This window comes from Xyrauchen texanus, chromosome 5 (genome assembly GCF_025860055.1).
Source record: "Xyrauchen texanus isolate HMW12.3.18 chromosome 5, RBS_HiC_50CHRs, whole genome shotgun sequence".
NCBI lineage: Eukaryota > Metazoa > Chordata > Actinopteri > Cypriniformes > Catostomidae > Xyrauchen > Xyrauchen texanus.
In genome coordinates, this window is record NC_068280.1 from 51,664,367 (window position 1) to 51,736,455 (window position 72,089).

The 72,089-nt window shown below is 39.8% G+C and overlaps 2 protein-coding genes across 2 annotated transcripts; both read right to left on the bottom strand.

The window, feature by feature from the left end:
* Nucleotides 1–27,748: 27,748 nt before the first annotated feature.
* Nucleotides 27,749–40,789, bottom strand: atp1a1a.1 (ATPase Na+/K+ transporting subunit alpha 1a, tandem duplicate 1). Its single transcript, XM_052126222.1, has 22 exons — nucleotides 40,606–40,789; nucleotides 36,087–36,206; nucleotides 35,824–35,883; nucleotides 35,500–35,703; nucleotides 35,281–35,394; nucleotides 35,059–35,193; nucleotides 34,831–34,948; nucleotides 34,407–34,675; nucleotides 34,008–34,316; nucleotides 32,528–32,662; nucleotides 32,247–32,439; nucleotides 31,976–32,151; nucleotides 31,745–31,881; nucleotides 31,516–31,666; nucleotides 31,259–31,427; nucleotides 31,011–31,165; nucleotides 30,790–30,913; nucleotides 30,053–30,198; nucleotides 29,830–29,960; nucleotides 29,654–29,755; nucleotides 28,605–28,696; nucleotides 27,749–27,985 (listed from the first exon to the last, which is right to left on the bottom strand). Exons 1-22 carry the CDS (start codon nucleotides 40,615–40,617, stop codon nucleotides 27,957–27,959), a joined length of 3,081 nt encoding a protein of 1,026 aa, XP_051982182.1. The 5' UTR covers nucleotides 40,618–40,789; the 3' UTR covers nucleotides 27,749–27,956.
* A 3,596-nt stretch (nucleotides 40,790–44,385) lies between these two features.
* Nucleotides 44,386–56,088, bottom strand: LOC127643458 (sodium/potassium-transporting ATPase subunit alpha-1). The gene is made up of 22 exons (XM_052126224.1): nucleotides 55,975–56,088; nucleotides 55,711–55,824; nucleotides 55,545–55,604; nucleotides 54,161–54,364; nucleotides 53,908–54,021; nucleotides 53,689–53,823; nucleotides 53,068–53,185; nucleotides 52,722–52,990; nucleotides 52,275–52,583; nucleotides 51,104–51,238; nucleotides 50,820–51,012; nucleotides 50,512–50,687; nucleotides 50,108–50,244; nucleotides 49,843–49,993; nucleotides 49,560–49,728; nucleotides 49,319–49,473; nucleotides 48,155–48,278; nucleotides 45,416–45,561; nucleotides 45,174–45,304; nucleotides 44,917–45,018; nucleotides 44,709–44,800; nucleotides 44,386–44,504 (listed from the first exon to the last, which is right to left on the bottom strand). Exons 1-22 carry the CDS (start codon nucleotides 55,984–55,986, stop codon nucleotides 44,476–44,478), a joined length of 3,075 nt encoding a protein of 1,024 aa, XP_051982184.1. The 5' UTR covers nucleotides 55,987–56,088; the 3' UTR covers nucleotides 44,386–44,475.
* Between the last annotated feature and the right edge of the window lie 16,001 nt (nucleotides 56,089–72,089).

Consider the following 72,089-nt stretch of genomic DNA (forward strand, 5'->3'; position numbering starts at 1 on the left):
AGGGCCATCTTAATAGTGGCGACATCTGCATTTTGTGGTGAAATAAAAGATGTGTTTCAGCAAACTGAGATTATCGAAATTGACACTTCGCTTCACATCACTTTCACCAGTTGGAGGGCATCGGCGTGAAGACCAGATGGCCGTTATGTGGTGGTTGTCAGGGGAATCAGCTGGTAATCTGCAGGGATGTTGGCGTGACCCTCCAAATGACATAAGATTTGAGGGTCAATTGTGTGGGTTTGGATGCCATAAATTGCATACTATACAAATGATTAAATATTTACCCAGAATGAGAGAAATAGAACAAATTGCAATATCATTTGGTTCCCAATTTAAACACAGCTGCCTGTGATGTAATCATGTCTCTTGACTCATCAGAGAAACGTTCATGATAACCTCCCCTGTTGCTCTTGCGGGAACCAGAGTTTGGACTGAATCATGTTTCAGATTCTCTAAGAACTATTCCATTGTTCACAGCCATGTGAGAAGGAGTCAGGGGTCAAGGGTCGTCCACAGTGGCAAACAAGTTACAAAGAAGGGGGCAAAAGGAGGGCAAAAGGACAAAAATCAAAGCTATTAGTGTTAGTCTTATCAGTCAACAAGTTGAAGTTCATTGAAAAAATTCCCTGCGTCTTGTAATGTGCATCTGAAATGATCATTAGTGGTGTTTGGTAAAGCAATCATCACTATTTTTGTTGCTCTCCCTTAGTGTAAATGATTTGAACACACGTGTTTGACACTATTTGTGCTACAGACATAAAAGATATGATACATTTTGGCAAATGATAATTGAGGCAAACAACTCATTGACTTGGAATGGAATATAATAACATGAATATAAAGTCTTTCAAATAGCACTTCAATAGTCAAATCATATATCAAATGACAGCTCTCATTCTCAAGACTGTACAGTTTAAAAGAAAAAAAAAATTCCTAACCCTTTCTGTAAGACATCAAATACAAACGTCTATTTTATGTGCCGATAACTGCTGCTGTAAGCCCCAAATAGCTAAAAACTTTATATCTGATTATACTTTAGGCAGTCTACTACAAAATGAGCTTGCTTGGCTGAATATTCCAATGTTATATCTTAGATTAAAAATATGCCATCCAGAAGGAAAAGCATGCAAAACAAATCATCAGAAATATATGTTATCGACTATTGGTGATTGAGCTTCTAGTCCACTCAGAGGACGAGATATTCGATGAAACAATTGGGGCTTTTCCACTGCATGGTACAACTCGACCCGACTCTGCTCTCTTTTTGGGGGTTTTCCACTGAGGATAGTACCTGGTACCTGGTAATTTTTGTAGTACCACCTCAGTCAAGGTTCCAAGCGAGCCGAGCCAATACTAAATGTGACGTCAAAACCCTGCAGATCACTGATTGGTCAGAGAGAATCGTCACTATCAGCGTCACTGGATTTGCGATACAGGACATCAACCCGCTAGTTTTAAAGTTAGCTACAGAGATAGTAGTATCATTTGTTCACGCGACTTTTGAATTTAAATTAAATAAAAGTGAACGAACCATCAAGGAAAAGCGGAAGTGGTTCGACCAAATGGACGCTATCTAGACCGGCGAGCAATTGGATTAGACTCAGCGACGGCTGGAGTCCATGATGGAGGATGGTACGTTTTGATAGGTTAACTCGATACTCTGCTTGAAAGCTTCACTTTATTTGTTGACCAGCTACTGGAAAGCTTCTAAAACAACCAGACCAATTTAACTGTTACACTTGTGTAAAATCACCATGAACAACTGCTTTATGCAGCACAATGAGCTAGTAGCTAACAGCTAGCGGTCTTGTTATTGTTTTGGTCAGTTTGTGTCGTGTTTAAGATGATGTCACGGCAGTAGAGGCGGTGTAACTATGACGATCAGCCTATAATCCCACCCACATTGAGGCGGCACTAAACTGCAATGGAAAAGCAAGCTCAGAAAAGTAAAGTGAGTAGAGTCGAGTCAAACCGTAACTTGCAGTGGAAAAGTGCCAAATGAGAATGGTGCATGAAGTGAAAATTAGGCTAAATGTCTATGGACAAGCACATCTTTGAGGGCTTAAATGCGTTAGAGCGCCACCTACATTTCAGATCAGCATTTTGTAATGGAAGCTGATAGAGGGGAAAAAAATTATAGTGCTTGCTGCCATCTAGTGGAGACTTTTGGAAAGAGATAGAGTGAACAGAACCAGAATTACATGCTTACAAATTTAGGATTAAAAAAATAAAGACTACATCTGCTAACTGTGCTGAAAAATTGTTTCAAAGTGAGACAGAGAGCTGGAAGGGGAAGTATTAGTGGTTGATCAAATTGTGAAGGAACAATAGCACCTTTAAAGAAAATTGCAGGCGGTAGCCCAAAAATGTGCCAGAGATGACAAGGTTAAAGAAACGTCTTATCATATCATGTATAATCCTGTGACACAACAACAACCGTAATTAAGGCAATCTGAATGTTTTATAGGTTATGTAAGCTGTCAAACATTTCAGAGTTGCTCTTCTTTCAATTTGTCTCAAGAAAACTCTTCAGCTCGACAGAGATCGCAGGTTGGCGAGAACTATGACACACAGTTCACACTGTCCAAGAGTAAGAATGTGAACCCACAACTCTTACACAACAACTATTAATGGGTTCCATTGTGAGTGCCTCAATGTAAGCCAGATTTTTGCCTTTTTTAAAGAAATATTTTTGTGGTAAATCAACATAATGCCACAAATGCAGTCGATTGAGCTTAACTTGTATTGAACCCGGAATATTCCTTTAAACATGCTGACACTGTCATTCATTCAAATCAGAAACAACATTTGTCAACGTAAGAGTATGCTGGTGAAGTGTTAAAAATGTTCGATATATGGAAATTCAGTTGCACGACAAGTGCATTTTTAGTGCTAGTCTAATCAGAGTTTTCCTCACTTTTGTAAATCAGAGCCAGTGTGGTTTAAATTAGTGAACGGTGGCCTAAAAAATGGCCTTGACATGTCGAGACTTATACTAAGCCTTTAGTCTTTTGAGCTGAGGTTTACCATTTCAAAACCAAAGATAGATTGGTTAAACCATCTAACCACATCCATGAATATAGTTGCAACACAACTCAAAAGGCAGTTTTGAACTGCACGAGCAAGAAAGTAATATAGTACATTTAAGGCTACTTAATGTTGAGCCAAATCAGTTGTTGTAGCTAAAGTAGGTGTTTTATCACCATATCATATGTAAACACAATACCATGCATGTGACTTATTAAACATTCCTGGTACATGGTAAAATCATATTTTGTGTTTAAGTGTAAGTATATAATACCATTGAAATACCATTCCAGATTAACCCTATAATGCTGTGTGTATCCAATATGATACACAATGTTTGACGGCTCCTGTTTCACTCTCTGTTCAAGCTGACGAGACGAACAACACATGGTATATATGTTTCACATGTTTATGGCACCATCTAGTGGTTATATGTGAAATAGAAAGTGGTTTCAATGTTTATATCGATCTATTTAAAATGGCAGCGGAGGCTTATGACTGTTATTTTAATAAAGTAAAAGTGACAGTAATGATTATATTGTTACTGATATTTTAAAATGAGTATTTGTTGAATATAAGCAACTTGTGCTTGATTCAAATTTTGTACATTATTTTATTGAAAAAGCCCCTTTGAAATCCATGTATCAAATATGACACAACAGACTTTTGAGGAATATCTCTCCATCACCGTTACATCACATTCATGCACACCACAAAACTAATGATTTTATGACATATATTTAAAGTGTGAACTAATATTTCTGTGTATGTTCATATATGCGGTGTGCTCTGTCATTATAACATCTCGTTATTTTACATTATAAGCGTTTATCATGATGTCATCTTACCAGAAGTACATGAGACCCAGTGAAAAAACTACTTTTAAACCACTTTTATAAATGTCAATATTGTGTCTGATGTATAAAATATATCTGATAAAAATAGATTATTTTATTCATATTGTATTTGATACTGTGATTCATTTCAATCCATATTTATAGAGCAGGAACAGGAAGTTGTCATGGTCAAACTCTCAAACATTTGGGATCTCTGAAAAGCCCAGAGAGTCCTCTGATAATACCCCAATATTTACCCCTGTAGAAAAACTTCAGTAACAAACGTCCTGCACAGAAATGAATAGCAGGACCTCAGGAGGAGAATGACCTTTAAACCCTAATGGATCAAATATGATGCATACAAAAAACGTGCAATTGTTTATTTTTATCATAGTTTGTCTAATGGTAGTACAAATAGTTTAATGTAAAAAAATGTAAATTCTTTCATATGTCAGGCTTTACAGGGTTAATATGGTAATATTTCAATGCCATGGTATGTATCAAAAACCACAGTATTACCATCTGATCCATAAAAATTGAGGTTCCAGCGAGACACTTACAATGGAAGTCAATGGGGACAATTTTTGAACCGTTTAAAGGCAGAAATGTGACACTAATACTTTATAAAAGCACTTACATTAATTCTCCTGTTAAAACTTGTGTATTATTTGAGCTGTAAAGTTGATTAAAGTGTTGTTTTTATGGTTGTTTTAGGGTTATGGGGTAAAATTGGCTGGAACTTTTCACAGATGCGGTTAGTAAGTGATTTTATCACACTAAAATCACGTTAACACACATATTGTGTATATACCTTTGAAACGGTGAGTATTTTAATGTTTACAGATTGACCCCATTGACTTCCATTGTAAGTGTCTTGCTGTAACCCAGATTTTTTTAATCCATTTGATTTTGGAGTGAAATATGACCAAGATATTTTCTTGATCTTGACCGGTTTTGTGATGCAATGCCATTTATTAGAATTTGTCATTAATATTTGTATGTTATTCAAATATCGTACCAGTTTGTTTTCTAAGAAGACACCCAAACTAATGCACCATAACCCACTGTTTTCCTTTAACAACACAAAATTTGATCCACTAGATGACATGATGCACTATTCAGATGACTGTGGTTGCATTAGCTTCTGAGTGACGATTCACTGGGGCTGTTGCTGCTTTTTATTGGCTCATACATCACAGCTAGCGAGCGCTGCACTCCACTCCGTCTTCGGCTCCCTGGGGACCACAGATCAGTCCATCAAGAAGCAATAACGCCCTCCCCTCCCCTCGACTGCCACTGCAGTGCAACACATCGCAGGTGGTATAGAGCGAGCGGCGGGGGGGGGCTGACTGATATATGGCTTAATCTGCAATCAGCGGGATTTCTTTGCAGCAATAGATCGACTCTTTTTGGACATTGAAAAGCTTTTAGTTGAATAACCAAGATGATGTAATATAAGCCATTTGGGAGCCATTGTTTAGTGTTGTGAGTGACTCATAAACAGAAGCAAAATTTTTGCTTGTGCAAATGTCGCTGCCGCAATGCTAGGATGTTGTAGTTGGTCACTCGAACATTGCTATGTGGTTGCTAGGTTGTTCTAGGTGGTTGCTTACAAGCCCAATTCTCTATGATATTCTGGTCTCTAGATAAGGCTTGGGACCCTCTTTCAATTGAAGTCTATGGGGTTTTTTTCCACCATTTTACCGTCCACCAAAAAAAAAAAGTAGTGGCACACCTCTCCTCAACAAGCCATATGATTTGAGGTATCATTCATGTCTGCAGCACAAACGGTGCTGGTTGAGTTAAGGCCAAAGGATAATTACGTTTTCCGCGTGTCGCAACGTCTCGCGCACAGAGCAATAATTCTGCGTCTGTCAGCATATGAGTCTGGCGTTGACTACACTAAAAGCAGCCTGAGCTAATGAAAATCACATCACTCGTAGATTTTTTTTTAGAAGAGTCCTCGCCACTACCATCCACCCCATCCGCCTTGGCCATTCATGGCCATCCGCCAGAGGATGGAGGTGCCCAGCCACCTGAGAGCGGACGAATGCCCACCAACCTCGAAGGGAGCAGGGGCTCCTAACCGACCGCCTGGAGCGGTCAGGGCCGCTGCCAGGGGCGGAGGAGACCCCTGCCAGCAGGGAAGGGCTCCTGGCCATCTGCCTGGAGCGGGAGAACCGCTGCCAGGGGCGGGAGTGACCCCTTATGTTTCCCAAGAATGCGGCGGGGTGTTCCGTCCTCCAGGGGCCAGAAGACTGCCTCTGATCAGTCTGGGGAGGTGCGGCTGTCGTCCGTTGGAGGAGTGCCGAGGACCAAGCTACAGCGTATCGGAGAACCGGCGAGTAAATGTTTTTTTTGTCTCTCTCTCTCTCTTCCACTGCTGTGTTGGCCTTTCCCTCTCTTTTTTAAATGTTTTGGTTAATTTGGCATGATCGTTGTTACGGGGGTGTAGGTGCCACATTTATTTTGTTTCCCTCCCCTTGTCCCCTCCCTCATCCAGGAATGACCTGCCAGCAGACGGGGCGTTAAGCATGCCCCTCCCCAGGGAAAGGGGGTGTACATCATGCCGGGGGCTCCCCAGTCTGAGAGAATGAGGGAGGAATGTGACAGGGCGGAGGGCGGTGCCGGGTCGTAATGCTACACACCCGGTCCCTAATCAGGCTAATCATGCCTCCGAGAGGGATAAAGACAGACTGGAGACTGCAGTGGGACAGAGAGAGAGCATTTACGAGCAGCTGTCCGACACCTGTGTGTTTGTCTTTTAGTTAAGTTCTTCATTAAAATATTATTTATATGGTTCTCGCCTCCTCCTTTCCCTTTACACTCATATATTTACAAAAGTTTCATGAATGAGGCCCATTGTCTATGTTTCTTCCTTGTTCATTGTTACATGATTACACCCAACACTGGTTAGGGGTTTGTTTAAATCACTAACTCTAAGAACGACCAAAAGTTATAGTGACGATTGTCTTAACGAAAGGAAAAAAGATTATTGGAGAATGAAAACTTTGTTTTGGTTTGAAAATGCTATGCCTTTTTCAAGCGCACTGCAAAGATCTCAGATAATGCTGTAAACACAAGTTAAAGCTGCACTTTTTTCCTTAAATGTCAGCAATTATTCTGGCCAGGGCAAAACATTCTTTGACTTTAATTACAACCATTACAGGTTTCTGCAATGATTCAGCAATTGCTGAGTTTAAAGCAGTCTAAACAACTTTGTGCACACAAAGAATTCAATGTGTGCCTGAAGTCTCAATTAAAAAATCCAGCTTTCCATGCTGGTCCAGACAGGCTTATGCAGGTCACTAGTGCTGATTTGATGGTTGTCTAGGAGGTGAACCAGATAAACTGATCTGGGAAGTGTGTCGATCAGCGTGGTCTTTCTTGTAAAGCTGGTTGGCCAAAGTACAGTAGATTTGCTGTTTAAGCTAATTAAGCTGCTTATTAGGGACACCAGCCTCTAAAACATAACACATGCTGGGATTTTAACCAGGGGTGTGGAGGATAAGATTATGGGTTTGCACATTTGTGTGTATAATCATGGAATTGATGATATGGTGTTAAAAATGTGATATGGCCATTGTTGATGCCATAGTTTCTGATCGTTTAAAGCTGAATTATGTCATTTCCGTGACATTAGCACCACCTAATGGAATTGCAAAAATAAACAATGTTTTAAAAACAGCTCTTTGAATACGCCCCTTTTCTGCCGTTGATCAAACAAAGAGATAGTAATGTTGAGTAACGTTGTTGGGGCAGGTCTAAACAAACACACTTTTATAGTTCCACAGTGAACATGATATCTAACTTTTTCATGTTGAGCACAGTTCATTAGTGCATATTTGTAAAGGATTCAATGGAAAGGAGGAGGCGAGAACTGGCTTGACGATAGAAATAATATTTTTAATGATAAACTTAAAAGACAAACACACACATGATGGACATGTCCATAAACGATCCTCTGCAGTCGACCTTTATCCCTCTCGGAGGCTTGATTAGCCTAATACGGGAGCAGGTGTGTAGGATCACGACCCGGCGGCGCCCTCCGCCCTGCCATATTCGTCCCTCGTTCTCTCAGGCTGGGGAGCCCCCTCTTTCCCTGGGGGAGGGCGTGCCCTAAGACCCGTCTGCCGGCAGGTCATCCCCGTCTACCTGGACAAGGGAGGGAAACAGAAATTATTCAACTGGGGGGGTACTTCCTGTAACAGTGTAGTACCCCCCCAAAAAACTGTAACATTTAAAAGAGAGGGAAAAGGCCAACGTAGAGCGGCAGTGAGAGAGAGAGGAGAGAGAGATGAAAAAAAAAAAACTCCTACTCGCCAGTTCTCCGATACGCCGCAGCTTGTTCCTCGGCTACTCCTCCACCCTCTATCGGACGACAGCCGCACCTCTCCGGGCGGATCAGAGGCAGACCTTCAGCCCCTGGTGGACGGAACGCCCCGCCGTGTTCTCGGGGGAACAGAAGGGGTCTCCCCCGCCCCTGGCAGCGGTTCTCCCGCTCCAGGCCGTCGGCAGCGAGCCCCTCCCCTCCCCGCTCGCGGTCGGCGGTCTCAGACCTCGCCACATTTCAGCGGCTGGTAGGCGACTCCTCCGCCCCTGGCAGTGGCCCTGACTGCTCCAGGCGGTCGGTTAGGAGCCCCTTCTCCCCTTGCGGTCGGCGGCCATCGTCCTCTTCCAGGTGGCTGGGCTCCTCGTCCCCCGGCTGATGGCCGAGGCTGCTCCGTTGGATGGTAGTGGCGAGAACTCTACTACGGCGTATCCCTCCTCCTTCCTGGATTTCGGCACCAGTGTAAAGGATTCACACTGTAGATTCACACTAAGTGCAGCTTTACATGTCATACAATCTGCCTCCCATGGATCTCCACCTGGACGAAAGCATGAAAATCTTCTGTAAATTTGCACTTTCATTTGGGCATTCTTTCCACTCAGCTGTCATTTTCTGCTACTGTCAAGCAACTGTTTGATTATGCTAGTCAATAGTTGCTGCAACCCTCTTATAAATCGACCAATTGGTGTGCAAGAAGGTGGGACTTACAAGGAGGGGTTAAAGCAATGCAAATATGCACACACACACACAATGAAGTATTAGACCAGATGCACATCATAATGCACATTTTCGCAAATGTAGAATGCTTTTTTAAGGTCCGATAAAGAGGACAAGTCAGGGAAAATGAGGACATATGGTCACCCTACCCAACACAGTGCCAAAATTGTTTAAATTGTACAAAGATGTCCATGGTCAAACAGTGAAATGTACAATATTACTAATATGGTTTATCAAGGATGAGGGCATGTCATGTGACCATGTCGGCCAATTGAATAGAGAGTTTGACACAAACAACAAAACATATGGTAAGAGTTTTCTCCTGCCATGTTAAAGGTAATAATCCTATTTTATAAGGAATTTTAGAAGAAACATCAGAGACAAAGTTAAGAACTTCTTGCACTTATTAATCCAACAGCAGTATCACACCACGCACTGTAGCTGGCATTATGACAAGTTTCTGGTTTGTCTCTCTGGGATTCATCTGTTTTCGCCTGCAGGCGGATGAAAACATCATCTTTCCTTTTGCATCCGTATGTTTATTTATTTAGTTGCCTATATGATGTACTATTACAGGCTCGGGATATGCTTTATGTTTTTCACAGAAAAACTGATTACGGTGGCACTGCACAGCTGCTGCTCTTGCTCCTGGGTTGCATCATGATCATTTCGAGCTTATCATTTGGCCATAAAATATGTTTTAGATTTGCCATTTTTTTATGTGCACATTAAATGATTTTGACAGGTGCTTTGGTCACAAAGGAAACACATTTAAAAGGATAGTTCACCCAGGAATGAAAGTTCTGTCATCATGAAATGATGACAACAGTGACATTTCTGGGTGAACTATCCTTTTAAGTCAAAAGGTATGAGATGTTATTCTTTATTGCGAATATAGACGTTATATAGGTGTTATAAAGTTGAACATTTGTGTTGTTTCTGGAACAATTAACCACCAGATTTTAGGTTTAGGGAGAGGGTTAATGTTAGTGTTAGGTTAGAAGCTTAAATCTTAATAAATGAACTTAAACTGAGGAAAATTTTCCCACACAATTAAATTGCTGTTTGTATATATATATATATATACAACAGTTAGTTCCGATCCTTCAATCTGATTGGACGAGACATTCCATGAGCACTGATGGTCTGACAGCATCAGCACTCGGACGCTTCACTGTGTGTGTATCACTCTACTTGTGTTCGTAGTCCTAAACTAAAGTGTAAGAGCAGTGCAGATCTGTTAAGAGCATTACATATGTTAGCCAGCAGGTGGTGGCAAAAGATCATTTTTGTGTGTAATATGAGCCAGTTGGTGACGTGATGTGACTCCGTCCACCAGTGTTTACATACAACAGCTCTTCGTGATCGCTCTTATTAGTACAACACTACTAAAGCTAGGAAATATCTTTAAACGGCTTTAAACAAACAACTTCAGCATTATGGCTCATCACAGCTGAAAAACACAACAGAATGATTAATTGCACAATGGGTGCAGTTTAAAATGGCAGAGGACATTGCGGTTTCTAGAGTGATCAACACTTGCGCACCGGCTACCACGAAACTGGGAGAAATACCCCCGCTTGGATGCTATTTTTCCACTGAGAAAGCTGATCTTCAGAAAACTGACAGCATCTCTGCTTGGGAGTATCTCTCTCTCTCTCTCTCTCTCTCTCTCTCTCTCTCTCTTACTCACACACACTCACATCCATCCTTGTTTATCCAATAACTTGTGTGTGTGTGCATGTGTGTGAGTGCATGTGAGTGAGTGTGTGTGTGTGTGTGAATGTGTGTGTGTGTGTGTGTGTGTGTGTGAGTGCATGTGTGTGAGTGAGTGTGAGTGTGTATTTATCACTTTGTGGGGACCAAATGTCCCCATAAGGATAGTAAAACCCGAAATGTTTGACCTTGTGGGGACATTTTGTCGGTCCCCATGAGGAAAACAGCTTATAAATCATACTAAATTATGTTTTTTGAAAATGTAAAAATGCAGAAAGGTTTCTGTGAGGGTTAGGTTTAGGGGTAGGGTTAGGTTTAGGGGATAGAATATAAAGTTTGTACAGTATAAAAACCATTATGTCTATGGAAAGTCCCCATAAAACATGGAAACACAACATGTGTGTGTGTGTGTGTGTGTGTGTGTTTGTGAGTGTGTGTTTTATTTTTGCAATAAATTATACAAAAATAAATTTTATGATGAACATATTTTCAAGTTCTGATCTCAAAATAATTTGGATATTTTTTTCTGGTTCTTAAAGTAAAACATGTATTGTGGTGTAAATAAATCAATCAAAGTCTCATTTAAAGCTGAAATTTCTGAAAATAAATGTCGGCACGATTTTTATGAAATGCTCATTTTGTTCAGGTCATTTGGTGTAACCATGAGAAAGCTTCTTGATATTCTTGACTTAAATATTCATGATATTTGTAAATAAATATATATATTTTTCAAACTTTATTGAAATGAATGATATAGTTACATACACTCTCATGTATTCAAGGTGCAAGGAAACTATTTTTAGGAGACCTTTTACTTAATAGTTGCACCACAACTTTTAATGTTTATAACATTATTTGTGAATGACCTTTATTTATTTGTTTTAAACTGATTCTATATAGTCATTTTTATTTTTACAGTTTTAAGGGATTAAGTAAACTACCTTTTTACACATTTGTATTTCTACACAATGAAATTAAGTTGTGACAACAGTGTTCCAGTAGTAAGCGAATGGGAGGGACTCTTGCTTGTATTTACATTGTTGCATGAGATATCTGCAGTAAAAAAAAGACAAAAGACTGCTCATTATGCATAATACATGGGTTCGTATAATGATAGTGCTGACTACAGATGATTCACATAATGTTGACACAACATTCTCATGGCAGAGATAGTATTTCAGTAATGTGGGAAAACCAAGGGGTATCGTGTAGTGTTTATGGAGGGAGGAACATTGTCTGAACCAGAGCGCATTATCCGTTTATCTGCTGCATTAGTTGATCACTCACAAGCACAACAGGCAGCGATGAAACATGTGAAAATATGAATAAATACAGTCTTGATCAACACAAAATAGGTGTCGTTTAATAGCTTAAAACCTTTCATTTCCAATGCATGTAGACAGTATGACCAAAACTGAACAAGTGCTTTTGCAGACAAATCAAAAGTGTTCGTTTTGATCATTTATTTTGAAAAACAAAATGTCACTGCTTTTATTATTGTAATCAGTAAAAACATCAAACTCATGAGATAGCCATATGTCACATTTGTGGTGTTGCTTATATGCCGCATTTCCGCTTGTATCTTCATGAAAAATAAACAGAGCATAGAGGAGGTGATTATCTTTCAAACGAGTCCACATACAAGATAATCAGATGTATAGATCATTAGATAATCCACATGAAGCACAATGTTACATATGACCACCAGGAGATGGCGCCAAATACATGATACAGACTCAATGATGCCTCAAATGACACAGAATGAAACTCATTCTGTGAAATCTCATGACTAAAATCATGTCTGCATGCTATGCAAACCTTTAGTCATTGTTGTGTTTGCATGTGTAATTAGTTCTTGCTTATATTTAGCTTTTTTGGAGCTTGACAGCCCCTTGTTCTTCATTCACTGCATGGAAGAAAGCAGCTCAGACATTCTGCAAAACCTCACAGAGGTTTTGTGTTCCACAAAGAGATAGTAAGTCATTCGAGTTTGGAATGACATGTGGGTGAGTAAATTATCATTTTCATTTTTGAAATTAATGGTGAATCACAAAATTATGTCACGTAATCTCCCATAAAATCCCACCTAGATGATCAAATTAACCAGCGCTGTTCATTTATAGTTCTTTTGTATTATTCCCTAGGCAATGTGTGTAATTAAATCCTTATGAATACCGGATAAAAAGCATAACAATTAAAATTTCACAGTATGCAAATAATTCCTGCTGGTGCAGACTAGCAGCTGTATTAGGGAATTAATGATATTCCTATTAATTCAAGGATTTGCATGAAGAATCATCGTTATTCCACTACTCAAAGGTTTTGCACGCAAGGCAGGCAGCTTGACCCAATATATCTGAGCCGTTGGTGTGGTATGATGGATTTGTGGGCGGGCGTTGACAGGAATGGTCCGGTGCTTGCTGGTACCCGTCGACCAGCTCCTGTAGAGATGCCAGGCATAATGCCAGTGAGTCAGGGCAGGGAACACACAATCAGTTGCACATATGCTCCAGATTGGCACAACTCGAGTTCAGAGGACTATTAGAATGAAGGCCTTTGAACTAGCTAATATATACAGTCATGCTATACTTTCAGTTCAGATAGTTTCCTGTCAATGGTTGCTATGGTTTTTATAAAGTTGGTTACAGATGTATATATGCATTTTATGTAGTATCTGCTAATGAATAAATGTAGATATTCAGAATTGTGGTCAACAAATATGGGTTTGGAATGGCTGATTGATGTATTTTCTGCATCATTCAATGTTTGTATTTCTAAGCAGAAACACTTTAAATCCCCAGTCCTAAATATTATGTGGTCACAGCCCTGTATTTAAGTATCATAGCATAAAATATCATTACTTAGAGGTAATCTTTCAAACGAGCCCACACACAAGATAATCAGATGTGTAGATCATTAGATAATCCACATGAAGCACAATGTTATATATATATATTTATTCTTTTTAACCCTATGTAATGTAATGGTGGTGAATGTGTACATGTACACTTACATGGCATTCCAACATTTATTTGTTTTGCAATACTCATTAAACAGACTTAAGTCTCTCAAAATATCTGTAACCTGTTCATTTTATCAGTAGTACATCATGGAGGTACAACATACGTGTGTGTGTGTGTGTGTGTGTGTGTGTTTGTGTGTGTGGTCTCACTTGGCCCCTCATTCAATTGTAATCATACCCAACCTACAGAAATGAAGCCCTACGAGTCTCCTCAGGGGGATGACGGAGCTAAAAATAGCTGCTCTGTGGAATATGAAAATATTTCTCTGCTCTATTCTCCTCGTCTGGCCGAGATATTCCCAACACCTTGTCATATGTTCAGCAGCAGATGGTGGGTGGGATAATTACTGAATACAAACTGATGGGGTGATTCTCAAAGACACGATAAAAGGTGACGGCGATGTACCGAGTGTAAGGTACAGGACAAAGTTTAACCAATACATCTTGAAAGCTCTAATGTGTGAGATACAGAGATAGAGTGAGTGATTAATTAAGCGATAAAAAGCACATTCTTTCAACGTACATGAAGATGTGACATATAAACTGCATTAAGTGGTGTTTGCTAAGGGATACTAAACACTCAAACAAATGTTTAGCAATGCCCTAGATAACATGAAAACACCCTAGAAACTACTTAGCAATGCCCTAGCAACCATCCTAAACATACTAGCAACCACTTAGCAATGTCTTAGAAACCACAAAAACAAATGCTTAGCAGTGCCCTAGATAACATACAAAACACCATAGAAACCATTTAGCAATGCCCTGCCACTCATCCCAAACACCCTAGCAACTCCATAGCAGTGCCCTACCAACCATTACAAACACCCTAGCAATCACTTAGCAATGCCCTACCAACCATCCCAAACACTCTAGGAACTGCATAGCAATGTCTTTGAAACCACACACTTTGGCAACTGCTTAGCAATGCACTAGGCAACCACCAAGCAATGCCCTAGAAATCATCCCTAACACCATAGCAGAAAATTAGCAATGCCATAGCAACCTGCCGCTTTGTATGCCCTAAAAATCATCCCTAACACCCTAGACACAATTAGCAATATCATAGAAATCATCCCAAACACCTTAGCAACCGCTTAGCAATGCCCTAGCAACTATCACAAGCACCCTAACTACCACTTAGCAATATCATAGAAACCATCCCAAACAATGTAGCAACAGCTTAGCAAAGTCCTAGCAACCATCCTAAACACTCTAGCAACCGCTTAGCAAAGCCTTAGAAACATTCCAAACACCCAAGCAACCGCTTAGTAATTCCCTAGTAACCATCCTAAACACTTTATCAACCCCTTAGCAATGCCCTAAAAACCATCAAAACTAAGCATCCGCTTAGCAATGCCCTAGCAACTATCCCATGCACCCAAACAAACGCTTAGCAATACCCTAGAAATCATTCCAAATACCCAAGCAACCACTTAGCAATGCCATAGCAACCACCATCAACACCATAGCAACCATTTAGCAATGCTCAAGGAACCACTTAGTAATTTCCTAGTACCATCCTAAACCACTTACCAACCCCTTAGCAATGTCTTAGACACTATCCTAAACACCCTAGCAGCCACTTAGAAATACACTAGAAACCACACAAACCTTAGCAACCGCTTAGCAATACCCTAGTAACCATTCTAAACACCTTAGCAACCCCTTAGAAATGCCCAAACAACCATCCCAATCATCCAAGCAACTGCTTTACAATGCCCTAGAAACTTTACAAAATACCTTAGCAAACATCTAGCAATGCTCTGGATTGAACAACCAATCAACCGCATAGCAACGTACTGAAAACCACTCTGATCACCCTAGCAACCACATAGTAGTGCAAGTTTTGCAAAGTCAAGCACATAACCCACAGTCACATTTTCTTCAGACAACATGCAAATGTAGATTTATAGACAGTTACTGCACTATTAAGAGCCGGCGACACGTTTAAAATACATCAAACATGACCGTTTAAAGGTTAAAAGCATTCTGTTCTTTTCTTCACACATACCCCTGTAATAGCACACCATTTAAATGCTCCGTCAGGTCTAAGACATGGCATCTGTTGGATATGTAGAGCACGTATCGTCTGCCTTCTGTTTGATTGTGTGAAATGAACATTAGAGCATATAGCCGCAGGGGGCGTAACATATACCTGCATCTCTCCTCTGTCATTATGAACCAATATTCACATCCAGCCATCATTCTCTGTCTCCTTTAATTGTGTTTGTGCGTGGTGTGTTTGAAGTGTTTGTGCGTGGTGTGTTTGTAAGAGCGTTGGCTGTTTGTGTCTCTGAGACTCATAGATCAGTACTGCTGGGGATATTTAATAAAATATCACTGCCAGATATTGCCTCATGTATTATTCAGGTGCGTTGATACTCCGCTCTGTAAAATCGGCCACCAAGCTTTGACAACACAAAAAAACAAGAGAATAAAAGATTCTCTCCTCTGATAAAAGATGGCCGTCGATTCAATGTATTCCATTTTGGAAAGGTGATTTTTGACGTATATTTCTGTTAGTTTATACAATCTATTAGATAGAGAAGTCTTGTAGATGCTAACAAATCACATTGTGCCATCTCAAGCTAAATTAATGAGTATTAATATGATAAAAATGTATAATATTATAATTTATATATTTATATGTATATATTGTGATGGGTGGAATCAAAATTCACTGACTTTTATATTTTTAAATACATTATTTAATATTTTTTAATTGTTATTTTTTAATATAATTTGTTAATTATTATATTTAATGATTAATTATAAAGATTAATATATATATATAAATTATTGTATACATTTAACTATCCATATATTTTTAATGCATATATTTAATTATTAATTATATAGTTAATAAACATGTATTAATTATTGTACACATTTATTTATCTTTAATTATTATATAAAATTATTATTTATATAATTTATAAATTTTTATGTATATTGTGATGGGATGGAATAAAAATTCACTGACATTTATTTTTTAAATAAATTATTTAATATTTTTTTAATTGTTATTTTTTTATATAATTAGTTAATTATATTATTTAATGATTAATTATAAAGTTTATATATGTATATATATATATATATATATATATATATGTATACATTTAACTATCCATATATTTTTAATGCTTATATTTAATTATTAATGATATAATTAATATATATTTATTCATTATTGTATACATTTTGTTATCTTTAATTTATATATTTAATTATTATTTATATAATTTATATATTTATATGTATACATATTGAGATGGGTGGAATAAAAATTCACTGCCATTTATTTTTCAAATAAATTATTTTATATTTTTTATTTGTTATTTATTTATTTATTTATTTTTAATAATTAGATTTAATGATTAATTATAAAGTTAATATATATTTATTAATTATTGTATACATTTAACTATCCATTTATTTTTAATGCATATATTTAATTATGAATTATATAGTTAATAAATATTTATTAATTATTGTATACATTTAATTATATATTTATTTGTAATAAAAAAAATTCTTTTTTTAATAAATGTGATTTGTATTAATGAGAAATCCAATAAACATTTTATCAAGCTACAGTTTTTGAAAATATTTTAAACAGAATTTCTATGACTGAATACAGTATATGAACGTATAAAAATGTACCATTTTAGAATATTTAAATAAAAAAGTACACCATGATCGCATGATATATTTGTTATATAGAATAGGTTAAGAATTAATACATTTAAACATGCAAATCACTTAATAGTCTTTTTTTTCCATTTACAGAACTTTATTAAATTATTCTATCATAGAATGACTGAGAAGAGTGAATTGGTTGTGTTAATCATTCTCAGATCTGTCCAGTTCTTAATGAATTAACAGAACGCTCGCCAATATGTCTCCTTACCTTGATTTAGATTTATGAGTTTGGGGACTTGACAGAAACGGGTCACCAGGTGTTTCAGAAGGAACAAAAATGAGTCTGTCTGACAATCACACAGAACTTGTGTTTTACATCATAATCCAAAGACCAAACTTATTGTTCTGTGTGTTTGCTTGTCTTAGTGCTTGCACAAAAAGTCCCAGACAAACAGAGTTGCTCTTTCATACCTCAGAAGACTTGAGTTGTTTTATATTTAGGTATAAACCTTGTTTGAGATGTGTCTCGTGTATTTGAATGTATACAATTTATAGATGGCACTTTAGATGGCTGTTCCAAAACGTATGTAGCATAATGCTACCTTCTGAGGTACCTCCTTATACCTAAATAGTATAGGCAAAAATATTGATTTTTGAATCTAAATATATTTCATTCAATACTGAGAAGTATTGATATAACGATGTATAATATGCTTGTGGCACTTTTCCGCTGCACGTTACGGTTCAACTCGCCTCAACTCGACTCGCTTTACTTTTCTGAGCTTGCATTTCCACTGCAGTTTAGTGCCGCCTCAATGTGGGTGGGATTATAGGCTGATCGTCATAGTTACACCGCCTCTACTGCCGTGACATCATCTTAAACACGACACAAACTGACCAAAACAATAACACGACCGCTAGCTGTTAGCTACTAGCTCATTGTGCTGCATAAAGCAGTTGTTACATGGTGATTTTACACAAGTGTAACAGTTAAATTGGCCTGGTTGTTTTAGAAGCTTTCCAGTAGCTGCTCAACTAAATAAAGTGAAGCTTTCAAGCAGAGTATCGAGTTAACGTAACAAAACGTACCATCCTCCATCATGGACTCCAGCCGTGGCTAAGTCCAGGGCACTCTCCCTCCCATTGCTCGCCGGTCTAGATAGCGTCCATTTGGTCGAACCACTTCCACTTTTACTTGATGGTTCTGTAGTCACTTATGTTTTTTAACTTTTCCCTACACTGTTGGTTGGTCCGGTGGTAGCCGTGTGCGGCCAACAGCTGAGACATTTCCTGAGAGACTTTATTGTTTCGCTCATTGCTAACGAGAGGACCGTCTGCACCTCGTTTATTGACCACGGCCATTTCTTTTTTTAACAATTCGAAAGTCACGTGAAGAAATGATACCGTTATCGCTGTTGCTAACTTTAAAACTAGCGGGTTGATGTCACGTGTTGCAAATCCAGTGATGCTGCTAGTGACGATTCTCTGACCAATCAGTGATCGGCAGGATTTTTACGTCACATTTAGTATCGGCTCGGCTCGCTTAGAACCTTGCCTGAGGTGGTACTAAAAAAAGTATGAGGTACCAGGTACTATCCACAGTGGAAAACCCCTAAAAAGCGAGCAGAGTCGGGTCAAGTCGAGTTGTAACCTGCAGTGGAAAAGCCCCATTAGTGTAGGCTACTGTGACATTAGCTTAGCAATATGCTAACATCAATCTTAATGGGATTCAATTGTGAATCAAGCCTCCCAAGCGCTTCAAAATCAGTAACTAATGAGGTTCCATTTCACTTAGCAATGCAGTCTTAGTAGGCAGCTACTTGTGTAGACATTAGACAGTTTTGGAAGTGCGGCGCGATAGTATGTCGTTTAAATTAAATATGAAAAATAAATAAAAGGAGCAAAACTTCCACTTTAATGTTCATTAGGATCTTTCAGGGACTCAAACAGCCATCACAGCTCCATTTCTCTGCTGCAACGCCCCCCCGGCAGACCCTGGAAATGGTCATAAAATCACATTTCATCTCCCTGCAGAATGAAAACTGATTCCAAGGACTCTTTAAGAGGGTTCTGAGAAATTGCACTTGGCCAAATTGCACAGACCGTGTCCCAATGCCTCAGCGGGTCATTTAGGAGCAGAAATGAGCCTTGATGTAAATCTGCTTGTGAGTGAATTATTCAAACGACTTGATAAAAAATAAACGTACAACATAGCTTTAGTTACAACTTTGTCTTTGTCAGTTTTGGTGAATCTTGGTCATAATTTTACTGCAAAATATTCAGATATTTACAAATATATAAGTATATTATAAGTATAATATATAACAAATTATTGCATTTTTTGTGATGCAAGTGGCTTATTTTGGGCTTGTTTCTCTTTGCTGTAGATCTGGCAACACTGCAATCGGTATTTGACCCACCCGTAATTAAATCAAACCTACTTCCTCCCCAATCACAGGAAGTGCACAAAGCTTTAGACCATCTCTCTTTTGTCCAGTTTGACTTTAGTCTTACCTTCAAGATTTCAGCCTTGTAAAACTTAATGGATCATATCATAAGGAATTTAAGGGCCTGGGTATCTCAGTGGTAAAAGACGCTGAATATCACCCCTGGAGTTGCGAGTTTGAATCCAGGGCGTGCTGAGTGACTCCAGCCAGGTCTCCTAAGCAACCAAATTTGCTCGGTGGCTAGGGAGGGTAGAGTCACATGGGGTAACCTTCTCGTGGTCACTATAATGTGGTTCTTGCTCTCGGTGGGGCGTGTGATGAGTTGTGCGTGGATGCCGCGGAGAATAGCATGAAGCCTCCACACGCACTATGTCTCCGTGGTAACACGCTCAACAAGCCACGTGATAAGATGCGTGGATTGACGGTCTCAGACGCGGAGGCAACTGAGATTTGTCCTCCACCACCCAGATTGAGGTGAGTCACAATCAAACCAAATTGGGAGAAAAAAATGCTTGATGTGCGTTCTTGCGTTACTGTGGCGGTAACAAACCTCAGTCCTCAAGGGTGCGATAGAGTTACAGTACCTTTAAAAGCTTGTGCCATTGAACTGGATGTGTTATTATTCAGTTAAGTTGCTGTAAAAACATTGACTTTATGTTACATTTATGCATTTGGCAGACGCTTTTATCCAAAGCGACTTACAGTGCACTTATTACAGGGACAGTCCCCCCGGAGCAACCTGGAGTTAAGTGCCTTACTCAAGAACACAATGGTGGTGGCCGTGGGGTTAGAACCTGTAACCTTCTGATTAACAGCCCTGTGATTTAGCCACTATGCCACCACCACATCTTACATGTTAAGCAATATTCTTTTCAAACTAATGTCTGCTATAGCGCCCCTAGCAGCGACATTGAAAATGCATCATGTACTTGCGGTCTGAAAGTGTTTGGAATGCAACAATGCACAAAATCGAGCTAGCGTAGCTATATGCACCCGTGTACATGTACCACATATTTATATAAACACTGCCTTATTTCACATGCATAGGGGTTGTTTCTTAACAGCCTTTTCACTGTCTTTGACATTCACATATGACTGTCGTATTTCTCCCCCTAGTGGCAGTCATGATGAACTGTCATTATGCTCGCGATGTATTTGATTCATTGAGGGAGAAGCTTCCAGTAGTTTACTTGAGAATGACATTCATTTACACGAATACATCACTTCCGGTTGGGCAGCCACATACGGTCTAGTAATACGAGATCATATCTTTCAATGCAGCCGAAGCTCAAATCAGATCCGAAAATGTTGCATCCGGAGATGGTCAGAACCCTCCACAGCCCCCGCACGACTCTCCATTGGAAATGAATGACTTAAACCTTGTGCGTCCCCGCGTTCACATGCATGGACGATGTATTTTGGCATCGCTATATGCAACACGTAACTATATTTCATTTTAAAACAACTGATCTCAGTTCTGGAGAATCTGTAGTGTCAGTAAAGAGTTAAACTTTCGATTTATAGTCATGTGACCAAACAACATGGCGCCGATCACAGCGGAGTTTGTCTTTGAGAGAACCGGCAACACAACTACATCTGACGAGAAACCTAATTAAGTTTTTACATTAAAACCTGTTTGAGTCAAAAGAGTAGATACTCTAGTTTCATCTGATATGCCATTTATTAAATTATAGCAATTTAGCGCACAGTAGTACTCTGTTGAACACAATGACCACGTACATGGACTATATGCTTATTCTCATTTAAAAGATCCTATAGTTACTGTGCATCATCACATTGAGAGTTAATGGACGCATCTAAAAGCTGGAAAATGTTGCTTTCAGAGGCTTTATATGGAGTTATGATGTGCATTTCAAACTGTTCTGAGACCAGTGCAGACAGACAGCACACTAGAGGTTAAGTCGTGCACTAAATAGGGAGCAAGGGAGCATCCTATAGCTCTCTATGCAGTTAAGTGCGTTCACTCCTAAAATCTGATCAAAAGTTCAGTTTCAGGCTGCAGATGATGTTTGGACACTCAACATGTTTGACACACATGGGACGATGATCATCAGTTCATAGATTCAACATTTATAATGGATCATTTTATTTGAACATGGTTGGCAGTGATTGGATGATGCTGGACGTTACTTTGAATCTGAATAAATTATGCTAATTTATGATGTCACGTCTGTAACGTCTCAAAAACATGAATAACCAACACTCCTGCAAACATCATAAACTATTTGACAATTTCACAACTTAGTCCCGCTGTCCACATACGTATGGGGACATCAAGTTTTAGGAAAACTATTTGCTCTAAAAACATGTTTTTTCTTGTTTCAACCTTGATTAGCATTGTATGTGGCCAACTATATTAGTGCTTTTTGCTGCCTGATTTCCGTCATTGACATCTCCGCTTCGTGAGCACAAGAGATGTTTAGTGGAAGTGTGATAGATATTGATTAAACGCCTCTTTCCTCACACGTATAGCTCTCGTGGGGCCGATGACTGATCGTTTCAATAGAGGCTAGGCTTAGTCTGGGCTGAAATTGCCATGGTTAAAGTCGCCGAGAAGTATGATTAAACACCACAGCTGAATACTTTGGTTCTGATGAGTATACAAATTTCGTCTTTGCTGCTGCTTGCATTGTAAAAGAGAAACTGTTTCATAGATCATGTTTGGACCCTTTTATGATAGAAACTCATTTCCTGGAGGATGCATGTTGAGTCGGTGGTTTTGATCAATACGAAGCTAACTTGGAAAGAACATTACCCTGTAATCACTATTTGAATCCATGGTGTGGGAATTAAATAGCTGGTTTCTAAAGTGTGTTTATGGCCTTTTACCAAATGGGTTTGTTGCTTCGCAGTCGAGCCGTACTGATAGTGGCCATTCAGTCATGAACATCAAAGACTGATGTTTGCTTGTATAGTGATAAAACCTGAAATCTCTTCTGCACATTGCACTTAAATGGTGTATGCCTGACACATCACTATTACTATTGCTCATACTCATATGCTTACGCTCATAATGATATGAAGTTACTTTATGATAAGAAATTCTATTTTCTAGTCTTGTAGAATGAGCCATAAACAAAACTGAACACCAAGCTCTGACATGCTCCATTAATGCTCTTAAGAAAACGTTGTAGGGAATGTGCATTAGCAAATGACTATAGACGAGACTCCAGGGCCTTTGCTGATTGCCCATACTCACAATAAAATCAGCTGATGCAACGCTTTCAAGAGACATGGCAAAAAGTCTGCTTTATTGGTTCCATTGTAACAGTCTTCATTCTTATAGGAATACAATCACATATAGGTTCTCCATATACAACAAGGATTAATAGGGTAACATGATCAAAATCTCAGTTTTTAATTGAATGCGTTCAGTTTTTGCACCCATGTACTTTTAAGGTTGTATCAAACACTAAAGCTGGTGTTTCTTTTGCCTTGAAGAGTTTATTGGCATTCTTTCCTAAATAGTTTTCATTCCATAACAGACCAGAATATCTATTTCAACACATATCAGAAAACAATCTAGTTCGAAAATGCATAGTCATGTGAAAGTCATGCAAAAATCATGCACGAACACAGTATGGTTTGTACAAATTGAACAAGAATTGATGTCCCCTCCTTTGTAATGGAACACTCCCATTGGACTCCCTCTGACCCCTTGTTCCCTAGTGCCCCTAGTGAACACTTCAAGTACTCTGCTGTTGATTGAAAGATGTGATTCGTAAACAGATAGCAGAGCTGAAAAAACATAGAAGTTGCAACCAAAGCAGTACCGCCGCTCCCTATAAGCAGACTACGCAGACTGCGTAGGGCACCAGTTCCCTAGGGGGGCACCATCTTACCCTAGGAGGGCACCAGAAAGTTCACCTGTTGCCCTTACTTGCACGTTATACGTTATTAAAGGACCCGAAAGCCGTTGCGGAACACAGACGATCGCTTCACACTCATATCACACGAACACCCCACGTCCACCTGGAACTCTGCGTAGGGCATCGATTTGGCCAGCGGCGGCCCTGAACCAAAGGCATATAGTGACCGTATTAATTACTACATTGTAAACGATTTAACAAATGGCAGTGATGTTCTAGCGTATTTCCAGAAGTTTTTGATAGGGTCATTTTTCACACAGACAATTAATAAGAAATTATAGGTTACATATATAAAATGAAGTTTATTTTAGGAGCATTACGCTTTTTTTCTTGCATTATTTTCATGACATTTAAAAGAATATTCCAGGTTCAATACAAGTGCAGATAAATCGACAACATTTGTCACATAACGTTAATTACCACAAACATTTATTTTCATCCTTTTCTTTAAAAAAAAGCAAAAATCGAGTTTCCAGGAAGTAAATGGGGTCAATCCGTAAAAGTTAAAATACTCATTGTTTCAAAAGTATAGACACAAGACATAATATGTGTGTTAACATGATTTTACTGTCATAAAATCATAAACTAACCCATCTGTGTCAAGTTATAGACAATTTTACAACTTTGATGCCATGGCCCTAAAACGATTGAAAAACGATGGTTTAAACCACTTTACAGCTCAAATAATACTATATTAATATAAATATTAATGTAAGTGCATTTATACAATTATAAGCTTCACATTTCTGTCTTTAATCCCTCCAAAATGTTACCCCATTCATTGTAAGCACCTCACTGTAACCTTGATGTTTGCTTGATGAGTGACACATTTATTTATGTGATACAGTATTCTACATTATGTCACAAATGCCGCCAATTGAGCTTAACTTGTATTAAACCCAGTATATTCCTTCAATATCTTATGGCATTTTGTTTCTCAGATACTGCAGCTCTGTCTTGTTATGAAGATATTTATATATTTGTACTGGAAAACAAGACAAAATCAATGAGTAAGTCAATTGTATTTTAGGTGTGCATCAGGGTTCGGTCATAGGACCATTACACTTTTACATAACTTACATGAATACTTCTTTCCACCTGCCTGAACCTTCAAATACACAATGCTTTACATATCTGACAAACCAAGTTTAAACAGTCTATGAAGATCAAGGCAAAGTGAAGGTCAAAGGTCAACTGCATGGAAATGGCGGTCTGTCTGTGTCTGATGTGTGGTGAGGTGTCGCTTTCTTTTCATGCTGTCGATTGAGCACAAGTTATATTGAACCCGGAATATCCCTTTAAATTAAAATCTTGAATTCATTACAACAAATACTACCATTATGTATACTTAAACATCATACTTCATAAATGGACTTTAGATTAATACCACTACTATTCATAAAATCGTTATTTTTGCATTACTGTAATGAGATTTTAAACAATTGCGGAGAGTTGGAATGTGCTTAATCGTCCTAAAATAGACTTTCTTTATGCAAAATATAATTTCCTATTATTATTATTTTGGGATGAAATATGACCTGGGTATTTCTTGACAGTTTTAGTAAGATTCGCCTTTTTGTTGGTCGATGCGCAACTTTGACTTGAAATGGAGCAATTGGCACATTTAATAGTTTAAAAACCTTTTAAAAACTCATGTACCTCGGTTTAGACTTTGTACATTATGCAATCAATGGGAGAGCTGTGGGGAAAGGGCAAACAGCTTGTCATCACCTTGCGTCCCTAAGGAAAAGTACAACCTGTGCGGTTTCACCAGGTGGAACGGATACTTCAAAAAAGTGAATGCATATCAATGGCAGGTCTTGCTTAACTTCACGATACTGTGGAATGAATTATAAATTAACAGCGGGTAATTAAACTGTGACTGACATCCTCTGAACCCAAATAAAATGATTTCAACAGCCTCATTTGAGAGATGAATAGCGGTTACTGTATGGTCTCTTAGAAATGGACCGAAATAGAGTCCTGCTCATCCATGCTTCAACAACTCCATGTTCACTCCACCCGAACGCATTTCCCCAGCAGATAAGATCCAGAGGGAGATGGAGCCGTTAACCCGGGGCCTCACCAAGTCAAATGCTGAGATAGAACTAGGGAAGCTAATGAAAGAAGTCCCAAGGCATTTGTGCCCAAATTTTCAAGTGTAGAAGCTTTTGTGACCGTGTGTACACTTAAAACAATATTTTGGCCTATTTTTAAGATTCATGCTTTTCAATTTCATAACAAAATTCCATCAAATTGAATTATCTTAAATGTGTTCAATTCCATCCAAAAAAAAGACAAATATATATATATTTGTATTTCTTTTTGGTGGTGTTATAGCACCCAATGACAACATTACATCACTGTTAAAACCCCCAAAAACACAGTGCTCAACAGTGTAAAGTAACGGTATTATTTACATAAATTACTCATTCTGTTTAAGCTTAACTGGCTGCACAAAACGAAGATCAAGTTAAATGTGGCAATTTAGAAAAACAACTTTGCAGAAATTTTATGGCATGAAGGCATTTTATAACAATATAAAACTACAATTATTTTCTATCATTGTAAAATTACAACTATTGAAATATTTTGGATGTCTAAATATTACTTTATTATGAACAATAATTAAAAATCAGTTCTGTATCAGTAATTAGCAGTGTTGGGTAGGTTACTAAATAAAATGTAATCCACTACTAAATTCTAATCAGGTTACTTTACCAATTACTTCATTAAAAAGTAATCACATTACAATTACTTTAAAGTTACTTTCTAAAACACTTTTCGGCTCAATGAATTCAAAATAAAGTCTTTGTTCATTGTTACACACAAGTGAGACACTCAACACAGATTTCTCCGTCACAGAGTGCGTTTACATACACATTCTTACGCCGATCATGCTTTAATAAGCTGACATGTGCGGTCAAGTAAATGCATTAAACCGCATTCTTTTATCGGTTTAAAGGCCACTAACGGCTTATGAATAACCAGATTGACACGGGTAGATTTTTGCCCATTTCGCAGGTTTTCCGTGCCATTAAACACCTTACCGGCGTGTTGAGCGCATGCCTATTCACGGTATGACGTCAAAAGTAGAGAATAACACGATTATTTCAAATGTCATGTAAACGTGGATGACTTGGATTGTCAGATGTTTAAAATAAGCTGATTGTAGAGCGTAATCAGCGTATTGGTGTGCATGTAAACGGCTCATTTAATTATTACGGGGCCATAATTCTTGTTTTCTACATAAATAATATATTAGAAATAAATAACCCTATATGTACTTAAAAGAAATTTACATTTTAAAGTAACTAATGTAAAAAAATAATGTATTAACTACTTTGACTAAAGTAATTAGATCACAGTAACTAATTACTTTTAATCGGATTACACCCAACACTGATAAGTGTCTTATAACCAGTCAATCTGAGAGAAAGATTGCCCAATCTCTTCATATATCATTGCATTCACTGCCCTCTCTGGTGATTGTGACTCATGATACTTTGGCCAAAACCGCATTGGACCGTTTTCGTGCCAGGTGGCTGCAGAGCGGGTGGAGGCAAGTGGAGTGCCGGTCTCCTCCTGGCATGGGACCTGGATTATACATTCTAAACCCACTAAAAATGTGCCCACTCTCACGGAGGAGGATATTGTACTGAAGTTACTCATTTTTTGGTAAATAGTTGAGGCTGTTGAAATGGAGATTGGCAGAGACCCAGCAAGGATTTCTTATTTTTCAAACACTACATTTACACCATTATCCTTACATAAATGTACCATGGTAACCATACATTTCACCAAAATACCACAGTTCATGTTTATTGGTCACTATTGGTTATATCAGCCACCAATTTCATTCAAAAGGTCAGAACGATGAGATTTTTAGATGGTTTTATGGAAATGTCAAAAACAGTCAAATTAACCTGTAGTTACTACAGTATTTTAATGGGAACTATGGTCACTTTGGTAACAAAGGTAAAGCACAGAGAGTACCAGACAAACATTGGCATTCTTGTCATGCACTAAAGCTCCGAGCACTTGCCAAACAAAAAAAGAACAGACAGACAAACATATAAATAAATGAAAAACAAGGAAATACACAAAACGTGGGACCTGGCTGCAAGTTTATTTTTATATTAGACTTTTAAAAACATGTATAAAATTGGTCCGGCTTCAGAAACAAGGCACGCAATGTCTTGGTTCACGATCTCAGTGTTTATATCAGCATTCCCTATATAAAAACATCCAAATTACTGAGGTTCAAATTCCGAGCAGCAAGACAACCATGCAAATAAACTTGTGTGATGCAGACTGGATGCTTTAATAGTAGGTCTCCCTCTCCACCCAACCTACAACACAAATATAAAGTCAAATTAGCTCAGCAAGAAGTTTGAATACATGTATATCCTGTACATCCTGTATACGTTCACCATTTCATGCATTAGGCCACTAAACGCAAACATTAGCTCCGTTCCAAAACCTATTAATCTGCCTACCTAGACAGCATTTTAGGGCATTTATGTCCCAGACAGAAACATTACGCTGCCTTGTAAAACACATTATTTTGACCAAAAATCGAAAGCAGCATCACATGTATCCTTCACAAAGAAGGCAATCACAGAATTCCAAGATTTTGTAAAAAATTTAAGCAAATATGTATATATATATATATATATATATATAAAAAAAAAAAGGTTCATTTAAATAATAATGAACTTAATAACTAATGCGCGTATAAGCATATTGAGTCATTAGCTTAGCAACATGCTAATGTCAATTTCTTGTAGCGCGCTTGCCAAGTATCAAATCAGTCACTTATGAGGCTCCACTTCTGTTAGGATGCTGCCTTAGAAGGTAGCTGTATATGTAGGCAGCTCATTAGGTTTTTAGAACACTAGGCTTGCATTATTACATACATAAAATAATGTCTGTAGTCGTGAGGTGTTATGCGACTGAACGTTCTCTTACCTCCTGGGCTGCGTCGGATGATAAGTTTTCGGATTTCATCATAAATAAAGATGAGGAGTGAGTAGGGGAAGGCGCAGAACCACCAGTTTGGTCTGAAGAAATGTACAAATGTTACATTACAACTGTTCTACAACTACTTCATATATTATTAGCGCAAAATATATTTAGCCTCTAAAACAATGAAATGCATTAATTGTATTTAATAAAACAAGCAAAAACAAATCTGCCTAAATTGCAAAAACATTCTTACAAAAATGTTTCATAAAAGATGGCCAATGCAAGCACAAGTGTGCAAATAGTTTATAAAACTATTCTTGTGTAAATTATCGCATGTTGTGAAGAATGGTTTTATGAACAAAACCATGAAACCATAATGACGTAAATACTTGCATTAGAATTATGGTTTTGCAAACAAAGTTCTGTTAAAAAAATAATAATCATAAAATCATTTTTACCAAACCTAAACCGTAATGTAAACATAAAATCATAAATGGTTTTATGACTAAATTCATAAAACCATTCTAACGTAATGTGTTGCATGATGTGATGAAAAAAACCAAAACTTTTACGAACAAAATTTAAATGTTAAAATGTAACAAAAAATTTCAATATTTGCAACAAAAAAAAAAAATTATATATATAGAATTTTTACGAACAAAACGTAATCCTTAATGCAACCACGAAAACATAACGTTAATACTTGCATTAAAATTTGTATGGTTTTGCAAACAAATTTCTGTCATTTTTACCAAATCTAAACTGTAACAGAACCATAAAATCATTATGCAAGTAGTTGCATCAAATTAAATGGATTTCTGTTAAAAATTCATTTTTTGTTGCATGATGCAATGACGAAACAACAACTGTAATGTAACCATGAAACCATTATTACAATAATTGTTGCATCAAACTGAATGGTTTTACAAACTCATTTTTACGAACAAAACTGAAACAAAACCATAAGAAAAATCCGAGATATATTGTGGCATCAATACAAATTATTTTACAAATTTTTTTTTATGAATGGCATCCATAAGGTTGAGACTTACTTTAGTGGGTACATTCTAAGGGCAACATCCATGCCTGGGCAGTAGGACAGGAAGGCTGCAAGAGCCGTTTCCTCAAACAGTCCAAAGATGAGAATCTTATTCCTGCAAGCAATAGAAGGAATTAGATTGTGCATTTAGGGGGATTCGAATTAGTGAATAATGAGCCCTCTACTTACTTCATTCCTTGCTGGAAGACAGAGTTCCTTCTGGTCTTGCAGATAATCAAATCAGCCCACTGTACAATTACAATGCTGGTGAAGAAAGCTGTGTGGCATGTGAACTCCACAATCTTCCTCTGCTCGTATGTCTGAGGTGGCAAAGAACATGAGATCCAGGTTAGATACGGCAGAAAAAAAAAGTAACGATTAAAAGCCCACTGGAAGATTGAAAGACACTCACCCATTGTTGGCCGTAACTGTCCTCCAGGTCGTTGATGTGTTTGTCGTCCCACAATACACGAATACCCAGCAATGTTGAGGGCAGGAAGCCATTTTCAGCCAGGATGACAAAATATGTAAAGAACCCAGCCAGAGCTTGAATCATACCTGTTGAGGTAAGCAGAAGTGATGAGAATGAGTGACCCAGCTGACCACGTTTCAGTTAAAACCCAAGCAAACCAATTCGAAGGCCAGAAACATACTCTATACTCCGTGTACTTGCATAAAGCATTGCAAGCACGCTGGGCCATTGCAAATACTTAACATGCATTATTGTACTACTGTGGCAGTAACAATCCTCAGTACCCAATAGTGTGATAGTTCCTTCAAATATCTGCGCCATTAAAGCATACGAGCCATTCAGGCCCCAGTTGCATGAAACCCCTTAACTTAGTTATAATTGTAAGGGTTTTGTAGCCACATGTTGACACGAACTGTTATTCCACCATGACAGTAGCTGACCTGAAAACTGACCGTAGAAGACATTTATGCTGATACAGGCTATAGCACCCCTTGTGGCAATGCTGATATTGCACTGAATCACGCAAAATCGAGCTTCTGAAGCCAGAAGCATTTGCGTTCACATACTTGGAGTATGTTCCAGGATTAGTCAGGTTCTTTATGGACCTAGGGGGCTGTGTGGACACAGAAACTACTGGTCATTAAAACAGTTTTGCAATAAGTTTCCAAGAGGCTTACCGATCTGACCGTAGGCTATGCTAATGAGCCTCTCGTTCACCAGTTTGTCCGTCTTGGGGTTTCTGGGTTGGCGCTTCATGATGTCACTCTCAGCAGCTTCATAGGCCAATGAGATGGCAGGAACCTTGAAGGTAATAAAGAGGACAATATGGAGTTTGAAATAACATCACTATCCCACCAATCAAATGACTAAATTACTAGTAAAGCAGACTTGTGCTTACCATGTCAGTTCCCAGGTCAATACAGAGAATGGTGACGGTACCCAAAGGAAGAGGAATGTTGGCACAGATGAAGAGGAGGAAGGGGGTGATCTCAGGGATGTTACTGGTCAAGGTGTAGGCAATGGACTTCTTCAAGTTGTCAAAGATCAGACGACCTAGTACACAAAAAGGAGAAATGTGACATTATACTTTAGATGCGATTACCCATTTGTAATAGAAACAGGTACTTTTCCTTCAATGCGTCTTACCTTCTTCTACTCCAGTGACAATTGAAGCAAAGTTGTCATCCAGCAAGATCATGTCAGCAGCCTGTTTGGATACATCAGATCCAGCAATGCCCATAGCCACACCAATGTCAGCCTTCTTCAGAGCAGGAGAATCATTGACACCATCACCTGTTACAGCTACAATGGCACCCTGTGGACAAACAGAAGTAAGGTATGGTATTCTCCTCAAAACACACCGGTGAAGCTTTAATGGTTCTGGGATTATTAAGATGACCAACCTGTCTCTGGCAGCCTTCAACGATAATCAGCTTCTGCTGAGGAGATGTTCTGGCAAACACAATTTCGGTGTGGTATTTCAAGATATCATCTAACTGCTCAGGGCTCAGGTCCTTGAGATCTCCACCATGGATCACACAAGCTTTGGCATCCCTTCAAAAGACAAGAACCATTCATATCTAGCCAGAAAGACGGACCATTCACATGTCCAAATACAGTAGGAACAGTTACCTTGGGTTGACTTCATTGATAGGAATGTTTAAGCGAGCAGCAATGTCTTCAACAGTCTCATTGCCCTCAGATATGATACCTACTCCCTTTGCAATGGCCTTGGCTGTGATTGGATGATCACCAGTAACCATGATAACCTACAAACGATGACAACTTTTGAATTAGAATCCAGTATTTCAGAAGTTTCTCAGAGGTCTTGATTCGTAACAGTTATTTATCCCAATGGCTGACCTTGATTCCAGCACTCCTACACTTGCCCACAGCATCAGGTACAGCAGCACGAGGAGGGTCAATCATGGACATAAGGCCAATAAAACACAGGTTCTCAGTTGGGAAGTTCACCTCCTCTGCATCGAACTGGAAGTCCTCAGGAAACTGTTCATCAGGAAGATTAAAGTGGCAGAATCCTGTCAAGAAAGAACAAGGAAAGAGTTAAACTGAGTGAACCCAACTTCTGTCAAACTTGAGGTTGACATTTTCTACGTAATAACTGCCAAATTACCAAGTACTCTTTCTCCCAAGCCACCAAGTTCCAAGTAGGCATTCTGGAAGGCATCCTTCAACTCATCATCAAGGGGCTGCTCTTTTCCTTGGATCAAAATAGAGGAGCATCTGTCCAATATTCTCTCAGGAGCTCCTTTCATGACCAGCAGGTGTTTGGTTTCAGATGAATTGAGGTTGTTGTGGATGGAAAGCTAAAACGTTTGATACACAAAAGACGTTAGAGATCTGAAAATCATCGGAAGACTTTCTTGCACAGGCACAAGTGGGAGATGGTGGTACCTGGTATTTGTTGGTGGAATTGAAAGGGATCTCTGCAATCTTGTTGTACATCTCTCTCATTCCCTTCACTGAACCACAGCAAAGCTCGATACACTTTAGGAGGGCAGATTCTGAGGCATCACCAGCCACATCTCTCTGTGGGCAACAACAGGAAAGCGTGAGAACAAGGTACACCCAGAAAACGGGGAAGAATCCTTGTAAACCTCAGTATAGGATGGCCAAACACTTGATGTGTTAGATTCTAAACAAAGACTGCTTAGATGTTGTAGCAAATGCAAGGCATGGAAAAAATGGCTCTTTAACTTGTGGCAACTGTTCAACAAATAGTTCCATTGAAAAACAAGGTGGAATGGGCAGAAATTAGAGGGTGTTTATATGGAACAGTGTGTTCCAGTTCCAGGCTCTAGGGAGCAAGGGGTTTACAGGCAAAGAGCAGAACTAAGTAGAAGCAGACTACCATGTCTAAGTAGGTAGTAAACAAGTCTCTGGCTGCAATGGTATAAAGTAGATGTTTGCCCCCTGCAAAATTCACTGGCATGATTTTGGGTGTTCAGAGTGCTTTTCGACATGTTGCCTGGGTGCTCTAAATGGTTGCTAGGGTGACCTGGATAGTGTTAGGATAGTCTGGGTGGATGATAAGCAGTTGCTGGGGATTTTGGATGGTTGCTAGGAGGTTCTGGGTGGATGCTAGGGTGTTCTGGATGGTTGCTAGGATATTCTGGTGGATGCTAGGGTGTTGGATGGTTGCTAGGATATTCTGGTGTATGCTAGACAGTTGCTAGGGTGTTGGATGGTTGCTAGGATGTTCTGGTGGATGCTAGACAGTTGCTACGGTGTTGGATGGTTGCTAGTATATTCTGGGTGGATGCTAAATGGTTGCTAGGATGTTCTGGTGGATGCTAGACAGTTGCTAGGGTGTTGGATGGTTGCTAGGATATTCTGGGTGGATGCTAGGACAGTTGCTAGGGTGTTGGATGGTTGCTAGGATGTTCTGGGTGGATGCTAAATGGTTGCTAGGGTGTATTGGATGGTTGCTAGGATATTCTGGTTGATGCAAGGCAGTTGCTAGAGTGTTGGATGGTTGAAATGATGTTCTCGGTGGATGCTAAATGGTTGCTTGGGGGTTCTGGATGGTTGCTAGGATATTCTGGTGGATGCAAGGCAGTTGCTAGGGTGTTGGATGGTTGCTAGGATGTTCTGGGTGGATGCTAAATTGTTGCTAGGATATTCTAGGTGGATGCTAGGCAGTTGCTAGGGTGTTGGATGGTTGATAGGATGTTTTGGGTGGATGCTAGATGGTAGCTAGGGTGTTCGGTGTGTAACAAAAGTAATAGTGAGGCTTGCTTTGGGTAAACACCACTATTAAGCTAGACCAACCTTGGGTTGTAAAGTGTTTTTAAAAGGTCTGGAAATCTAAATGTATTATATTTTTATTTAACATAAGCAAACTGACAGACGTCCAGTGAGCATTACAACGGACCTTAAGTATTGGGACGTTTTCTTGCTCAGCAAGGAAAACAGCACGGTTGCACAGGCCAGCGACACGTGCAAGGGCGGCCCATGTAGCTGAACTCCTATCAAATGAGGTTCCACTCTGGTTTTCTGTGGTGTCTGCTTCATGAATCTGGTTGTCAAACCACATGTGAGCCACGGTCATTCGGTTCTGGGTCAAGGTTCCAGTCTTGTCAGAGCAGATGGTGGAGGTTGAGCCAAGAGTCTCCACAGCTTCAAGATTCTTCACCAGGCAGTTCTTCTTTGCCATACGTTTGGCAGTCAGAGTCAGACACACCTGGAAAAGAAAAAACTAGTTAACATTCTGAAGACAACAAACAGACTGTTTACTATAGCAATTGAATGCATTACTCTAGCTGGCACTTACAGTTACAGTGGCCAAGAGACCTTCTGGAACATTAGCGACAATGATACCAATCAAGAAGATAACGGCTTCCAACCAAGTGTAGCCAAGAATCAAGGACAGGATGAAGAAGCTCACGCCCAGGAAAACAGCTACACCAGTGATGATGTGAATGAAGTGCTCGATTTCAATAGAGATGGGGGTGCGACCAACTTCAAGACCAGAGGCAAGGGTGGCAATACGACCCATGACAGTACGGTCACCAGTGTTGATGACGACACCTCTGGCAGTACCTACAAGCAAAATAAATTCCAATGAAGGAACCTTTAAAGGGTTTACAAATCAAAGTAATTAATGAGGCTCATGAGTTAGTCATTGTTTTGGTAGTGTCACAACTTCATGGCTTACAAAATGCATCCATCATAGTCCAGATTTCTAATTTTTGTACCTTCAACACAGTTGGTAGAGAAGAATGCAATGTTTCTGGTCTCCAGAGGGTTGTCGTTGGAGAAGTCAGGAGCACGAGTCTGGGGCTCAGATTCACCGGTTAGGGAAGAGTTGTCGACCTGGAAAAGGTCAAGATCCTTTGTAAATCCTTGTAGACATTGAATTATATAATGTCTTGCCTTTTAAAAAGAGACAAGATTTCACAATGATTTACAAATGGCATTTTCACCTTGCATCCATGAGCAGAAATGATACGCAAATCAGCAGGAATTCTGTCACCCCCCTTCACTTCCACAAGATCTCCAACAACCACTTGCTCTGCATTGATGTTATTCTTTTCACCATCACGGATAACCAAGGCTTGCTATGTGACAAAGCGGAAATTCAGTCAACATCACCGAAAGAAAAGTCTTGGAAAAAAAAAACTGCATAAAAGTTTACATTTCAGTACCTGTGGGACAAGGTTCTTAAAGGAGTCCATGATCTTAGAGCTCTTAGCCTCTTGATAGTATGAGAAACATCCGGTAATCATCACGACAGCTGAAAGCACAATTCCCAGATACAACTGTGTAGGACAAAAGAGGAGATGTTAAAAGATACTGCTAGAAAAATAATGCAATCTTTAAAATCATGCCTTTGCAAAAGGGCACCAACGGGATTTTCTCCTTACGTTGTCATTGGCCGGTTCCTCCTCTGAGGCTGCCTGGACTCCATACGCCAGAAAACAAAGGATAGCTCCAATCCACAGAAGAGTTGCGAATCCTCCGAAGAGCTGTTTGCAAAACTTAACCCATTCTGGGGTTGTTGGAGGTGGAGTCAATGCATTGGGTCCATCGCGTGCCAAGATTTCCTTAGACCGAGCAGCTGTCAGTCCCTGGAGTTACAGAGGAAAACTTTGAGCTATGAACAGCTACCATCAACAGTACACCAAAGTTGCACTTCCAAAAGTCAGAACCACCCTTTAATTTCAAACCCAAGACTGAAATAGACTCACCTTGTTTAAATCAGTGCCATATTTCCTACTAAGCTCATCCAGGGACAATCTGTGATCATCCTACAATAATGTAAAAAGAAAATATTACCATCTCATCAAAGATCCCTAGCTGGGTTTCCATCCATGTATTTCAATGAGAATTTAGGAATATTGCTTAAAAGATGTTGAATGGATGCAAAAAAATAAACTTTTAAGCTCGCTTGAGGTGGGAGGAGCATAAACTACAATGGAAATGCATTAACCATATAAATTCCTAGACTTACCAAGTCCACTTCTTTTTTTAGTTCATCCATATCTTTATCCTTTTGTTTTTTGCCCTTGGACTTCGACTTCTTGCCCCCCTGCTCTGATGTGGCCGCCAGCTCATATTGTTCTCGACCTTCCTGTGGTGGAGAGTGGGTATATGGTTTTAACAACATTTTTTCAGAAGCTATAAAAACAGAGCATCACGTGACACGAACCTGCTAAATTAATTCTATAAAAATGCAATGTTATACAGCGTACATTTACTGAGGGGTGTTGGCTTTAAGTCAGTCTAGTAAAAGCAAAATCAACTGATATTACACAACCAATGCGTGTAGAAAGGTGTATAAAGTGTAAAATATTAGCAAGAGGTTGTAACAGGGAGCAAATTTCCAAACAGATCGTTTGATGCCAGTAGATAACGTGTAGTAATTAGCATTTAACTTCAAGGGCAATTAACCTTAGACCTCTACTACTGTTGAGCAACAGATCTTATCATGACTACAATAGGTGAATCGCTGTCTTGTGAGCACATGAGCCGTTAAATAAATTAATAAGTAGAGCACTCGATTGCTAGTTTGCATCTGAACCAAGCTGGTGTTTTTAAATCAGCTCATCAACAAGCTCTTTGTTTAAACCCGCAATGCTGAGTGCTTCAACGGAGTTAAAAGAGAAAGACTCAAGCACGCACATGTATGAGCAGCATAAATATTAACCATCTCCATTGCTTTGAAGAACTAAAAGTCTATATCTTTTTAAGATAAATCCAAGTCTATTTCATGTGATGTCCGACTCCATTGTGAAGATAAAACGGACAGATTCGGTGCATAAAAGATAAAGAAGATTAAATGGGCCAAACACAGAACACAACACCTGTAGTGCTTGACTGAACATGACTGCTTCCTTCAGCATTCTCTTTTCCATTAACTCTTGCAAGTTTTCCCAAAACGCTTGATCATCAGGACTGATATGCATAGGATCTCCTTTAACGAAAACCTCAAAAGGCTAAAAGAAGGTGTGCCAAATGCAAAAAAACAAATCAACCATGAAAGAACGTTTTACCCATTTTTGTTTTTTCATATTTGTAAAATAATACTCTATCTGGACACTCAAATTCATACAAGTGCTATTCTTTCCCACATTTTTTTTCCCCTTGCATGCGAGCCAAAACGGTTCACTCAAGCATATCACTCCACTCATACTGGGACTTTGACCTGTTGCCATGGGAAACCAGAGCCACACCTCTAGACCCCATGAATGGGTTAAGTCACGTGTCGAACCAAACTCTTTTTGTTGCACAGATGGCAAATAAACAGTGGAGGGCGTAAAGAAAACACAGTGTACAAACTTGTCCACACCAGTCACAGGGAAATTAGTGCTAGGCTTGAGCTCTACATAAGCTCATTTCAGTTGAAGGACTTTGATAGAAAAATATTACAATACGTAGTTGGTTCCAAAAAGCCCACAAGTGAAAATGCTTCTGTTTTGAGTCAATACAAGCCATTATAAATGATCAGCATAACAATTTGATAGAAATGTTGAAATAAAGAAATGGACAAGAAAGTCTTTAATGACAGCATGCACTCGAGCTGGCATGGATTCCACAAGTTATGTAAAACCCAATGATGGGAGTTATTCCAGCATGATTTGAGAATGTTCCAAAGAGCATCTTGTGTGCTTCAACGAGAGCATGAAATCTGAACATGGTCAATGTCACAAATTTGATTACATCTGATTAGTGACCAATAAATAGTGCGGCATATTACATATTTCCCCGTTATCATGTCATAACTCAATTTACATCATAAGCATGGTGCAAATCCCAGACTTTGGTCTCAGACCCTTTCTACAATCCTAAAATAAATGTCTATGCCTTTTGGCAAGTTATTTCTTTTTCCATTGGGGAGGAAATGCAGAGTTTGGATGGAGGCATAAAGCATGTAACCTCCTAGTTCATGGCACCAAAATAGGTAAAGGGGTCCTGAGATGGCCCCTTAGAATTTGTATGGGGGGGCTGTCCGGTTGGATGGGATCGTCAACAACAAAAGGTCTCACTAACACATAGTGACTGATGAATGGAAAAAATGTTAAACCCTTCAGAAAGGGGGGAGTGACGTTCTTAGCTTATGTACACACACTCGGTGGAGAAGAGATTACACAGCTTTGATAAATACCTGATGCTGACCCTAAAGCACGGTCTATACTAAAATGTATATGCAAACCAAATAATCGTTATTTTAAGTACAATGGCATTACCACTTTTGGACACTACTATGATGGCAATACTGAGACCAACCCATATTGGCCAACAATAATCCGAAAATTGGGGAGGACGCGTCCCCCAGTATCAATAACATTAAATACACTTTGTATTACCAACCGATTTCACTTAACACCACATGACTTTTTTGGTAGGGGAAAGAATGTACTACATTACGTCAACAACCATGTAAATTCACATTTGTATTCATGCATGACCCAGAAAGACAAAGAATATTAGATGCTTTTAACTCATGCCCGTCTCTCGCATACAACCCAACAAGATACCGTCTGCAGAGAAGAGACATCTGCCCGGTTGCGGTGGGGTTTTAATGGGTTGGGGGGCGTAGCTCAATGCACCAAACCTAGAGGAAACATGCGGATGGCTGTTTGCTCTCATCACATGGAGTACTCTGGGATTGAATGCATAATTAACATCTACGCTGATGCTCAGAGCCTCACATTAGGGAGTGGTATTCTGCTCTTATGCAATGCTACTGTATTCTGGAATCATGTTATTGGGGGGGGGTAATGGACCCTACAGGACGCAAATCATATGATTATGACAATGTGCAAAAATAAAGTGACATTTGATATAAATGCTAATCTAATTATGGTCATGGCCACAGGATATTTTACAGGTCGAAAATGTAATTTCACTTTTATAACAATAAACGTCTACAATTTTGGATTATACACAACAGAAAATTGGCATTTTCATATTTGCCAGCCCCCCCAACTAACCCAGTCTTCTCCAGCTACAAGATAAAGACGACAAACATCCATGACGATAACCATCCCTCTACCCCAAAACAACTTTATCATCATTTCAGATCCACATTACTGTACACTGACAGAAATATCATGAATCTCTGCATCACCACAACATTAAACCGATTATTTAATCGGTTTATCTCGTGGTTTCAAGTCAAGGAGTTATTAATACATATACATCCCTTTTCTTCTTGTGTTTTAATTTTAAGGGGTTAAATTAACCTCAAGTATCTCAACAAAAGGGTGTAGTTTTAAACAGAAGAGTTAAATTGCATATTTCAACGTTTTAATTGGAATACACACGATGGATCTCGTCGTAGGCGTAAAGTGGAACCGCTAAAACGACGCATCTCGTAGTTTCAACTCGACGATGTAACATGAGATTTTAAGTAGAGGGGCTAAACTGTTTATTTTGTGTATTCTGAAGGTTTTGGGTTAAATCGAAGAGTTACGACAGCGTTATTTACACGTTTAAAGATTCAAGAGTTAAACTGTTGCGTATCTGGAGGCTACAAATGGGGGAATGAGTGTGTTGTTAATAGCGAGGTTTTAGATTATGAGTTTTTAAATGTTGACATTTCAACTGTTTTTAGATTTAAGAATTGTACTTTCGCGCATCTGATGAGGAGTTAAACCGCGAAGTTCAACTAATTGGAATACACACGATGGATCTCGTCGTAGGCGTAAAGTGGAATCGTTAAAACGACGCATCTCGTAGTTTCAACTCGAATAGTTCGATGAGGTAATTGAGATTTTAAGTAGAGGAGCTAAACTGTTTATTTTGTGTATTCGGCTTGTTGTAGGCTAAATCGAAGTTACGATGTATCCTTCAAATCCGCGTCTCGATAATCAGTTTTCAACTGTCGCGTATCTGAGGAGGATTTAAACCGCGTAGTTCAATCTCGAGGTTTCAAAAACAAAACATAAACGGTTGAAACGTTCACGTTGAAGTCTTCGTGGCTTCTTTCGTACTAGCAGAAGAGTATGAAGATTTTTCCATGAGCCAAGCAACAGGGTCACCCAGTGTTCCTCTCTCGTGACATACATGACTACTACAACTCACCAAGGGGAAAGTCACAAGACTAACTATATTTGCTTCGCAAACAGGACGTGCTACATCGCGGCCATATATGAGGAAGTTTCCATGCTGCTACATTCCTGTAATAGCAAATCTTTGTAGCGAACGCGGCTGATTTTACAATGATTATGTAACAATATTGGCAACATAAAACCTGTTGCTACATTTGAAAATGTACACATTAAACGGTTTAATAGACACATGCATGTTAACTTCATTCAAACTAATCTGCATGTTAAAACTGCGGAAGTCTCATACTTTGGTAGCCTGAGCCATTTTTTGAAAACAATTAGGTTTACCAACCAAAGCATGGCGTATTTTAAAATAATAATAATAATAATAACCAACACCCCAAGACATGGTAACATACTGTAAATATCTAAACAGCCTTCCATAATAAAATGACAAACACGTGGGTTGACACTTACTCCTCGTCCCATTTTGCTTCTTTTGATTAAAACACGACCACCTGGGTTAACACAAATCCAAGTTTTCTTTAAAACAACAAATTAAAAGTCCCCCGAATCCCGTTTGGCTTTTTTGGGGCTTTATTCCTGGGTCAACGCTGGAAGTTGCTTTCCACCCGGACACTCATCCAAGCCGCGTTGCGATCAGAAGTTTCAAACGCTTATATACGGAGGTTTTTTTTCGCCGTGACGTCTGCCAGTTTTGCTATGGTAACACGGAGGAGAGGGGCGTGGTCTTTGTGAGACTTTCTCCTCTGAACTTTGGTCGTGGTGAATAAATGTCCTTCATTCACTTCTCCATATCACATTACAGATACTCTTCTTCTTTGATCTTATCTTTTGTGAATTGCTGATTTATGTGGAAAAAAGTAGTCCTCTTTAAAGTTATAGATTGTGTGACACACTGGTTACGGGATTTGACTAGTAACATGATCTTGTGATTCCTGCTTGAAAACGCAAGAGTAAGCATGTTTAAAGTGATAGTGCACCCAAAACAATCTTTCATTCACTCACCCTCATGCCATCCCAGATGTGTGCAACGTTCTTCTGCAGAACACAAATGAAGATTTGTAGGAGAATAGCTCATCTCTGTAGGTCCATACAATGCAAGTAAATGGTGGCTGAAACGTTAAAGCTCAAAAAGCATATAAATGCAGCATATTAGTAATCCATATGACACCCGTGGTTAAATCCAGGCCTTCTGAAGTGATATGATAGGTGTGTGTGAGAAACAGATCAACATTTAAGTCCTTTTTTTAGTATAAATCTCCACTTTCACTTTCACATTCTTCTTCTTTTGTTTTTGGGGAGCCACAGTATTTGTGCATATCGCCACCTACTGGGCAGGAGGATAATTTATAGTAAAAAATTACTTAAATGTTGATCTGTTTCTCACTCACACCTATCATATCGCTTCTGAAGACATGGAATAAACCACTGGGTCATATGGATTACTTTCATGCTGACTTTATGTGCTTTTTGGACATTCAAAGTTTTGCATTGTATGGACCTGTAGAGCTGAAATATTCCTCTAAATATCTTAAGGAAGTCATGCACATATGGAATGGCATGAGGGTGAGTAAATGAGAGAATTTTCATTTTTGGGTGAACTATCCCTTTAAATGGTGTTATTCAATCTAAAATCATGACTAATTTGGTTTTCCTTTGTCTTGTACATATTTCTCAGTATTGGTTTTAGAAAAATAAGCAGGTTCGAAGTAAACAACCAGATTATGTCTTATTTGTTCACCGAAAAGATTATGGTTATTTGCATTATGGTGGAGCTCAATTCACATGAAAGGATAATTAACAGGATATACTCTAATTTGAGGCTATTTTTGTTATGTTTTTCTCAATAATTATTCTACTGAGATCTTATTTCACGGTCATTATTTCGGTCCTTTTTATGTTTTACAGGATTATCCTTATTACAGGGATTATGCTCATTAAACATGTTGCAAATTGACCAGTACTGTTGAACCTGTGCCTGTTGGAGACTGCATCTTCAAAGTAGGAAAGCTAAAAATATCCTGAATTTTATTTACAAGCTGTGGGCTCTAGCCTATAAATGTGTTGTCATGGAAACTATCATGTCACCCCCTAATTTTAGACAAGAACAATGCCCCCTGGTGGGAGTAGTGAATTCTGATGAACCCGGTCTGGGAAGGCATAGCAAGTATTTACAGATTTCTCCAAAAGCCAATAGAGCCAATATAAATAGTTGATGCAAAGCATCATTTTTGGCTTTTTTATAGATAAATCAGTGTAGGTTATAACGGAGCATACATGTTTCAGCCACTGTTTAATCTCCTTTAAGGGACGGTTCACCCAAATATGAAAATTCTCTCATCATTTCCTCACCCTCATGCCATCCCAGATGTGTATGAGTTTTTTTTAAAGATATTAAGAAGAGTATCTCATCTCTGTAGGTCCATAAAATGCAAGTGAATGGTGGCTGGAACTTTGAAGCTCCAAAAAGCATTTAAAGTCAGCATAAAAGTAATCCATAATAGTCCAGTGTTTTATTCCATGTCTTCAGAAGTGATATGATAAGTGTGGGTGAGAAACAGATCAACGTTTTAGTCCTATTACACTATAAATTGTCCTCGCTTCCAGGTAGGCGGCGATATGCACAATTAATGTGAACCAACAAAAACAAACGAAGAAGAATGCAAAAGTGTTAAAGCCGGCGGGTCCAAAGGGGGCGCTATATCATGAAAAGTCTCCTTATAAATTAGTCAGGCATATGAGATATCATTTGAAAGCTTCGAATCTGAACCTTTCAGAGATAACATCACTTAACATTTATGTTACTTAAAATAACAAAATAAGGCCTCAAAACATTCAGGTTAAAAATGAGCGCCCCCTAGAGGTAATGGGGTAAACATATTTATAGGAAAATAAAAATCCTTCAAATAGCACCTAAATGGACAAGTCATATATCAAATGAAAGGTCTCATTCGTAGGAATGCGACTGTACAGATGATTTTGTTGCCCTAATACCACAATGCGAAAGATTTAGAAAATAATCACAAAATTAAATATGATTTCTGTAAATCATCAAATGCAGACGTCTCATCTATGTGCCGATAACTGATGCTGTAAGCCCCAAATAGCTATACGGAGGGGTTTTTCGCCGTGACATCTGCCCGTTTTGCTATGGTAACACCATATCTGCTTTTACCTTAGGAAGTTTTCTAAAAAAAAAAAAAAAAAAAATAGCAATTTTTTACTTATCTGCGAGCTTGCTTGGCTGAATAAGATAATGTTATTACTTAGATATCCAGAACAAAATATGCCATCTAGCAGGAAAAGCATGATTTTTATATAATGAAAGGGGTGGATCTCATCTTTCTAATGACACATAGATTGAGCTTGTAGTCCACTCAGAGGCCGAGATATTCAATGTAATAATGAGGGTGTTGCTTGAACTGAAAATTAGACTGAATGTCTATGGACGAGAACATCTGTGAGGGGTAAAATGCGTTAGAGCGCCCCCTACAGTTCACATCTGTATAATGTGATGGAATGTGATTGAGAAATAACTATTTCTGCCATCTAGTGGAAAGAAATTCGACTTTTCAAAGTGTGGATGAGTGTACAGAACCAGAATTACACGTTTACAAATTTAATACACCAATCCTTTTTGACCTCAGTCTTACAATATACAAATAGTTTGATATTTTTTATATATATAATTTTGTTTCAACATCCGACTCGGTGCTTTTAGGAATTTAACTGGATAATTTCTAATAGATTTGTTTATTCATTGGGGATATTCGAAACCTTTCACTGTTTTAAATATAATTAAACATTTTAGCTGTTTTTATAAAGTGCGAAAAGATGTTTGTCAGAGTATTAAGACAAATCGGTGAAAAATCATTAATAAGCCCTTTGACCTCATCACGTTTACATCATGGTGGGGACCTCCCATTGACTTCTTTTATTTTTAATTTAGTGAATTATACTTGCTATAGACTAACCTTACAGTTGTTTACCATATTAATTATTACATAACCCATTTGTTTTTATTCACAATGTGATTTTCCAGATATTGTGACTGATTTGGCTTCTTAATTTCTATAAATATGTAATTTGCATAACCTATATGTAGTATGTTATACGGTGAATAGCTACTTTGCTTATATAAATGTAACTAAACACATCTATGCTTTTGTGCAAGATTAATAGTCACTTGCATCATTTGTTCATAAACCGCCAAAATACAGATTCAACTCCATCTAATTTTAATGCATATTTATTGGCTGAAAATGACAACATTCTGTATCATTTTGAAAATATCACAATGAATGTCTCAAAGGTCTTCTTTTTTCAGTAGTATGTTTCTTGTTCCACCCATCCTGAAACAAAACAGCACAGTATTAGAGACATTTCATGCATAATCTGTCAAAGGAATGAACATAACAAACGAATGAAGGTTTTCACTATCGGAGGTCCCATTTAAAATCCAACTTTCTTCATAGGAAACAGATACGTTAGCTTTAAAGTAAAAAACAAACGTTGTTATCAGCCTGCCAACATCTGTAAGCCATATCTGTTATTACCTCCTGGGCTCCGCCTAAGGATGTATCTTCTAACTTCATCGTAGACGAAGATGAGCAGTGAGTATGGGAAGGCGCAGAACCACCAGCATGGTCTGAAATCATAACAATGTTAACTAGGTCATTTATGGCTTTTTTAAGGGCATTTAGACTTTAAAAAAATGAAACATATCCATTGCTTGTGTACAAAAGACTAGATATGTCCACCTACTTGAGAGGATACATTCTCAAAGCAACGTCCATGCCTGGGCAGTAGGACAGGAAAGCTGCCAGAGCCGTTTCTTCAAACAGACCAAAGATGAGGATTTTGTTTCTACGAAAGAAAGATTTAAAAATATATATTTTGTTAATGGGGTGCTTGAAGGTCAAATGAGTCCCACAAGTTGGAACTGAACAAACAACCCACTCTAACAGATATTAGGCAATGTTACGGCTTGTTTGAAACTGCATGGCCCTTTGTTCACATACCTCATTCCCTGCTGTACGATGGAATTCCTTCTGGTCTTACAGATGATCAAGTCAGCCCACTGCACAATCACAATGCTGGCAAAGAATGCCGTGTGGCATGTGTACTCCACAATCTTTCTGCGCTCATAGGTCTAGATGCACAAACACAAGAGAATCATTTACAAAACCGATAGCTCAAATGAGTTGTAATGTATACGTTTGTGTTTCACATTTTCAGGTTTTGCCAGATCTGTGACACCTACCCATTGCTGGCCATAGCTGTCTTCTAGATCATTGAGATACTTATCGTCCCAGTTGACTCGCATTCCTGTCAGATCGGAGGGCAGGAATCCATTCTCGGCAAGAATTACAAAGTAGGAAAAAAAACCTGCAACTGCCTGCATCATACCTAAAAATAAGTGTGATGATATCAAATCATGTATGATATGTATATGAATATCTATTCAAAATGTAGCACGTGTTCCTATTTAATAGTAGAAAAGTATTTTTGCAGCTAGCCTGCCGCTATAATGATATTTTGTTCAATGGGATTCGACGATAGTTCTGCCAAACAAAGACTACAAATGACTTTTGCTAAACGTCCAGTGCAGTTTAGATTTCTATATAAATTTGCCATTATAAAAGACTTTAAAAATTTGAGTCTGGCAATGCGATTGTTGTGTATGTGTATTAAACATGGACACGTGTTCAAGTGCTCTTGCAAAGGTTCTGACTAGGGCTGTCGATTTAACACGTTAATTAGTTGCGATTAATTTGACAAAAAATTACGCGTTAAAAAATGTACGTAATTAATCGCCCCATAATAAGGAAGATTTCTGAGAAATGCAAGCTTGTAGTACCACCTGTTTACTGCAGGGGGCAGTGAGTGAAACTTCAGCTGTATGAGCAACACACAGTTTATACAGTGAAGAAACACTTCAGTAGGAAGAACAACGCAAACATGCGTTACGTTCTTGCGTTCAAAACACTTGGATCGCAAATGTGAAATAAGAGATCTCAAGATGTGTTTAAAGATTGAGTATTTATATATAATACTCATATATATATATATATAATTTTTATATGAGGGGTTATATGAGGGGCTTTCTCAGCAAATATTTGTATATGCTATTAATCGCGATTAATTAATCGGGACACCATGTAATTAATTAGAGTAAACATTTTAATCGATTGACAGCCCTAGTTCTGAGTGTTCCAGCCATTCTTAAGAAATCTGACAGAACAAAATGAAACAGTTGAAATGTAAAATACGGTAAATATGTTAATTTTGATAACCTCTTAAACTCTGCGGACCGTCGGCAAAGGGGGCGCTATATCGCAAAAAATGTTTAAGCTTAAAATGCTCAAGTTCCCGTCATACATAAGTCAGGAAAATGTAGTATCGATTGAAAGTTTAGAATCTGAACTTTTCGTAGATCACTTCTACATTAATGTTACTTAAAATAACAAAAAAATGCCTTAAAACATCTGCGTCGCAAATAAGTGCCACCTAGTGGTCATGTGGTGGAAATATTAAAATAGCACTTAAATAGACAAGTCATATATCAAATGAAAGCTCTCATTCTCAGGAACATGACTGTACATGTTTATGTTTTTGCACTAACACCACAGTTTAAAGGATTTTCAAAAGAATCACAAAGCGAAATATGATATTTGTAAGACAACAAATACAAGCGTCTCTTTAATGCACTGATAACTGCTGCTGTTTGCCACAAATAGCTAAAAACCTTTAGGAAATTCTCTAAAAAATGAGCCATTGATTACTTGTCTGTGAGCTTGCTTGTGTGAATAATCCAATGCTATATCTTAGATGTTTAGAACAAACTATGCAGTGCCGCAGGAAAAGCATGGTAAACAAATCAGCAGAAATATTTGTTATCGACTATTAATGATACCATATATATATATATATACATCATCTTTTTATACAACATCCCAAAAGGGAGGATTTCAGATTTCTAATGACACATAGATTGAGTTTCTAGTCCACTCAGAGGCCGAGATATTCAGTGAAATAACGAAAGGTGTGAAACCACCCGCGATAGCTATGGCGAGATGCATTAGAGCGCCACCTACATTTCAGATCAGCATTTTGTGATGGAAGGTGATAGAGGACAAATACATTTTTCTAGTGCTTTCTGCCAACTAGTGGAATAAAATAAGACTATTTGGAGGGAGATGAGGTGAAAAGAACCAAAATTACAGACTTACAAATGTAGGACAACAAAAAATACTTTTTTGTGATAAGATTAATAACACGTACAATATTATTTATTGAATTGGTGTATTTTTATTAATTTTTTCATTAGGGGAGTTTTTTAGGGAGCTATTTTTTAAAAAAATTTGGTGGGGTTTTGCTTAAAACAAGAATAAACGATTTGCCAATGAGGTATGAAAAATAAACTTGTTTTTTTTATTACCCCACTGGCAAATAGGTTTTTCTTGTTATATGCATAAATGTAAACATACAAAAATACTATTTCTGTATAATTTTTGCAATGTTAAAGGTGCACTGAGTAATTTTTTGAAGTATCGAAGTGGCTTACACTGACACCTAGTGGCCTGGATGCTGCATCATTGAAATTATCTATGCAAAACAGGATTAATTTAATCCACAATGAAAGTGTCCAATAATAGGGAAATTACTGAGATTAAGTGAGTAGTATTCAGGTGGTCATGTGACGCTAACATGGCTGCCCCCATAAGGCGACCCTGTCCCATGTAAAATAAAAGAGCTTTTATAAGGTTACTGATATGACTGAACTCTTCATCTCACATGAATGAGCATGATTTTATATATATATATGTTTCAAAACTACTATTCATTTATTTAGAAGTTAAATGTTTTTAAATGAGGGAAAAAGTTATGGAGTGAACTTTTAAAAGTATAAAAGCTATAGATTTTGTCTAAAGGAACTAGTTCACAGGATTAATGTATGGCTCTAACACCAATGCACATCCAGGAATAAAGATGCTCTTACCTATTTGACCATAGGCCATACTGATTAACCTCTCATTCACCAGCTTATCTGTTTTAGCATTTCTGGGTTGTCTCTTCATGATGTCACTTTCAGCAGTTTCATAGGCTAATGAGATAGCAGGAACCTGGGGTAAAAAAAATTAAAAATAGTTGCATGCAATGGCACTAAACACACCACTAGTAGCATTCATACTAAGCATGACACAGCAAGTCAGAGGTCAACAAAATCACAGTAGATATAAACATTGTTTTGCAACAATTGACCACTGGGTAAGCTATTCTAAAATGTTACAGGGACCCTCAGGGCATGGTCCAAGGTGACTGATTAAGATTCATTTTTATAACCAAAAAGCATTACCATGATATCATTTCACATCCTGTTGGGTATCTTCAAGGTCGAATACATTAGGGCATAGTAGGCTGATATTTATCAGGCATGGTCTGAAGATCCTCTGACCCAATTTTGGTGAGGACTGGACAAAGTTTATTGGCAAAGCAAAAATGACTGACAGGCAGTATGGCTGCCCTTGGAAAAATTGTATCGGTATTATCTCTGAATATGAAGAGTCAGGAGTGAAAATTATTCAAAGGTTATATAAATTCTTGAGCTTTTCATAACAGTAGGTGCCACTGGATACAAACTCCACATGCACTCTCAGGACATGGCTGCAATGACAATTACCAAGTTTCGTACAATATATCAAATGTTGCCAAAACAAAGACACACTTCCTGTTTGGCGAGCTCACAGTTCAATTCAGCGATGCGCAACAAGCCAATGGTATGATATATTATAAATCTTTAATAACTAGGATTATCTGACCCAAATTTGGGAAAGATAGATTGTAGGACAAGTTGGAAATAGTATGTTTTCTACTAAATTCAAGATGGCAGAATAAATGACCCAAGGAATTAGAGGAAAATAGTTAATCGCAAACAAGTTAAACTTTGAGCTGTTGGTGGCGCCAACGGGTTTGCTGACCTCCAAAATGGTAAGATTAAAGTTCAGACCATCCTCATTCAATGTACCAAATTTCACCACTTTTTACCATACGGTTGTAGGGACTAACAATTATCACTTAAAAATACCTTTGGCGTTGGCCCCTAATTACTGTTCAAAACAACATTGTATAAAACTGTATAAATAATTTGTTTTATTTTTCCTACCATGTCAGTGCCCAGGTCAATACAGAGAATGGTGACAGTGCCCAAGGGTAGAGGAATATTAGCAATGATGAACAAGAGGAAGGGTGAGATCTCCGGGATGTTACTGGTCAAGGTGTAGGCAATGGACTTCTTCAAGTTGTCAAAGATCAGACGCCCTTAGGTGAAAGGTATGTCTTAAAAATAAGTGTCAAAGAAACCTTTGTAATTCTTCAGTGATTAGGCCTTCAATAACTTTTTATACCTTCTTCTACTCCAGTGACAATTGAAGCAAAGTTGTCATCCAGCAAGATCATGTCAGCAGCCTGTTTGGATACATCAGATCCAGCAATGCCCATAGCCACACCAATATCAGCCTTCTTCAGAGCAGGAGAATCATTGACACCATCACCTGTTACAGCTACAATGGCACCCTGACAGTGGGAAAAAAACAGTTAATTAAGGCCTGCAATAACTGCTACCTAAAATGTCCTAGCCCCAGGGAAATCAAAGACAACAAATGCTACATAAAAACTGTCTAATGATACCTGTCGCTGGCAGCCTTCTACAATGATCAGCTTTTGCTGTGGAGAAGTTCTGGCAAACACTATTTCTGTATGGTGTTGGAGGATCTCATCCAGGTCTTCATCTCTCATATTCTTCAATTCCCCACCATGGACCACACAGGCCTTAGCATCTCTAAAGGTATACTTTCTATTAGCACACATCTAGAGCAAATTCAAAACTTACTGTCCACATATTTGTTGGTTCAGAAAACAGTTTTGTTGCCAGTGGATGAGATGATCAGTGTACCTTGGATTAACTTCCCCAACTGGAATGTTCAAACGAGCAGCAATGTCTTCTACGGTCTCGTTCCCTTCAGAGATAATGCCAACACCCTTTGCAATAGCCTTAGCTGTAATTGGATGGTCACCAGTAACCATGATAACCTGTAAGAAAAGTTTCAGAATTATCATTTTATTAATTTTATTTAAGTCAGCTGCAACATATTTTAACACTGGATCTTGAATCAAGGACAACACCTTGATTCAACACCCTTTGTAATACCATAAGCAATTGCTGCAACTGGATGGTCACAAGTAACCATGATAACCTGTGTTTGAAGACATAGATGCTTTACCATTTGGCTAATTTAATTTAACATGGGTGCAATGTATTCAAGCAATACTGAACATTTAATCAAAGTGAAACAACACCTTGATTCCAGCACTCCGGCACTTGCCCACAGCATCTGGTACAGCAGCCCGAGGAGGGTCAATCATGGACATAAGGCCAACAAAACACAAGTTCTCAGTGGGGAAGTTCACTTCTTCAGAATCAAATGCAAAACCTTCAGGAAACTGGTCATCGGGTAGGCAGAAGTGGCAGAAACCTGCGAGAGAGAACACAGAATCATAAATATCTGCTCTCAATATGTATTGTTTGTGTGTACATATTCTTCTGCAGTCATAGTTTAAGTGTTTTCTCTTCAATGCCATAAGATACATTTTAAAGATGTCTTTACCCAGCACTCTTTCTCCAAGACCTCCAAGTTCTACATAAGCATTCTGGAAAGCGTCTTTCATTTCTTCATCTAAAGCCTGTTCTTTTCCGTGAATCAAAATGGAGGAGCATCTATCCAAGATTCTCTCAGGGGCGCCTTTCATCACCAGCAGGTGCTTAGACTCTGAGGAATTGGGATTATTGTGGATTGAGAGCTATAAAAAGGCAGATAAAGTGTTGTTAGGTTGACCAGTCAAATCTGTACCATCTCATCCTCAAAGAGAACCTCATCATGTAAAAAATTACCTGGTATTTGTTGGTGGAGTTGAAAGGGATCTCAGAAAACTTTGAGTACTTCTCTCTCATTTCCTTCACTGAACCACAGCAAAGCTCAATACACTTCAAGAGAGCAGACTCTGAAGCATCACCCGCTGTGTCTCGCTGCAAAACATAGATTTGTATTTTACTTGCAATAACACTCTACTATTGATAGTGTCTTTAAAATACATACATTCACTTCAGGACCTGTAAAAGTCATTGTGATGAGGAGGAGGAGGGTGCACGGGCAGCGCTGAGTCAGCTGATCAGCAGGAGCGAAAGATAAAGGGGAGACAGAGACGCCAGTTTGAGAGAGAGAGAGAGAGAGAGAGAGAGACACACAAGTGGCCACTGTGTGTGTGTGTGGGTCTTCAGTTTTTTGTTGTTTTCAGATGAGTTTGTCATAAAGTTTACGTTGCTGTTCAGCCAGTTTCTGCCTCCTCCTTGCCCATCCCATCCATCACATTGGTGCCGAAACCCAGGAAGGAGGAGGGATGTGCTGTCATGGAGTCCTCGCCGCTGTTGTTCGCCAGGGGAGGAGCCACAGCCGTCTGCCAGGAGTTGCAGGACTTGATGCCAGGGGGCAGAGTGGTTGAGGACGAGGCGACGCCGTGTCCGGGGACCGGCGAGCAAGTTTTTCTCTCCCTCTCCTCTCTCTGTGTGTCTTCCGCTCGCTCTTTACCTCCCCTCATCTCTCCCCCAGGTTCCCAGGAAGCGGGATGGACCACTGGCTAGAGGAACAACCGGAAGGGCAGTGTCTCCCCACCAGAGATGTGGGGTTGTAGGCCAGTCCAGATGGCGCCCTGGCCTGAATCAGGCAGGGGAGGATCATGACGTGGAGGAGGGCGTGGCCGGTGATGATTCAGCTGATCAGCGGCAGAGCAAGATAAAGGGGAACCAGAGAAGCCAGTTTGAGAGAGAGAGAGAGAGAGAGACGTATGTGGCCGCCGTGCGCGCGTGCGTGTGTGTGTGTGTGTGTGTGGGACTTATGTTTTAAGTGGAGATTTCATTAAACGTTTACATTGCTGTTCAGCTGGTTCCCGCCTCCTCCTTGCCCATCCCATCCATTACAGTCATGCTAAATGAAACTTACTTAGATATTTTCCTAAATGTTCTTAAATAAAGTACTAAACATTGAGTAGTTAGTGTTCAAGCACACCTTAAGAATTGGCACTGTGTTCTGATCAGCAAGGAAAACAGCACGGTTGCACAGGCCAGCGACACGTGCAAGGGCGGCCCATGTAGCTGAGCTCCTGTCAAAGGCTGTTCCACTCTGGTTTTCTGTGGTGTCTGCTTCATGAATCTGGTTGTCAAACCACATGTGAGCCACGGTCATTCGGTTCTGGGTCAAGGTTCCAGTCTTGTCAGAGCAGATGGTGGAGGTTGAGCCAAGAGTCTCCACAGCTTCGAGATTCTTCACCAGGCAGTTCTTCTTTGCCATACGTTTGGCAGTCAGAGTCAGACACACCTACATGAGTACAATGAGAGGACATGAGCTTAAAAAATATTTTTTAGTTCAGGAAAACTAGACTTTTTGGAGGAAATCTATGGATTGAAAAAACAATAGATTAAATGATAAGAAGCATTATTAAAAAAACATTCTTACCGTTACAGTGGCAAGGAGACCCTCAGGTACATTAGCGACAATGATTCCAATAAGGAAAATGACAGCTTCCAACCACCCATATCCAAGGATCAGGGAGAGGATAAAAAAGCTCACACCTAGGAAGACCGCTACGCCAGTGATGATGTGAATGAAGTGCTCAATCTCTTTAGCAATTGGAGTTTGTCCACAATCCAGACTGGATGCAAGGGTTGCGATACGACCCATGACGGTACGGTCACCAGTGTTAATGACGATTCCTCTGGCTGTACCTATAAAATATTATAACTTTTAATTAGTTATATTTGACAATCATTTTGTCTACAATGTTATGAAATAATTGTTGTACCTTCAACACAGTTGGTAGAGAAGAATGCAATGTTCCTAGTTTCCAGGGGGTTTTCATTGGAGAAGTCAGGAGAACGAGTCTGGGGCTCAGATTCACCAGTGAGTGAAGAGTTGTCTACCTGAAAAGGAAGGAAGGGAGTTTCAGTAAAAGTCATACTGGAAGGCGCTGCTAAAATGACCATGTTGGTCCTACTTCCTTATGCTAGTTAGTGCTTTTTTTGGTGCTGGTCTAGTTAGTAGACCAAGGAAGCCTGAAGGGGCACAACAGCAACCCATAGCACAATAGCAACCCATAAAGGGGACCAACATCTAGACACAGCATGTTTTCAACAGGGGGAGTGTGACGAGGAGGAGGGCATGGCCGTGTGGAGCATGTCCGGCATTGAATTAGCTCATCAGCGGGAGAGCGAGATAAAGAGGCGTCTGGAGATGCCGGTTCGAGAGAGAGAGAGAGAGATGCACGTGGCCTCATTGCACGTGAGTCTGTGTTTATGTTTGTTTTAAGTTTCTGATCAAACTTAACGTTGACTGTTCAGCCAGTTCCTGTCTCCTCCTTGCCCATCCTTGAACAGTTACAGGGAGTTTATTATTGTTGCTGTTGCTGATATGCTATAGAGCTTACCTTGCACCCGTGAGCAGAGATGATACGAAGATCAGCTGGGATTCTGTCTCCACCTTTGACCTCCACAAGATCACCAGCAACAACCTCCTCAGCATTGATGCTCTTTTTCTCTCCATCACGCACAACCAAGGCTTGCTAAGTGATCAGAACAAATTAGAATGAATATCCCTAGTTCTATGCCAAACAACATTATTAATGGAATGATTGTACTTTGTGTACCTGTGGGACAAGGTTCTTAAAAGATTCCATGATCTTAGAGCTCTTAGCCTCTTGATAGTATGAGAAGCATCCAGTGATTATGACAACAGCAGCAAGCACAATTCCCAGGTAAAGCTGCAGATTGTAAATGGGTTTTTAGTGGGTACTTAGATGTGTGGTAGTCTTATTATGTTACTAAACAACTATGTGATATAATCATGTTAATACATTGGTGTAAATATGAACTAATTCTGCATATTATACTCCATTGTACATTGTCATTGGCTGGTTCGTCTTCTGAGGCAGCCTGGATTCCGTATGCCAAGAAGCAAAGGATTGCGCCAATCCAAAGCAGTGTTGAAAATCCACCAAATAGCTGTTTGCAGAACTTCACCCATTCTGGAGTAGTTGGAGGTGGGGTCAGGGCATTGGGACCATCACGAGCTAAGATTTCTCTTGCACGAGAAGAGGACAAGCCCTGCAAGAAATGATAAAAACGAAGTAAACAAGGTGTGGCTGGGAAGACAGACATGGTGGGTATTGTTGTCAGGCCTCAAAGAGGCTTTAATTTGAAATAAAATAAACATAAATACGAGAGTCCAGGTAAATATCGTGCTATAACTGAATAAGGGTGTGGTGTCCTTGTGGTGCTGGAGCATAGAGTGCTTTGCAATCTCATAGCTGCCACGTCATCATGCACCGTCGAAGGCTGTCTAAATTGTGAGGACCCTTGAAAGGCAGCCACGTTTGCAGCCTTCGTTCGCCATATTTGGAATATACATTAAGTGCATCCTTTGTGGCCTTCAATCACCCACATGCACACTTATTAGACCATCTTATTCTAGCACCGAATGCTGAGGGGAAGCCTACAGCCTCAGAAGGACTGGTCTAGGAAGGACACAGCCTAACTAGGCCATTTGAGAATCACCCATAGTGAAAGTCGAAGCAGTGCAGAGGGGTGGGATCAGGTAGGGGCGGGACCAGTGACACTGAAGCGCCCCCTGCATCCAGGGGTGTGGCTTCAGTAGCAATAGAAGAGGCTGGGGAGCACTGGCATTGGATAGGTTGCAGATACACTGCTTAATTAGCATGGTTTTGTTATATTACATGTTGTAGTTTTCCAAAACAATATGGAAAATCCATAAAATATCCATATATACACATAGGTAATCCATACCTACTCTGAACTGGTAAACAACTAAAGATAGATTTCCCATGTAATTGGTAGGTTAGTATTGCAGGTGCCAATTATACAGGAAAGTCACCTTGAGCTTAATAATATATTTCAATGTTTTGTAACCAAGTTACCAGCCAGCCTTATTTTCCACATACCTTTTTGAGAAAAAAAAAAAAAAAAAGGTTTTACGATATATTTTTGATTTCAGATCGATTTCCACAAACTTGTACATCTCTTTTGGCAATACAACTTGCTCCAAAGTAGTTTTACAAAGAAAATATCCTAAGATGTGTAAGTAGAAAAGGAAGAACCCTTGGAAGGAACTTAGTCCTCCTTCTAGGGCTGGCATATGTTCAGACTAATTTATACAAAGCATACATACATGCGAACATACATAAATGTTCATTTGACGGATACAATCCATTCTAGAGTTATGCATACTTTTTATCTCTAAACCTTATTTCACTAAACCTCTACTCACCCTGTTTAGATCAGTGCCGTATTTTCGGTGAATCTCATCCAGCGTCAACTTGTGGTCATCCTGCAGAAGAGTTCAAAAGCTTGAAATCTTGGTAATATGAGTATTAAAAGTATACGTCTGTCTATAAGTACAGTATATAAAGTATATTTATATATGAGTTTCACACCAGATCCACTTCTTTCTTCAGATCGTCCATGTCCTTCTGATTTTTTTTCCCTTTTTTTGGCTTTTTAGCTCCATCCTCTGAAGATGCTGCCAATTTGTACTTATCATTCCCGGTCTATCAAAAATAAAAGGTATTGAAAATACAAAATATATACAACTATGACATTACCCCCAAAAACAAGAAAATACAGCAGAAAAATTCGATTTTAAGCAAACTGTATAATGATACCCGTCAGTATAAACATAATAGAGATGGTCAACTCACGCCAAGCCCCATTTTCCTTGTTTATTTCAATCCAAAATCTGAAATTTCAGATTAAGTCTTCCTAGAAGCCTCTCCGAAGAAACAAGTCCCTGTGTGTCCAAGCCAGGTTTACGAAATATATACCCTGCCAACTCACCTGTTTTCAGGGAGGGGTTTTAGGGGAATTTGGGAGGAGTTTAGCTGGGTTCATTAGTTTTACCATCAATTCGACCATCCATGCAGGTAGGTCATTTCAGCAGCACACAGATGAAGAACTGTTACACATTTTGATGTCTCGTTCAACCAGTCTTGTTGCTTGCAACTAACAATTTAGTGTTCAAATCAAATTCCGTGTTACTTAGAGTTACGTAGAGTTCTGCATATTTCTTTTGACTGTTCTTATGAAACATTTCTTTCGGATAATGAGCCACAACCTTAGTTTATGACTTCTGGCTACATCTTCATTTCAAAGATAAGTGTCTGATGACAGTGTAAATCGTCCTTTGGAATTCAACACAGTAATAAATCCTTTTTTTTTATTCTTCTTTTCTTTGGCACAATTGCATCTTCAAAATTCTGAATGTGAATTTTAAAACTTTGTCCATGTTTTGCAAAGGCTAGCAATCCTTTGTCAGCCAACAGAGGATTAAATGTAGTCCACACTTAAGCCTTTCAGCTGCATAGCAACTTGACGAAAACAGGTGGTAAATACGTGAACGTGTCTTGAACATTTCTTTATGGGTTTGCATCTATTTGTATGTTAAATGCTCCATGAAAGCCAAGTCCGGAGCAGCAGCTAGTGTGCTAGTGTAGCAAGCGGTGGCGTTTCTGTAAATGACGGCATGCCTTCGAATGAAGGGGATTCAGCCGTGCAGATGCTCAAGGTGAAATCAGGGTTGTGGGAATGTCAACAGTGACAATGACTTTCTCTGACAGCATAGCAGGAACATTTTCTTTTGCAACCGATTCAAGCAGAAATCTATTGAGGGATTTTGTGGTTACATTTTAATATTTGTTTCCTCATAAAAGCCTGGCACTCATTAACTTGGGTGAACATGAAATGGGAATTTAGAGTAGCAACCTAACCTGTTTTAAGTAAGTAGTCTGGTCTCTGAAAGCTACATTATACTCAGGTAGGCAGTTTATGAGTTAACAAAGCAACCACCCTTGCGTTACGCAGAATTTAGGTGGAAAATACAGACTTTGTTACTTTGCAAGGAATATCTGTAAAGTTGCAACAATGCATCAGTGAAATCTGTCATTTAGCAAACTGGTTTCAGTTCTGTTTCATCCCATAATTGGCAGTTCTGATACGGGGATTATTCTCAAGAATAAAGGACAGTTTGTTATAGTCTGTGGTTTGCCATGAGACTCCCATTCTGCAGAGAAATGTGGAAAGGGGGGCTGGGCACATACTGTATCTCTCCAACACACGTGATTAGAGCAGGGGTCAGGGGGCTCGAGGAACGTGACCAGAAATGGCAAATGCCAACGAGTCTTTGCTTGGAGTTGAATAGAGGAAAAGAAATACAATGCCACTTTGTCCTGTAAATGTCTGGCCCATTCAACAACAAAAATATATATATATTATGGGCCAAAAATATTTGAAATATATTGTAAATATATGCAGTAAACAGTATGATTGAACGACACTTATTTTATGTATTTTATGGGATTAATTACACATACTATTTTTCCTTGAATGCTCTTTAAAACACTTTAAATCATCTGCTAAATGAATAAATGAATTGTGTAAAAGTTGATAATGCAGCGATAAGAAAAAAATGGTCTTAATGTAGCATGGAGTAGCACGACCGCCCGGATGCGGGCGAGTGGGGACTGGATTCCCCGACCTCCTGGAGCGATGGAGCCGCTGCCAGGGGCGGAGGAGTGCCCTGCCGTCCACCAGAAACACGGAGGGGTCGAGTGAAGACCGCCGTCCGCGAGGGGAGGAGGGAAGCAACTCCCCGATCGCCTGGAGCGGTAGGGCCACTGCCAGGGGCAGAGGAATGTCCCCAGGTGCCGCCAGAAAAGCGGAGGGGCGTTCTGTCCGCTGGAGGTCGGAGATTTGACTCCGGTTCGCCCGGAGAGGAGCGGCTGTCGTTCGCCAGAGAGTGTGGCTTTTTCTCTCTCTCCTCTCTCTCTCTTTCGCACCGTGTTGGCCTATTCCCTCGCCTAGTTTGTTTTTGTTGTTGTTGTTGTTTTTTCCCCTCCTGTCTCCTCCCAGGTCGAGGAAGGCGGGGATGACCACACGGGACGCAAGATACACCCCGCCCCAGGGATTGGGGGGGGGGATGTACGTCATGTCGGTGGCACCCCGGCCTGAGATAATGCCGGAAGGAGTGTGGAGCGGAGGGGGCGGGGCCGGGTCGGAATATCGCACGCCCAGTCCCCAATCGGCCTGATGAGGCGCGCGAGGGATAAAGGCGGCCGGTGACGATGGTTCGAGAGAGAGAGAATTACGGGCATGTCCGTCGTTGTGTGTGTGTGTGTGTGTGTGTGTGTGTGTTATGTTTGTACTTTTGGTTTGAGTTTAATTAAATTATGATTTATGTTGACAAGCCGGTTCTCGCCTCCTCTTTGCCCATCCTTTAACTGTGTTACAACATTTTATAATATAATATACATTTTATAAATTTTTTGGGTTCAATTACACATATTTAATGTTGATAACGCATTGACAAAGTACCAGAAAAACAGTGTAAATAAAATGAATTATTTTTGCTGATGTATTTAAAATTACATTTATGTATTTCAATATTAAAATATATATAAAAAAGCCAAAAATATATCAGGAAAAAAAAATATTATATTATATTATATTATATTAAAGAATAATGATATACTGTATATTTATAGAAAGATATATAAATATACAGTATATCATATTTTTATTTCATATAAATGTACAAAATATATATTAGCAATTTTTTTAGGCCATGTTTATATATTTTCAAATGCATATTAAAAACATATAAAAAATATAATATTTGCCATATGAGTGGATGGGAATGTTAAAGCCACTGTCTGTTGTTTAATTTACACAATATGGCTTCACTCCTGCTTTGCAAGTGTTCTCTTCAGACCTGCTCATTGTAGCAGTAAGAACAGTGGAGTGTCTAGAAGAGCTGCTCACTCTCCTGGGCACGCAGCTGTGAATGCACAGAGTGAAATGTCAGCCGCAGACACTGTGAGAGAGGCAACAGATCAACAGAATAATAAACATGACAGCTGTGAGAGAAGACAGTGTCTCTCTCTCTCGCACGACTCCTTGGCTTGGCTCATGTGAAGAACAAGAAACTATATTTAGAAGAGGACAGTTGTCATATCTACTGTGTTATCACAATTCACTTGCGTGCTAGCTAATTATATTAAAGGAATAATTCACCCAAAAAAAGAACATTTTGTCATCATTTGCTCACCCTCATTCTCATTGCTTTCACTGTATGACGTTCTTTCTTCCATGGAACACAAAATCCTCAATTACCATTCTTACAATAAAACTGAACTGGTGCATTCGAGCGCCAAAATGGCCATATGAGCCAGAATGATAACACAGCGACTGTAGTTCGAAAATGTTGCTGCTGAATTCGGTCTGTGCTCACAGAAATGAATCGCTGCCCCCAGTGGCCGTAGCTGGAATTGTTGTTGAACGTTTAAACCCATGTGAGTGCCAGTTCTTACTTAAATAGTGTAAAACAGGCAACGGGATTGCTTTCTGTATTAATTCCTAACCCTAACCACAACCCTAGACCTAATCGTCAGTGGACTAAAAATTGAACTAATGCAACCTCCGAATTGTGCTCCCTAAATATGAATACAGTTACTTCCCCATGCCTCGAGGCTCCCACATCAAATATGCTGTCAAAACAACAACACGTCTAACAGTGCTATCGTTAATGTGAGAGCTACAGCGGAGGGGAAGATTAACCTCATTCATTTACATTGAATGGATACAAGTGGCTAGTTATTATTCACCTATCAATGGCTTAACTTACAGTTGTCTCTGTATATTAAGCTGGCATAAAGTACTTTAACAAGGTTCATTTGGAAGGCACCTGTAATCACATGTCCGCACACTGTGCACTCCCCGTAGGAATCGTCAGGGCCCTTGAGGAATCTAAACACTTGCAGTACCCTCACTGTGCTGAGTCTCTCGAGACCCAAATCAGTCGCTCACATAAGGGCTATTGTATGTGTGAGACTCCCTGCATGTGAGGGACCGTTGTTCCCTCTCTGAGCTGTAGAGAGAGGGGCGCAAACTGAGAGTGAGAGAGACAGAAAGAGAGTAGCTTTACCTACAGAGTCACTGTTCCCGAGATTTTTGTCTCCAGGGTTCAGGTTACCAGACGCCGCCCCTCCCCCCCACCTCTGCCCACTTTGTCCCTGAACAGAAATTTCCACTCGTCTTTTCCCGGGAAGACACCTACAGTCGTCCGCTTTGTTTCTCAGCCCTTGTCCTCTCATTATACACCCATCTACAGCAAAAAATAGAAACTTATTTTATGACATTGTGTCATGCATACACACAAAACTGGACTGAGTAGGTTTCCTTAAATATATAGTCCACCCAAAAATAAACATTTGAAATGTCATTATTTACTCACCATCATGCTGTGCAGTGGAACGCAGAAAGAGAGGTTAGGCAGAATGTTAGCCTCAGTCACCATTTACTTTATTGCATGGCCAAAAATTGCAATTAAAGTGAATTATGATTGGCACCTTGACCTGCACCTGCACCTAAATGAAATGACCTGGTTCGTTACACGTATCGCTGCAGTTCTGAGGTGAAGTGTCCACTGTGTGGCGCTAAAAGCGTTTTAAATCAACAAAACCGACCTCCCGACCCTAAACCTTAAACCTAAATCTAACCAATAGTGTCAATAAAAGAAAACGTGAGATGAAGAGCACAACCACGTCATTTTGTTATGCTTTGTGGAGCAGAGGGGGGCGGGGCCGGGTCGGAATATCACGCGCCCGGTCCCCACCGGCCTGATGGGGTGGTGAGGGATAAAGGTGGCCGGTGACGATGGTTCGAGAGAGAGAGAATTACGGGCATGTCCGTCATGTGTGTGTTTATGTTTGTATTTTTGGTTTAAGTTTTCATTAAATTATCATTTATATTGACAAGCCGGTTCTCGCCTCCTCCTTGCCCATGTTAACCCCCCTTACATGCCTCTATGACACTTTTGGTCACCTGTCGACTCGAGTGCTCTTCAAGACTTGTACCCCGGTCCTTTACATCGCAAGTGCAACGCTCTATCAGTCGAGCTACTGCGCAATTTAATCACTCAAACAAGCTTGTGAATGTAGCTGGTTCTGTAACGCATATGTTAAAATGTATCATATCTAAAGACATGCGCTACAGCAAACAGTCGTTTTAATCGTGATATGCGTGAAAGCGAACATAAGTCATTGTTGTTGTAGCGCCTCTAGTGTTCATTTCAACCGGAAACTTCCGCGATATATAAAACAAGCCACGTATAAATGATTTTGCATAAATGTAGGTATTGCAACGTGATTCTGAGACCAGGTTGGTATTTTGTTTTTTTAAACTCACCTAACTTGAAAGTCATACAGGTGAGTTGAGTGAATGACTATAATGTTAAATAATGTTAATCTGTTACCATTCTTATATTTTTATCATTCTTACATTTTTATTCTGTCATTAAAGGTTCAAATGTTTGAACATTAGCCAGGTAATAAATGTGCAATAACTTGAACAGTAATGCCCTCAAGACGTCTTTGCTTACCTATAAACAGCATGAAAACAGAAATACAAAAGAGTAATACAAATGTATAAACACAAAACAGTCAGTGAAAGTAAAGATTCAGAATGATGTCACAACAAATACGCTATTTCAGACCGGATCAGTGAAAAATCACTCTACTGAAACCAGTGCAAAACAATGGAGACGTTGTTTTCTCTATATGGGCTTGTTAAGGTTTACTATCAAAATCAGGTGTACTCATTTTAGACTTGATAGCACAGAATGGTTATAGCACTGCACTTTGCGTAAAACAGCATATCTCTAGGCCTAAAGCCAGGCTGGCTGATAGCGTGACAAGTTCAATTTAGCAATGGCTCATTTCCAACTTCATGCAAAGCTCATGCCAGGCGTTGTTGGACAGTTTTGGATTGGTCAAAGGAGGCAGAGATGATGACTATAGAAAGACGACATAAAAGGATCAACAAAAACAGGAAATCAAACGAGTGGAAATGAAGGAATGCACATGCAATTGTTGGACAGTTTGAGTTTGAATTAACAAGCATTCCGTTTTCCCATTTGAACGTTCCGTCAATGCAGGTCTATGGGATTTCTGATCGCCCGGTTCAACTTTGACCCTGTTGGCGCTGACCTTTCAAAGAGTCAGCCAATGTTTACAAGGTCATTTGCATATATGACATAGTCTGTCTTTGCAATGACAGGTCCAAATTTGACCTGTTGGGATTTTCAGGTTTTTACCTCACTATGAAGACCTTAAGGTAAACAAGTGTTTTATTATGTTGGCAGGGCTGGCGATGGCCAAATTGATGCCCTATGCAGAGTTCCAGGTGGACAAAGGGGGGTGGGGTCTGCGTGATATGAGTGTTGCCTGACCGGAGCGATCATCTATGTTCTGCAACTGCTTTCAGGTCTTTCAATAATGTATAACGTGCGAGTAAGGGCAGCCGGTGGACTTTCCGGTGCCCTCCTAGGGTAAGATGGTGCCCCCCAAGGGAGTTGGTGCCCTACGCAGACTGCGTAGTCTGCTCATAGGGAGTGGCGGTACTGTATGTTGGCTTAAGCTCATCTAAGCTAGTCTTCTCAACAGGGAAACGGTCTCAGCTGTTCTAGTCAATGCAAGGGCACCTGAAATAAAGTTGTGGGCAAATGATTGGAAACATCACTAAGCATGTAGAGACTATCACTATACTCCCTGAAGACAAATTATGTTTAGTGCCACCTCAACACATTGGACTACCACGCCAAAGTACCCAGGCTTTCATGAGGAACTTAAGGGACCCAACCAACACAAACAAAGACTTGAGCAGGTAAAATCCATCAAATGTAATCTCTACTTCCTCCCCAAGAACTACAGTCAGCAGTGTGAATTCCTGCTCATAGACATTGCCAAGTACCCGGCCACTTTACAACCACCGTATGAAAGCAAGGGTCATCGTTTTCATAATTCCAAGAATTTGTTGAGAACTTCTTGTCCTCCATTGTAGATATGTCTACATGGAAGAATGGAAAGGAAGTCAGATTTCCAAGGAGCAAAACCCAACCGTTGGTTCACATTCGTGGTTAGCACCTGGGCTATGTGGCAAACTCTTCATTGTCACCAAAGGTTTGTATAATGCTGCATAGGCAACATGCACCTCTAAAATGAGTATAAAGTTATTGATGTTAGTATAACATTCCTGAAAATATGAAAACATTCTGAGAACTGAATTTGCCATCTTCCTTATAAATAGTTTTCCTTGAAATCTTGTTTAGAGGATGTACGAATAAAGTTACTCCTAACGTTGTGAGAACTTTAATTGAATACTAATACTACATTTAATCTATATCTATAATCTATATCTATATTTCACTGGTGTTTCAAAGCAGTGATAATGATCATCTACTCTGTTCTTGAACATTGAACCCTCAAGACGTCTTTGCTTACCTATAAACAGCATGAAAGCAGACAAAAGAATCACACAAATGTATACACACAAAATAGACAGTGAAAGTAAAGATATCGCTGCAGGTAGCAGGTTGATACAGGATCATGAACAGACACAACAAACACTACTTCACACGGGATCTTGAAAAAATGATGGCACTAAAGCGAGTTGTGAATGTTCTCCCAAACAGATGAGGTTTTTAAGGTTAATGCTCTATCAAGTTTTAAATTAACAAAACTGACCTCTGTACCCTTAACCTTAAACATTAACCATAACCAGTAGTGTCATAAAAAGCAAATGTGAGATGAAAAACACATTTGCTGAAGCAACCCTTGCGTACTCTTGAAGACTCGAACTCCGGTCGTTTTCATCGCAGTTGAGCTACAGCGCAATTTGGTCGCATTTGAACAAGCTTGTAAATGTTGTTGTTAATATAATGCAAACACTCAAACATGTCTCCTTACAAGTCATGCACTATAGTAAACGTGTTTTGATGTCATAAGATATTATTGTGTAGAGAATCTCTGCCATCGCCCTTACGGAAACCGAGAGTTCGTGGCAAACTTGCTGCAAATTTTGCGGCAAGTTTGTGTCTAGTTTAGATTAGACTTTTACTTTTTTGTGTGAAAGTGAATAAAAGCCATCGTTGTTTTCACACCTCTAGGGTGCATTTTAGAAGATATGCGATATGTACAACGTGCCACATAAAAACTATTTAGCAAAAATGCAGGTATAGTAATATGTTTCTATGGGACCAGGTAGTTGACTTCAGTTGTACAGAAAAGCATTGGCTACCCAAGACCAAATGTTGCTCAGAAAAACAGCAATAAAGTCTGACCAAGAGCTAACCACTTCATAAGATTCACAAGATGGATTTATTTAGCTGGACCAGGCTTTTCACAAAAATAGCATGCACAAGTGAGGCTTAGCCAGTTAGCATGGCAGATACACAATTAGATCAAAGGTAGTCTACCATGTACTGTATGTTTAACCATGTTTAGGAAATATGTGCTTAAAAAAGCTTTTTTTTAAATAGAACTTTAGCTAACAATATTTCTCCTCATGCTAAACCTTAGTCTCTCACCTTGACAGAAACAGAGAAACACAGCTGCATTAGAGAAAGGTAGTTGACTATTTATTGCGTAATAGTTAGTGAAATCTACATATGGTGGGTTGGGCTGTGGTCACCTTCAGGCAAGTTACTGAAAGACTTGCTGAGAGAACAAGTAAGTAAGGAGAAGGGGGAAGTGTGAGTTGTACAGAAAGTGTCTTTGCCAATGAAGGTGCCCTCTACGCATCTATGACATCATAATAGCTTAAAACATGCTGTAACAGGGCAAAGCCGCTTTGCATTTGATGAACAAAAAGAGTGTCACAAATAAAGGGCTGTAACCTTTATAGCAAACAAAAGATGAAAAGACTCAGGTAATCTCTTTAAGACGTTCAAAAGAGATCTCAACAATGTCTTCAACTTTTCTTAGAGTGGACGGGATACCAAAGTCTACAATCTAAACATGAACTCAAACATTTCTCATAACATTTTCCCAAGAGCAAATGATCTCAGCTATGCTATCCACATTTATTTTACTCTATAACTCTACACTCTTTTACACGCATTTCCATATTCGGGCCAGTACAAGCCAGGGCTATCAACTGGTCAGCCGGTGCAAATATCCTCAAACCTTGAGCCACAAGACCAAAAATCGATCTGCATTCCCACCACTGGGCCAATATCCCAGTAGCATTGCCTTAAAACTTGCCCTTAATATGCCACCCTGGTGACGACATCACACACTCAGCCCATTTCACAACAAAGAGTGAAGCTCAAGCTAAGGGTATCAAACCCTGGAGACTAGCAAGCCCTCGAAATGAATATGGTGGAGACTGACTATTTTAGTCTTTGCTCTGTGGAAAGTGAGATCCAACTCTTTGACATTGACCCCGCCTCAATACTCAGCTGGCCTTCTTTTGCCTTAGGGTATATCGTTGTGACAAAGTCACTTGGCCATTGGCCCTGAGGAGGCACGATGAAGCCCAGTGGGACAAGCAACTGGCCCTGGAATGCACTAGCATGCCCTCCTTTGGCTCGACAAAGGAAATGCAGCTATATATTTGTGTCAATGTTGCTAAATACATAAAAGTCCACAGCATCTCAATGCTCTTCTCTCAAGCGTTGTAACGTCCAAATGATTTAAACTTTAACCCTGCTGCTGTTGTACACTTTCGAGCCATCAGCCAACAGTCATGTTTCCATCTAGTTACAAATTTAATTTGTTAGAAAAATCTGAAAATCGCAAAATAATTTTGTGAATGTGTTTCCATCCCAAGCACTTTTTTGAAGCGCATTGTGGCAGGGCGGAGGGCGGGGCCGGGTCGTGATTCTACACACCCGGTCCCTTATCAGGCTAATCAAGCCTCTGAGAGGGATAAAGGCCGACTGCGGAGGATTGTGCTGGAGAGAGAGATCGTTTATGGATGTCCGTCATGTGTGTGTTTGTGTCCTTTGTTTAAGTTTTATATTAAATATATTATTTATATTGACAAGCCAGTTCTCGCCTCCTCCTTTCCATGGACTGCTTTACAATGGTGCCGAAATCCGGGAAGGAGGAGGGATATGCCGTAGTAGAGTTCTCGCCACTATCGTCCACCCCAACGGAGCAGCCGCGGCCATCTGCCGAGGGAAGAGGAAACCCAGCCGCCTGGAAGAGGACGACGGCCGCCGACCGCGAGGGGAGAAGGGGCTCCTAACCGACCACGTGGAGCGGTCAGAGCCGCTGCCAGGGGCGCAGGAGTCGCCTACCGGCCGCTGAAACGCAACAGGGTTTGAGACCGTCGACCGCGAGCGGGGAGGGGCTCACTGCCGAACGCCTAGAGCTGTAGAACCGCTGCCAGTGGCGGGGGAGACCCCTTCTGTTCCCCGAGAACGCGGTGGGGTGTTCCGTCCACCAGGGGCTGGAGGTCTGCCTCCGATCCGCCCGGAGAGGCGCGGCTGTCGTCCGATAGAAGGTGGAGGAGTGGCCGAGGAACAAGCTACGGCATATCGGAGAACTGGTGAGTAAGTTTGTTTTTTAAATCTCTCTCCTCTCTCTCTCTCTCTCTCACGGCCGGTCCGCGTTGGCCTTTTCTCTCTCGTTTAAATGTTAGTGTTTTTTTGGGGGGTACTACACTGTTACAGGAAGAACCCCCCCTATTTAATTATTTCTGTTTCCCTCCCCTTGTCCCCTCCCTCATCCAGGTAGACTGGGATGACCTTCCGGCAGACGGGGAAAAAAGGCACGCCCCTCCCCAGGGAAAGGGGGGGGTGTACGTCATGCCGGGGGCTCCCCTGCCTGAGAGAGCGAGGAAGGAATGTGGCAGGGTGGAGGGCGGGGCTGGGTCGTGATTCTACACAACCGGTCCCTTATCAGGCTAATCAAGCCTCCGAGAGGGATAAAGGCCGACTGCGGAGGATTGTGCGGGAGAGAGAGATAGTTTACGGACATCTCCGTCATGTGTATGTTTGTGTTCTTTGTTTAAGTTTTATATTAAAAATATTATTTATATTGACAAGCCGGTTATCGCTTCCTCCTTTCCATTGACTGCTTTACACGCATCTAGTTATTTCCTTAAATGTGTTTTATGTTCAATGATTACTGTGCACACCTCTCACTTTCTTGATTGGCAAACTCGTAAAACTGTGTTTTGTGAAATCTTGGCAACCCCCTGTGTTGCTATATTCAATGCTTCTCATGTGTAGTTCAAAGCGTGCTCAACTTTGTGCCAACAATTTTCCTATTTTTATCTATGATGAGCCAAAGTTGATACTTTAATAATACATAAACGAGACCTCTGAGCCGCCTGAGGTATGAAAGAGCACCCTCTGTTCAATAAAATGTAATCTGGGACTTTATCAACACAAACAGAAACATATGGTACATCAAGTATGCCAAGTACATGACATTTACTTGCTACATTACTTTGTAAGCCACGGTGAGTTGAAAGAATTCAGAAGTACAGAGTTGAAAACACTGGGCTGAGGACATGGTGAGCGGCTAAAAGAAGTGGAAAAGTTTAGCACAGCCGATCGGGAGGAGGTCCTAGCATTCACTCGGACACACCCACCGTCCTTAACTGGCCGTCCTTGTAGAGGTCATTCATCTGTTCGCTCACATTCAGTTGGCTCTAAATGAGGGATCTTTCATTCTTGTTTATTCACTTCACTGGTCTCACGTTCTCCTATTGCTACTTCAGGGTTTCAAACTAATGTGCCCTTCTCTCAGGGTCAAGAGAGTGCCGTGGTTTGACAGACGGGTGAGTTGTCATTGCACAATGTCATTTCCAACCAGCCAGCGTGGTAAAGTTACAGAAAGGCCATGTATTATCGCTAGCTTTTAATAGATAATCCCTGACACATTCCAGGACACTTATTCACCTCTAAACAGATGGCAGTCTTACAGTAATAACATGACTGTGTAACTGGAAAAAGGACATTACAGAAGAATGTTGACTTTGTAACTCATAGAGGACACAAGAGAAGACAGTTACTCTCTTACTACGACACCAGTTTAGCGCTGTAGTTTTAAATTACAACTTCAAATAATGACAGACATTCATAGGTTCAATACTACTCAAAGACATGCCAACTCAAAAAACCCTCAGCTAAAACCAGCCAAAGTTGGTTTGCTGGTCTTTCCTGGTCTCTCAGCCTGGTTAGGCCATCTGTTGAGTAGACTAGAGTTTGGGGCATTTTTCAGCTGGTCAGGCTGGGAGACTAGCTTGGCCATGATCAGGGACCTGCTTAAACCAATGCAGAACAGCATTTACATTTACATTTATGCATTTGGCAGACCCTTTTATCCAAAGTGCCCTTACTACATGGACAATACCCCGGAGCAACCTGGAGTTAAGTGCCTTGCTCAAGAACACAATGGTGGTGGCTGTGGGGATCGAACCAGCGACCTTCTGATTACAAGTTATGCGCTTAGCCCACTACGCCACCACCACTCCTACCTGCTATAAGCATAAACCTGCTATGGGGCCATTCGGACCAAAACATGCTCTTGTGCTAAAAATGCAAGATGCAGTGCAACGAATAGAGATGAGTTTTTAAATGTTCATTTTTAAAATGGTACATGCTCTGCACTTATATAGCGCTTTTTTAACCTTAGAGGTTACCAAAGCGCTATACACTGTGTCCCAATCAACCATTCACACACACATTCACACTCACACTCATGCACCAATGGCTGCACAGCTGCCATGCAAGGCTCTAGCCTGCCATTGGGAGCAACTTGTAAGAAATGTTGAAAACGTATGTTCATAGCCAATCTCTGCAGTCAATTCTGGATACTAAATAACTCTGATACTCCCGAGTACAGGTGCGGCCAATACCTGGGTTCAATGATAATCCCTTTACTCATAATCAGATTTTATTAATGCAAATGGTCAAACACATGTTCTGGTATGTTAATCTCATGATACCATGTACCACAATTAACAGATTTTCCTGTGGTGTCTCTAATCATGCAACTAGCATCTCCCCAAAAAGAGAGAGATTCTCAAAGTATCCATATGTGCAGTAATGCTGATCGCAAACAGATTAATCTGTGCCTAAAATCCCCCTCACTGACTGAGGACTGCAGATGAAATCATGATGCCCTGAAATAGACAAAGATGAATGAAGAGATGGGGATTATCTGGAAAAATAGAGGGATGGGCATAAAGACAAGTGAGGCCACATACAAGCATTTTACCACATGAACAATATATATGTAACACAAATATATATTGATATCTGATTTGAAGTATTTTATAGCCCATTTAACACAGGAGAGTTGTTTTCATGGTTGTAGTTGCTAGTTGTGTTTCCAATTAACTATTTTTGCACACTGCTTATGATCACCAGTGGCACCGAGAAGATTTGATTGGTCTTCATCTCAGAGGTGGAGTGAAGAGCCATCGAGATCACCCTTCATTTTAGCCAAAGGCTAAAGCAAGGAGGGAGCGCGAGAGAGAACTAAAACACTCTTGACAACCTGCTGTTGCTAGGCAACTAGCATGCATGCCAGAGAGCATGCTTTAAAGATTATTGCCAGCAATCCATGAGGCTTAAATATCTTTCTATGACACTGCAACATACAGGGTGCGATCAGATTATTGTTTTCCTTGACAATGCGGCGATTGTAAAGTGCAGTAGTGGACTGAGTGAACTATTGCTGTTAAATAAGTTCAGATTGAACTTTCGCACATCATCATTCCAAACATGTTAATGTTTATAGATTAGATACGCATGGAGGGCCTTTCCGTTCATGCAGAAAACATGCGCACTAGGGCTATTCAGACCTCTAATAAGTGTTGACTTAGTCCAAAAAGTGATTGTATTGGTTTAATTTGCTGTTTGGTTAAATGAACCTCACCAATCAGCAGTTATACACAAATATATGAACTCAGTGTAAGGTTAAGGCCTTGCCAAGCTAGTCTGTTTTTGGAGGTTAAGAAGGGTTTTGGGCACTTTTCAGCTGGCCAAGCTGGGAGAGCAGAAGGACCAGCTTAAACAAGCAAATCATAACACATGTAAAAAAATTATTGTAAAAAGTAGTTTCACTTACATTTATGCATTTGGCAGAAGCTTTTATCCAAAGCGACTTACAGTGCAATTATTACAGGGACAATCCCCCCGGAGCAACCTGGAGTTAAGTGCCTTGCTCAAGGGCACAATGGTGCTAAATGGTGGCTGTGGGGTTCGAACCAAGGACCTTCTGATTAACAGCCCTGTGCTTTAGCCACTACGCCACCACCACTCACACTTCTACAATGCCAGGGCGTTGGTATGTGGTTGTGAGGGAGATCTAGGTGGTTACTAGGGCATTGCTACAGTGTTCTAAGTGGTGTTTGTTTAGCATGTTGCGATGCAGTTGCTAGGTTATTCAGAGTTGTTTTTAGCCACAACTATGCGGTTGCTAGGGAGTTTTGGGTAATTGCTAGGGCATTGCTTCACTGTTCTATGTGGTGTTTAGCATATTGCTATGCAGTTGCTAAGGTGTTCTGTGTGGTTGCATGAGCATTGCTACACTGTTCTAGATTGATTTAAGCACATTCCTATGCAGTCACTAGGGAGTTTTGGGTGGTTGCTAGGGCATTGTTATGCAGTTGCTAGGGTATTCTGGCACTAGCGCATTGAGACACTGTTGCATGTAGTGTCTAGCATGTTGCTATGCAGTTGCTAGGGTGTTCTGGGTAGTTGCTAGGGCATTGCTGCACTGTCTAAGTGGTGGTTAGCACGTTGCTATGCAGTTGCTAGGGTATTGAGGGTTGTTTTTGGCACATTGCTATGCAGTAGCTAGTGTTCTGGGTAGTTGCTAGGGCATTTCTACACTATTCTAAGTGGTGGATAGCATGTTGCTGTGCAGTTGCTAGGGTATTCTGGGTGGTATAAGCACTTGACTATGCAGTTGCAAGGGGGTTCTGGGTGGTTGTTAGAGAACTGCTACAGTAGTGTTTAGCATGTCGGTATGCAGTTACTAGGGTATTCTGGGTCGTTTTAGCACATCACTATGCAGTTGCTAGGGGGTACTTGGTGGTTGCTAGGGCATTGATACGTATACTGTTCTAAGTGGTGTTGAGCATGTTGCTATGCAGTTGCTAGGGTAAAGTTTATCAGACTGATGGGTATCAGATTGAGGTCAGGGCTTTGTAATGGCCACTCCTATACCTTGACTTTGTTGTCCTTAAGTCATTTTGCCACAACTCTGGAGGTGTGCTTGGGGTCATTGTCCGTTTGAAAGACCCTTTTGCGACCAAGCTTTAACTTCCTGGCTGATGTCTTGAGATGTTGCTTCAATATATCCACATAACTTTCCTTCCTCATGATGCCATCTATTTTGTGAAGTGCACCAGTCCCTCTTGCAGCAAAGCACCCCACAACATGATGCTGCCACTCCCATGCTTCAAGGTTGGGATGGTGTTCTTTGGCTTGCAAGCCTCACCCTTTTACTCCAAACATAACGATGGTCATTATGGCCAAACAGTTCAATTTTTGTTTCATCAGACCAGAGGACATTTCTCCAAAAAGTAAGATCTTTGTCCCCATGTGCACTTGCAAACTGTAGTCTGTCTTTTTTATGGTGGTTTTGGAGCAGCGGCTTCTTCCTTGCTGAGCAGCCTTTCAGGTTATATAAATATAGGACTCGTTTTGCTGTGGATCTAGATACTCGTCTACCTGTTTCCTCCAGCATCTTCACAAGGTCCTTTGCTGTTGTTCTGGGATTGATTTGCACTTTTCGCACCAAAATACGTTCATCTCTAGGAGACAGAATGCGTCTCCTTCCTGAGCGGTGTGATGACTGTGTGGTCACATGGTGTTTATACTCGCATACTATTGATTGTACAGATGAACATGGTACCTTCAGGCGTTTGGAAATTGCTCCCAAGGATGAACCAGACTTGTGGAAGTTATGTGGGAGCTAGGGAGCTGATTGAGACACACCCTAATATTGATGTTTGC

What these genes read in the sequence shown, in the direction of transcription:
- atp1a1a.1 (XM_052126222.1), bottom strand. An exon ending in TTAAGAACCTTGTCCCACAG is followed by an intron (nt 35,194 to 35,280) that starts GTACTGAAATGT and finishes TTTGTCACATAG; the next exon opens with CAAGCCTTGGTTATCCGTGA. An exon ending in AAAACGTCCCAATACTTAAG is followed by an intron (nt 32,663 to 34,007) that starts GTCCGTTGTAAT and finishes TGTTGCCCACAG; the next exon opens with AGAGATGTGGCTGGTGATGC.
- LOC127643458 (XM_052126224.1), bottom strand. An exon ending in ATCGTACAGCAGGGAATGAG is followed by an intron (nt 45,019 to 45,173) that starts GTATGTGAACAA and finishes TTTCTTTCGTAG; the next exon opens with AAACAAAATCCTCATCTTTG. An exon ending in TTGAGAATGTATCCTCTCAA is followed by an intron (nt 44,801 to 44,916) that starts GTAGGTGGACAT and finishes TTATGATTTCAG; the next exon opens with ACCATGCTGGTGGTTCTGCG.